The 60,586-nt window shown below is 41.9% G+C and overlaps 3 protein-coding genes across 7 annotated transcripts; 2 read left to right on the top strand and 1 right to left on the bottom strand.

The window, feature by feature from the left end:
• Positions 1 to 11,930: 11,930 nt before the first annotated feature.
• Positions 11,931 to 25,554, top strand: LOC121551147 (cytochrome P450 2K1-like). Its single transcript, XM_045210920.1, has 9 exons — positions 11,931 to 12,227; positions 21,654 to 21,816; positions 21,951 to 22,100; positions 22,193 to 22,353; positions 22,789 to 22,968; positions 23,165 to 23,306; positions 23,976 to 24,160; positions 24,327 to 24,468; positions 24,581 to 25,554. Exons 1-9 carry the CDS (start codon positions 12,021 to 12,023, stop codon positions 24,766 to 24,768), a joined length of 1,518 nt encoding a protein of 505 aa, XP_045066855.1. The 5' UTR covers positions 11,931 to 12,020; the 3' UTR covers positions 24,769 to 25,554.
• Positions 25,555 to 37,249: 11,695 nt separating this feature from the next.
• LOC121551242 (RNA-binding protein with serine-rich domain 1) lies at positions 37,250 to 54,993 on the top strand. Of its 2 annotated transcripts, none has more exons than XM_041863804.1 (7): positions 37,250 to 37,285; positions 48,124 to 48,270; positions 48,590 to 48,757; positions 49,070 to 49,175; positions 51,757 to 51,910; positions 52,490 to 52,631; positions 54,437 to 54,993. In XM_041863804.1, exons 1-7 carry the CDS (start codon positions 37,278 to 37,280, stop codon positions 54,534 to 54,536), a joined length of 825 nt encoding a protein of 274 aa, XP_041719738.1. In that variant the 5' UTR covers positions 37,250 to 37,277; the 3' UTR covers positions 54,537 to 54,993. The 2 variants fall into 2 exon arrangements, with proteins under 2 accessions (XP_041719738.1, XP_041719739.1); XM_041863805.1 differs by lacking the exon at positions 37,250 to 37,285 and adding an exon at positions 47,448 to 47,527.
• On the bottom strand, positions 39,222 to 47,337 carry LOC121551241 (protein bassoon). 4 transcript variants are annotated; one of them, XM_041863801.2, is made up of 4 exons: positions 47,230 to 47,337; positions 45,877 to 46,643; positions 44,685 to 44,834; positions 39,222 to 40,870 (listed from the first exon to the last, which is right to left on the bottom strand). In XM_041863801.2, the coding sequence occupies exons 2-4, from the start codon at positions 46,540 to 46,542 to the stop codon at positions 39,854 to 39,856; spliced, it is 1,833 nt and encodes a 610-aa protein (XP_041719735.2). In that variant the 5' UTR covers positions 46,543 to 46,643; positions 47,230 to 47,337; the 3' UTR covers positions 39,222 to 39,853. The 4 variants fall into 4 exon arrangements, with proteins under 4 accessions (XP_041719735.2, XP_041719736.2, XP_045066854.1 ...); XM_041863802.2 differs by having other exon boundaries at positions 45,877 to 46,614; XM_045210919.1 differs by lacking the exon at positions 47,230 to 47,337 and having other exon boundaries at positions 44,685 to 44,804; positions 45,877 to 46,739.
• Positions 54,994 to 60,586: the final 5,593 nt, after the last annotated feature.

The raw sequence follows: 60,586 nt of genomic DNA, 5'->3' as shown, positions 1-60,586 counted from the left end.
TGAGGGAGGTTGAAGGAGAATGGCAGGAATCGTGCAAGCTAACAGGCGGGCAGCAAACTGACAAATAACACAGTGTTGTGTAGAACGGCATCTCGGAACGCACACCTCGTTGATCCTTGTCACGGATGGGCTATTGCAGCAGATGTCCAGACCGGGTTCCACTCCTATCAGCTAAAAACAAGAAGAAGTGGCTCCATTGGGCACGCAATAACCAACACTGGACAATTGAGGAGTGGAAAAACATTGCCTGGTCTGACGAATCCCAGTTCCTGTTGCATCATGCTGATGGCAGAGTCAGGATTTGGCGTAAGCAGCATGAGTCCATGGACCCATCCTGCCTGGTGTCAACAGTACAGGCTGGTGGCAGTGGTGTAATGGTGTGGGGAATGTTTTCCTGGCACACGTTAGGTACCTTGATACCAATTGAGCAATGATTGAACGCCACAGTGTATCTGAACATTGTTGCTGACCAAACCCAATAGAACATCTTTGGGATGAGATGGAACGGGCTGTTCGCAGCATGAATGTACTGCCGTCCAATCTGCAGCAACTTTGTGATGCCATCACGTCAGCATGGACCAACATCCCTGTGGAACGTTTCCGACACCTTGTAGAAACGCTGCTCTGGAGGCAAAGGGGGGTCCGACCTGGTACTAGATGGGTGTACCTATGTAAAAAGTGCTCAGAAAGTGTATTTTTGGAGCTGAATGCCAAAACTTTCAAGCGATAAAGGTGCTCAAAGTTTACTTATTTTGTATACTCCACCATACCATGAGACATCCATGTCTTCATCACTGGAAAAGATAAACAGTTGAGATTTATATCATTTTAAGCTTACAAACAGGGTTGTCAAACTATTTGATAATTTCCTGAAAAACAATATTAAAATAAATACAAAATGTATTTTATTTAACCTTAAACATAAATGATCAAAAAACGCTTAAACTCATATTTGCATATGTTGTAGCTTAGACCCAATTTTACATTATCTGAGGTTTTTGTGTTGTGCCCGTAATTGGTTGAGACACAATGTACTCCTGAATACAGGGTGGGTGTCTTGTTTTGGCTGATAAATGTACTAAAATGGGAATCAAATCGAAATTTCAACTTTCAAATGGTACCACAAAGATGTTTGGATCAGAGAATGTTGACTTGAATAGGAATATCTGTTGTTAAAATGTTTACTGTCAATCTTTAATAGGAAACCTATTGAAATCATAGAAATATAGATAATAGAATAGACGTCCATTTAAGTCGACATTTGACGGTGGCTGGACCGGCCGCTATCTTTGTGGTAGTAATTATAAGTTTACATTTCTATTCAACTTCAATGGTGTACCAGCTAAAATTGCAGTGGTCTGAAGGGATAGGTCCATTCTAGGAATTATATTTCTATGATTGAAATGACACCCACCCTGTATTCAAGAGCATGTTGGCGGGCACCACATAAAAACCTAGGGTCTAAGGTAAAACGTATTCGAATATGATTTTTTTTTTAGTTTACGTGTTAATGTTTTTAATTTTAAAAGAAATTATACAATTGATATCAAACTCAACCGTTTATCTTTTCCAGTGATGAAGACATGGATGTCTCATTGTGTGGTGAGGTATCTCCTGAATGTTTTGGCATTCACTTCCAAAAAGTCATTTTCTGACCAATTCTTCCATGGGCAAACATGTCTGGAAAGTTTTGTGTAAATCAAAAGGGATGCTGTCAAAAAGTGATTGGATTCACCCATCAAACATTAAAAACAATACATATAGCTAGTTAAAACAGCTGTTTCCATCCAAACCATTGGTTGAATCTTCTTTCCAGCTTTCTTTCTTTTAACAGAGGCCTTATTTGAATGTTCATCGGCTGATGAGCACCGAGACGTTCTATTGCTACATTTTGTTAAGTTGCGTCAATTCAAATCTGTTATTAGGAACAAAAGAGGTCAATACACGTCTTCTAAAATAGACTAGTATTTTAATTAATGCAAAACACTTCAATGGTAAATATGATGTTCGTATGTACGGGTCCACTGAAATACCACGCAGGGCACTCAGAGAACTGATCCATTGTTACAGGCTCTTCTTTAAATACCCTGACAGTGATAGTTCCCGCTCCTTGCTGGGCCTATCAGAGTAGAGACTGAGCGTGGTTTAGACTTACTCAGCCAATTGTTGGCGCACAGGCTGGTCCCAGACCCTTGGCGCTTTACCGTTGCACACTGTTGCCAGGCATAAGTTGTTATCATCACAACCTGTAGAGTCATCACCCATAGACACTGTTCCCCTGTACTCCTTGTACCTACGTCCTTGGACGGTTCACAGATCACAAAGAGGCAGTGTTCGTGTCTGTGAGAAATACAAGTCTTATCTCATCCTACCCCCTAACGTTCCTCATATGAATCACAGCTTGTTATGTGAAACAATTTATATCAGTAAAGTACAAACCCATTATGTTTAATCATTAATGCATTCCTTCTAGGCTAGCCATCACATCTAGTTATGAGAAAATAGAGCCCCACAATTTCCATCGTTATGAAGTTTGAAAATAATTTGCTAGGAGATAGTCGACATAATTTATGACTTTTCAGCTAGATAGAAGATGATAAACAACTATGAAGTTGACACATTAGTCCAATCAAACCTATCGGAGATAAGACGTCGATTTATCCGTGGCAAATTACATTGAGTCTTCTTGGGCTAGGACTACTAACGTATCTCTATGGCAGCACCCAAGAGGAGAAAGGTCTATCGGCGGCTCGCACACTGGGCGCGTGTCGCATAGGGGATTTTCGTGTAGTGACAACTTACTACACAGAACACCAGAAAGTAGAGCCAACTGAGAGTTTTAAGGAATGCCCAAAGGTTGCACCGTGTAGCTCAGTTGGTAGAGCATGGCGCTTGCAATGCCAGGGTTGTGGGTTCGTTTCCCACGGGGGGCCAGTATGAAAAATGTATGCACTCACTAACTGTAAGTCGCTCTGGATAAGAGCGTCTGCTAAAATGACTAAAATGTAAAAAATGTTGCGTGTTCGAATCGCATCTGGGACAACCGTAGCATTTTAGCTAATTAGCAACTTTAGCTAACCACAAGTGTTTTGCAACTATTTAGTATGTTAGCTAACCCTTTCCCTAACCACTATCCTAACCTTAACCATGGTAGGATAACTATGTCAATTATCCTAACCACTACGCTAGTTCTCCTAACCGCTATGTTAATTATCCTAACCGCTATGTTAATTATCTTAACCGCTATGTTAATGATCCAAATGCTACGTTAGCCGCTAACAATAGCCACAAATGCTTACGATGCAACAAGCAGCCTGGCCTCGGATCAATACACAGTTGTCAATGAGTGGGCAGGTCGTTTAATGACATAATACCAATGTACGTTTCGTGTGGGGCGTTGCTTGTAGTGCAGTCCGCAGATAGACATTAAAGGGGGCTAAAGCTGCCTGACCATACCAGCATGCCCTGCGGTTGTGTGCTGTCCCTATGAATTCACATACCCATCCGAACCCTTGAGCCGAACCTTTGAGCACACAGCAGTCAAGCACAACCAATTGCGCACAACCAGAGAAGATCAAGGAGTTGTGTCCCTTGGCTAGCCCCTCCGCTACAAGCACTGAGTGAGGCTGAAACAGCTGCATTAGGGAGATGCATTAGTTAAAAAAGATGTATATACACTACCGGTCAAACGTTTTAGAACAACTACTCATTCAAAGGTTTTTCTTTATTTGTACTATAATAATAATAAGCAAAGAGAAACGACAGTCCATCATTACTTTAAGACATGAAGGTCAGTCAATACGGAACATTTTAAGACCTTTGAAAGTTTATTCAACTGCAGTCGCAAAAACCATCAATTATGAAACTGGCTCTCATGAGGACCGCCACAGGAATGGAAGACCCAGAGTTACCTCTGCTGCAGAGGATAAGTTCATTAGAGTTACCAGACTCAGAAATTGCAGCCCAAATAAATGCTTCACAGAGTTCAAGTAACAGACACATCTCAACATCAACTGTTCAGAGACTGTGGGAATCAGGTCTTCATGGTCGAATTGCAGCAAAGAAACCACTACTAAAGGACACCAATAAGAAGAAGAGACTTGCTGGGGCCAAGAAACCCGAGCAATGGACATTAGACCGGTGGAAATTTGTCCTTTGGTGAGTCCAAATTGGAGATTTGTGGTTCCAACCGCTGTGTCTTTGTGAGATGCAGTGTGGGTGAAAGGATGATCTCTGCATGTGTATTTCCCACCGTAAAGCATGGAGGAGGAGGTGTGATGGACTGGGGGTGCTCGGTTGGTGACACTGTCTGTGATTTACTTCGAATTCAAGGCACACTTAACCAGCATGGCTACCACAGCATTCTGCAGTGATACGCCATCCCATCTGGTTTGGGCTAAGTGGGAATATCATTTGTTTTTCAACAGGACAATGACCCAACACACCTCCAGGCTGTGTAATGGCTATTTGACCAAGAAGTAGAGTGATGGTGCTGCATCAGATGACCTGGCCTCCACAATCCCCCGACCTCAACCACATTGAGATGGTTTGGAATGAGTGGGACGGCAGAGTGAAGGAAAAGTAGCCTACAAGTGCTCAGCATATGTGGGAACTCCTTCAAGACTGTTGGAAAATAATTCCAGGTGAAGCTGGTTGAGAGAATGCCAAGAGTGTGCAAAGCTGTCATCAAGGCAAAGGGTGGCTATTTGAAGAATCTCAAATATAAAATATATTTTGATTTGTTTAACACTTTTTTGGTTACTACTTGATTGTATATGTGTTATTTCATAGTTTTGATGTCTTCACTATTATTCTACAATGTGGAAAATAGTAAAAAATAAAGAAAAACCCTTGAATGAGTAGGTGTTCTAAAACTTTTGACCGGTAGTGTATATACAGTGAGGGAAAAAAGTATTTGATCCCCTGCTGATTTTGTAAGTTTGCCCACTGACAAAGAAATGATCAGTCTATAATTTTAATGGTAGGTTTATTTGAACAGTGAGAGACAGAATAACAACAACAAAATCCAGAAAAACGTTATAAATTGATTTGCATTTTAATGAGGGAAATAAGTATTTGACCCCCCTCTCAATCAGAAAGATTTCTGGCTCCCAGGTGTCTTTTATACAGGTAACGAGCTGAGATTAGGAGCACACTCTTAAAAGACACCTGTCCACAGAAGCAATCAATCAATCAGATTCCAAACTCTCCACCATGGCCAAGACCAAAGAGCTCTCCAAGGATGTCAGGGACAAGATTGTAGACCTACACAAGGCTGCAATGGGCTACAAGACCATCACCAAGCAGCTTGGTGAGAAGGTGACAACAGTTGGTGCGATTATTCACAAATGGAAGAAACACAAAATAACTGTCAATCTCCCTCGGCCTGGGGCTCCATGCAAGATCTCACCTCTTGGAGTTGCAATGATCATGAGAACGGTGAGGAATCAGCCCAGAACTACACGGGAGGATCTTGTCAATGATCTCAAGGCAGCTGGGACCATATTCACCAAGAAAACAATTGGTAACACGCTACCCCGTAAAGTTCTGAAATCCTGCAGTGCCCACAAGGTCCCCCTGCTCAAGAAAGCACATATACACGCCCGTCTGAAGTTTGCCAATTAATATCTGAATGATTCAGAGGAGAACTGGGTGAAAGTGTTGTGGTCAGATGAGACCAAAATGGAGCTCTTTGGCATCAACTCAACTCGCCGTGTTTGGAGGAGGAGGAATGCTGCCTATGACCCCAAGAACACCATCCCCACCGTCAAACATGGACGTGGAAACATCATGCTTTGGGGGTGTTTTTCTGCTAAGGGGACAGGACAACTTCACCGCATCAAAGGGACGATGGATGGGGCCATGTACCGTCAAATCTTGGGTGAGAACCTCCTTCCCTCAGCCAGGGCGTTAAAAATGGGTCGTGGATGGGTATTCCAGCATGACAATGACCCAAAACACACGGCCAAGGCAACAAAGGAGTGGCTCAAGAAGAAGCACATTAAGGTCCTGGAGTGGCCTAGCCAGTCTCCAGACCTTAATCCCATAGAAAATCTGTGGAGGGAGCTGAAAGTTCGAGTTGCCAAACATCAGCCTCGAAACCTTAATGACTTGGAGAAGATCTGCAAAGAGGAGTGGAACAAAATCCCTCCTGAGATGTGTGCAAACCTGGTGGCCAACTACAAGAAACGTCTGACCTCTGTGATTGCCAACAAGGGTTTTCCACCAAGTACTAAGTCGTGTTTTGCAGAGGGGTCAAATACTTATTTCCCTCATTAAAATGCAAATCAATTTATAACATTTTTTACATGTGTTTTTCCGCTAAATGATGTAAATGTTAACTGCCTTGCTCAGGGGCAGAACGACATATTTTTACCTTGTCAGCTCGGTGATTCGAAGATACTGTATAGTTGAACTTACTGGTGAAGAAGTAATGCATTTGTCTTTTATGAAATACCTTTTTATTTTCCTCTGAGTTCACAAATTTCCCCTGTGTTTAATGCTTTCAGTTTCCCCCAAAGCTATGATTTCATAAGCAATTTATCCTTAAATAGTATACTGTTTTATATTATAAAATATATATTTATACAATTAAAATAATTTGTCTTAAAAAAAGGGGATGATAATATAAAATTAATAATAATACTATAATAATAATAATAATACTATAATAATAATAACATTAATAATAATACTATAATAATAATAATAATAATAATAATAATACTATAATAATAATAATAATAATAATACTATAATAATAATACTATAATAATAATACTATAATAATAATAAAATTAATAATACTATAATAATAATAATAATAATAATAATAATAATAATAATAATAATACACAATGTATTTTCCCTGCAAGACTTGGTTGATCAACATTGACAATATCAGATAAAACAATTTTGTATCACAACACAGATGTGTAATAGGTCTCCAGTTTTGTATTAGATCTTTATATTGACTGTTTGCTTCCAGCTGTAATGATAAAGAAAATATAACTTATTTTTCGGTGTTAAAGAGGCCACATTTTACATGTGAATAATTAAAACATGATTTTAATTAAGCAAGTTTAAAAGATTGACGTTTCGGCCTTCAATGGCCTTCTTCAGAATCAGAATCATAATTAAAACATGCACATAATGGACCTTTAATAAGTTTGTAGACTTTATACACCCCAATAGGAATATCCACAAGACCTGGATTTAACAGACTGTGCTGAAATTGCATATTGTTATTTCATACAAAGTCTATTGTAGATAAGAAATGAAAAGTTCCTGCTACATGTGCAGGCGAGATGAAGAATGCTGCACTTTATATATTTACATATGTTTTGTTATATAGCAGACACTCTTATCCAGAGCGACATACATTTTCATACTTTTTCGTACTGGTCCCCCATGGGAATCGAACCCACAACCCTGGCATACTCTTAACAACTGCGCCACACCGGACCCTGTACATAAATCATTATTTAAGTGGTCTTAGTTTTTCACAGATACTGTACAATGAAAGTACAGCTCCTTTTAGAAATGTAGACTAATCTTTTTTTTTTCTTTTTTTTTTTTTTGGGGGGGGGGGGAATGGATCAGCTTAATATTGCAGATAGATTGTATCTTCTATCAATGTAATTGTCTGCATCACTTCCAATCCCCCATGTTTTTTTCATTTTTTATATATATACTCCCCTTTATTACTTTTCAACCCCACCATCCTTTCCCTACTTGGAGTAAATTAGTGAACAACAATGCCCAGGCATCTACTTCCGGTCTATACTTACTATCTACACCTTATGGACAGAGTTCATTTTACAATAATTCTATTATATATATATATATATATATTTTTTTGCTCCTGAACTTCTTCTACTCTCAACCTCTCCGATCATTTTCATGGTGTCCATCCGGTTTGCCATATCTTTCTAACTGTGCTCCTTCCCAAAAGCTCCCAACATACAACCTATATACTTATTATGGACACAGTATGCTTACATTATTAGCTATCTTTGTTATTATTTGTTGTTATTTGTTATTAGTCCCATCCTTCAACTCTATTCAATACCTCCCATCTATCTCTTAACACCATCCATATAGGATTTCTATTTGCCATATATATTTCGACCGTACTGTGATGTTTTACAAAAATTCTGAACCTTTCTATTCTCATTGCTTCTACAGATTGTGAATTAAAAATAAACATTTTTGCTAAAAGTATTATTATATTATTGATTGATTGATTATGACTTTTCAGATCACCCAGTAATGCTATCTTCAAGGTTAGTTCCAGGTAAATATTGCAATCCTTTAGCCATTCCTGGACCTGTGTCCAAAAACAAGCTACAAATGGACAGAACCAAAACAAATGATCTAATGATTCTGTTTCTTCACAGCAAAACCTGCAGAGCTGGGAAGATTGTATCCCCCATATAAATAACATTCTATTGGTAGCAAGAATTTTATATAATAATTTAAATTGAAAGATTCTAATTTTTTAATCCGGTGTCGTTTTGCGTGTCAGTTCATAAACACTATGCCATGGGATCGGTACGTCAAAGATCTCTTCCCAACTATTTTGCAATCTATATGGGACGGCTGTCAATCCTTTGGTCCTTAAGTGAAACTGATATACTTTTTTATTTATCACAGTTTTCCTTAACCAATTATGCTCTTTAATGCAAGGCCGACAGACAAGTTCCTTACTTTCTCCCCCTTCCACTTTCCTGGTAAGGCTGCAATTATTTGGTTGTAATTTTGGGTAGAGCAGACATTTCCATATGTTTTTATTAGCTGCATGTGCGACATAACTCCACCAGTCCTACCGATGATATCATTTACGAAGATTATACCTTTTTTAAACATTCTGTCAAAAAATAAAGGTTTTTTGTCAATTAGTATATTTGAATTTAACCACAATATTTGTTGCATTATTTGTTCTGTCGTTTCTGGAGGATTAAATTGAAATTGCAACCAACTTTCTATGGCTTGTTTTAGAAATAGTGACATTTGGGAGATTATTTCCTTTTCAAATAACTGAAAGTGAGAGGTTGTAATCTGAATAAAGGGAAAAAGGCCTTTCTTGAACATTGGGTGAGACAATCTTACTAATTTGCTTGAGAACCAGTTCGGATTTAAGTATAACTTTTGTATGACTGAAGCTTTTAGTGATAGGTCTAATGCTTTAATATTTAATAATTTCTGTCCTCCAAATTCATATTCATTATATAAATATGCTCTTTTAATTTTGTCTGGCTTGTCGTTCCAAATAAAATTGAATATTTTTTTCTCATATAATTTAAAAAACTGTTCGCTAGGCGTAGGCAAGACCATAAGCAAATAGGTAAACTGGGATAATACTAAAGAGTTAATCAGGGTGATTTTTCCACAAATTGACAGGTATTTTCCTTTCCATGGTAGTAAGATCTTATCTATTTTTGCTAACTTTCTATTAAAATTTATTGAAGTGAGATCATTTATTTCCTTTGGGATATGTATTCCGAGTATATCCACATCACCATCAGACCATTTTATTGGTAAACTACATGGTAATGTAAAAATTGTATTTTTAGTGATCCAATACGTAATATAGTACATTTGTCATAATTTGGTTGTAATCCAGAGAGGTTAGAAAATGTATCTAGATCCTCTATGAGGCTGTGGAGGGATTCTAGTTGTGGATTTAAAAGAAAACATGAATCATCAGCGTACAATGACACCTTTGTTTTTAAGCCCTGTATTTCTAATCCTCTGATATTATTATTGGATCTGATTTTAATAGCTAACATCTCGATGGCCACAATAAATAGATATGCTGATAGTGGACATCCTTGTTTCACTCCTCTTGACAGTTTAAAACTTTCTGAGAAATAGCCATTATTTACTATTTTACACCTAGGGTTACTATACATGATTTTAACCCATTTCATAAGAGATTCTCCAAAATTGAAATGCTCCAGGCATTTATATATAAACCCCAGTCGAACTTTATCAAATGCCTTTTCGAAGTCTGCTATGAATAGCAGGCCTGGTTTCCCATATTTTCCATAGTGTTCTATTGTTTCCAATACTTGCCTTATATTATCTCCAATGTATCTTCCATGTAAAAAACCTGTCTGATTAGAATGAATAATATCCGACAATACCTTTTTAATTATATGCGCTATACATTTTGCTAGGATTTTTGCATCACAACACTGAAGTGTAAGGGGCCTCCAATCTTGTAAATGGACTGGATCTTTATATTTTCCACTTGTATCCTGTTTCAGTAATAATGAGATCAGACCTTCTTCTTGAGTGTCAGATAATCTACCATTTACATAGGAGTGGTTAAAACATGCTAATAACGGTCCGCTTAGTATATCAAAAAAGGTTTGGTATACCTCGACTGGTATGCCATCCAACCCTGGAGTTTTCCCGGACTTAAAGACTTTAATTGCATCCAGAAGTTCCTCCTCTGTAATTTCACCTTCACATGAGTCTTTCTGTGTGGCTGTTAATTTGACATTATCAATAGAAAAAAAATCTCTACAATTAGCTTCAGTTAATCAAATCAAATCAAATTTTATTGGTCACATGCGCCGAATACAACAGGTGCAGACATTACAGTGAAATGCTTACTTACAGCCCTTAACCAACAGTGCATTTATTTTAAACAAAAAAGTAAGAATAAAACAACAACAAAAAAAGTGTTGAGAAAAAAAGAGCAGAAGTAAAATAAAGTGACAGTAGGGAGGCTATATATACAGTAAAATAAAGTGACAGTAGGGAGGCTATATATACAGGGGGGTACCGTTGCAGAGTCAATGTGCGGGGGCACCGGCTAGTTGAGGTAGTTAGAGGAGATGGAGGCGACTGAAAAGAAAACATATGCTTAAAGTACTTTGTTTCTTCCTTCAAAATATCATTTGGTGAATTATGGGTGACTCCGTCAAATGTAACCAGTTTCATTAAGTTCTTTTTGGTAGCATTCCTATGTTGAAGATTAAAAAAGAATTTTGTGCATTTTCCCCATATTCCATCCAGTTTGCTTTATTTTTATAATATATTACACTTCTTTTTGTTTTTCCTCTAATTTATTCTGAGCCTCTATGTTACAGTTTGTATTGCCATCTATCTGTTCTGTTAGATTTTCTATTTCCTTTCTTAGTATAAACTCTTTTGACCTAAATTGATTTTGTTTTCGAGATGAGTACTGAATTGCATGGCCTCTAAAGGCACATTTAAAGGTGTCCCATACAATAAGGGGATTCGCTGTACCTATGTTATGTTGGAAAAAGTCAGTTATAAATTCCTTTGTTCTAATTATGAATAAATTATCATCCAATAGGCTTTGATTAAATTTCCAATATCCTCGCCCACGTGGAAATTCAGTAAGAGTAATGTATATGCCTATTATATGATGGTCCGACCGCATTCTGTCCCCTATCAACACAACAGAGGGATTATCAGGGCTGTTTTCACTAGGAACCAAACAGAAGCAAATGGACAACTGGGAGGGGCTAACTTGAATTTGCATTTGTGGAAGCATTGCAAAAGGCTCCAAATGAGTTATATGTGAAAGAGGAATGGAAATGTGTGTCTCTCTATTAAAAAATAAATAATTGCAATAAAGGCTTAACTTTTCTACACCTGACCTGCCTTTATATTTTAGGAAGGTTTTGCTAATGCTTATGCACTGTTCACACTACCAGAATCAACTTTGTTGCTAGTTTAAATGTTCATCACCATTTCAAAGAACACCTCTCCTCTGACATATATTACCAAAGAAGCGCTCCTCTGTTTTGTTGTAGATCAGTATTGGATTTGGTAATGATCTGTAGGAGCTGTAGGCTACTGTTTAAACCTGCTAGAATGAGCCAGATTGTTTTTCTGGATACGTAACCCCTCCTCTTCGGCTGAACCTTAGCCCTATAGAGGTCTGGGTATTCTTATGTAAGCCAGTTGTTGTGTTGAGGCACACACTTTTCCCGATTTCACATCACGGTCTTATCTTAGAGCACTGCTTGTGGAGATCCATGGCTCTTATGGGAGATCTTCTCCTCCAGGCTCCCAGCACGGTGACACTGCTGGGGGCTCTGCTGTTTATGATGGTCCTCTACCTCTTGTTCTCTGGTTCCAGCTCTGAGGAACAGGGGAAGGAGCCTCCAGGACCCAGGCCGCTGCCCCTGCTTGGCAACATGCTGCTGCTGGATCTCAAGAAGCCCTATCACACTCTCTGTGAGGTTTGTGTTGTGTTTTCAAAGCACACCATCTGGAGTAGTCAAGACGACGAAACGAGTATCGTTACGGATATGTGCAATTTTCCTGATACGATTATGGTCAGAGTATTTTTTGTAATTATCCGTGATCGGAAATAATATATATTTTCGGGTGGCAGCGCGCATCTTTAAATCAAGTGCAAGGTGCTACATCTTTTAAATAACGTAACTGACAAGTGCAAGATGCTACACGTTCTAAATAACTAAACAGGCTAGTTTGCCTGTCTCGAAAGAGAAGGGCGGGCTGTACGTTGATCCTGCTGCTCTGATTGGATAGCGTTAAACCGTATTTCTCCATCTACTCGCTTCATAATTTCACCCAATCACTTCTCCTGCTGGCGTGTTTAGTCAGATTATTTAGATCGCTGCTGCCTCCTATTTGCCTGCTACTATGATTAATCAAATGGCGCGCACGTTTTCTATCTATCAAGCAATCAATGTACATAATATCTAACAAGAGGGCCGAGGGTAGGGAAAAAATGAACTGCTGATGCATATTCTGACTGAGTGACAGCTAACTTTTTTGCCAGCCCGCTGCAAATTGAGGACACACACCCCTCAGCACGCTGCTCCTAATCTGCAGTTTGTTTGGTCTAAATTTACAGGAAGATATATATTTTGACAACATCTATTTAGGCATATTAAAACACTTCTGTTTTTTTCTGATCACGAGTATCATCTGATCCGACTATCAACTGCAAATTTATGGATACGAATATGGCTAGGTCAGCACACCTATTGAAGGTACTTTAAAATGACATTTGCAGCATTTGCCATGAATGAAATCTCCCAAACGTCAGGGAAAGGCACATTGTCGGCTGTTCAGGCGTGTTTCTTGGCTAGAATCCCGAGCAAAAGCTCTGAAATGATGACTTTTCTGTCTATATTTCAAAAAACGTTTTTAGTGCTACTTTATTCACAACATGCATACAATGCTTACAATGTTTTTAATTTCTTTGGTAGGAGATAAATTAACTAAGGAATATCTTACCAGTTTTAGATCAAAATCAGTAGACTTATTGGCAGTGGTGTAAAGTACTTAAGTAAAAATACTTTAAAGTACTTAAGTAGTTTTTGGGGGTATCTGTACTTTACTTTACTATTTATATTTTTGACTACTTTTACTTCACTACATTCCTAAAGAAAATTATGTACTTTTTACTCCATACATTTTCACTGACACCCAAAAGTACTCGTTACATTTTGAATGCTTAGCAGGACAGAAAATGGTCAAATTTGCACACTTATCAGGATAACATCCAAATCAAATTGTATTTGTCACATACACGTGTTTAGCAGATGCTATAGCGGGTGTAGCGAAATGCTTATGCTTCTAGCTCCGACAGTGCAATAATATCTAACAATTTCACAACATATACCCAATACACACAAAACCAGTAAGGAATGGATTTTAAGAAAATATACATACACTGCTCAAAAAAATAAAGGGAACACTAAAATAACACATCCTAGATCTGAATGAATGAAATAATCTTATTAAATACTTTTTTCTTTACATAGTTGAATGTGCTGACAACAAAATCACACAAAAATTATCAATGGAAATCAAATTTATCAACCCATGGAGGTCTGGATTTGGAGTCACCCTCAAAATTAAAGTGGAAAACCACACTACAGGCTGATCCAACTTTGATGTAATGTCCTTAAAACAAGTCAAAATGAGGCTCAGTAGTGTGTGTGGCCTCCACGTGCCTGTATGACCTCCCTACAACGCCTGGGCATGCTCCTGATGAGGTGGCGGATGGTCTCCTGAGGGATCTCCTCCCAGACCTGGACTAAAGCATCCGCCAACTCCTGGACAGTCTGTGGTGCAACGTGGCGTTGGTGGATGGAGCGAGACATGATGTCCCAGATGTGCTCAATTGGATTCAGGTCTGGGGAACGGGCGGGCCAGTCCATAGCATCAATGCCTTCCTCTTGCAGGAACTGCTGACACACTCCAGCCACATGAGGTCTAGCATTGTCTTGCATTAGGAGGAACCCAGGGCCAACCGCACCAGCATATGGTCTCACAAGGGGTCTGAGGATCTCATCTCAGTACCTAATGGCAGTCAGGCTACCTCTGGCGAGCACATGGAGGGCTGTGCGGCCCCCCAAAGAAATGCCACCCCACACCATGACTGACCCACCGCCAAACCGGTCATGCTGGAGGATGTTGCAGGCAGCAGAACGTTCTCCACGGCGTCTCCAGACTCTGTCACGTCTGTCACATGTGCTCAGTGTGAACCTGCTTTCATCTGTGAAGAGCACAGGGCGCCAGTGGCGAATTTGCCAATCTTGGTGTTCTCTGGCAAATGCCAAACGTCCTGCACGGTGTTGGGCTGTAAGCACAACCCCCACCTGTGGACGTCGGGCCCTCATACCACCCTCATGGAGTCTGTTTTTTAAATTTTGTTTCACCTTTATTTAACCAGGTAAGCCAGTTGAGAACAAGTTCTCATTTACAACTGCGACCTGGCCAAGATAAAGCAAAGCAGTGCGATAAAAACAACAACAACATAGAGTTACATATGGGATAAACAAAACGTACAGTCAATAACACAATAGAAAATCTATATACAGTGTGTGCAAATGTAGTAAGTTATGGAGGTAAGGCAATAAATAGGCCATAGTGCAAAATAATTACAATTTAGTATTAACACTGGAATGATAGATGTGCAAATAGAGATACTGGGGTGCAAATGAGCAAAATAAATAACAATATGGGGATGAGGTTGTTGGGTGGGCTAATTACAGATGGGCTGTGTACAGGTGCAGTGATCAGTAAGCTTCTCTGACAACTGATGCTTAAAGTTAGTGAGGGAGATAAGTCTCCAGCTTCAGAGATTTTTGCAGTTCGTTCCAGTCATTGGCAGCAGAGAACTGGAAGGAATGGAGGCCAAAGGAGGTGTTGGCTTTGGGGATGACCAGTGAGATATACCTGCTGGAGCGCATACTACGGGTGGGTGTTGCTATGGTGACCAATGAGCTAAGATAAGGTGGGGATTTGCCTAGCAGTGATTTATAGATGACCTGGAGCCAGTGGGTTTGGCAACGAATATGTAGTGAGGGCCAGCCAACGAGAGCGTACAGGTCACAATGGTGGGTAGTATATGGGGCTTTGGTGACAAAACGGATGGCACTGTGACAGACTACATCCAATTAGCTGAGTAGAGTGTTGGAGGCTATTTTGTAAATGACATCGCCGAAGTCAAGGATCGGTAGGATAGTCAGTTTTACGAGGGCATGTTTGGCAGCATGAGTGAAGGAGGCTTTGTTGCGAAATAGGAAGCAGATTCTAGATTTAACTTTGGATTGGAGATGCTTGATGTGAGTCTGGAAGGAGAGTTTATGGTCTAACCAGACACCTAGGTATTTGCAGTTGTCCACATATTCCAAGTCAGTCCCGCCGAGAGTAGTGATTCTAGTCGGGCGGGTGGATGCAAGCAGCGTTCGATTGAAGAGCATGCATTTAGTTTTACTAGCGTTTAAGAATAGTTGGAGGCTACGGAAGGAGTGCTGTATGGCATTGAAGCTCGTTTGGAGGTTTGTTAACAAAGTGTCCAATCAAGGGCCAGATGTATACAAAATGGTGTCGTCTGCGTAGAGGTGGATCTGAGAGTCACCAGCAGCAAGAGCGACATCATTGATATACACAGAGAATAGAGTCGGCCCGAGAATTGATCCCTGTGGCACTCCCATAGAGACTGCCAGAGGTCCAGACAACAGGCCCTCCGATTTGACACATTGAACTCTATCTGAGAAGTAGTTGGTGAACCAGGCGAGGCAGTCATTTGAGAAACGAAGGCTATTTAGTCTGCCAATAAGAACCAGGTCGATGAAGACGGCTGCACAGTACTGTCTTCTATCGATCACGGTTATAATATCGTTTAGGATCTTGAGCGTGGCTGAGGTGCACCCATGACCAGCTCGGAAACCAGATTGCATAGCGGAGAAGGTACGGTGTGATTCGAAATGGTTGGTGATCTGTTTGTTAACTTGGCTTTCAAATACTTTCAAAAGGCAGGGCAGGATGGATATAGGTCAGTAACAGTTTGGATCTAGAGTGTCACCCCCTTTGAAGAGGGGGATGACCGCGGCAGCTTTCCAATCTCTGGGGATCTCAGACGATACGAAAGAGAGGTTGAACAGGCTAGTAATAGGGGTTGCGACAATTTCGGCTGTTAATTTTAGAAAGAAAGGGTCCAGATTGTCTAGCCCAGCTGACTTGTAGGGGTCCAGATTTTGCAGCTCTTTCAGAACTACAGCTCTCTGAATTTGGGTGAAGGAGAAGCGGGGGGGGGGGCATGGGCAAGTTGCAGCGGAGGGTGCAGAGCTGGTGGCCGGGGTAGAGGTAGCCAGGTGGAAAGCATGACCAGCCGTAGCAAAATGCTTGTTGAAATTTTCGATTATCGTAGATTTATCGGTAGTGACAGTGTTTCCTAGCCTCAGTGCAGTGGGCAGCTGGGAGGAGGTGCTCTTATTCTCCATGGACTTTACAGTGTCCCAAAACTTTTTGGAGTTAGTGCTACAGGATGCAAATTCCTGTTTGAAAAAGCTAGCCTTTGCTTTCCTAACTGATTGTGTATATTGGTTCCTGACTTCCCTGAAAAGTTGCATATTGCGGGGCCTGTTTGATGCTAATGCAGTACGCCACAGGATGTTTTTGTGCTGGTCAAGGGCAGTCAAGTCTGGGGTGAACCAGGGGCTATATCTGTTCTTAGTTCTGAATTTTTTTGAATGGGGCATGCTTATTTAAGATGGAGAGGAAAGCAATTTTAAAGAACAACCAGGCATCCTCTACTGACGGAATGAGGTCAATATCCATCCAGGATACCCGGGCCAGGTCAATTAGAAAGGCCTGCTCGCTGAAATGTTTTAGGGAGCATTTGACAGTGATGAGGGGTGGTCGTTTGACCGCGGACCCATTACGGACGCAGGCAATGAGGCAGTGATCGCTGAGATCCTGGTTGAAGACAGCGGAGATGTATTTACATTTACATTTACGTCATTTAGCAGACGCTCTTATCCAGAGCGACTTACAGTTAGTGAATACATATTTTTTTATACTGGCCCCCCGTGGGAATCAAACCCACAACCCTGGCGTTGCAAACGCCATGCTCTATCAACGGAGCTACATCCCTGCCGGCCATTCCCTCCCCTACCCTGGACGACGCTGGGCCAATTGTGCGCCGCCCATGAGTCTCCCGGTCGCGGCCGGCTGCGACAGAACCTGGATTCGAACCAGGATCTAGTGGCACAGTTAGCACTGCGATGCAGTGCCTTAGACCACTGCGCCACTCAGGAGTACAATTTAGAGGGTAAATTAGTCAGGATGATATCTATGAGGGTGCCCAGGTTAATGGATTTAGGGTTGTACCTGGTAGGTTCCTTGATAATTTGTGTGAGATTGAGGGCATCTAGTTTAGATTGTAGGACGGCCGGGGTGTTAAGCATATCCCAGTTTAGGTCACCAAGCAATACGAACTCTGAGGATAGATGGGGGGCAATCAATTCACAATGGTTATACGTGTGCCTGTGTTAGCTAATGTTGTAAACAAAAATCCAGTTTAAAAGTTACACAAAATGTATAAACCTATTACAACTGGAGCAGGCCAACCCTGTTCCAGCCCAGCACTAACACACTTGATTCAACCTATCAAACCTAATGAGCTGACAATCAGGTGTGCTATTGGTTGGCTGGAATAGAAATCTCTGCTAGGTTGGCCACCTCTGATATGGATATATTTTCCTGATATTATGCTTTAATTTGTAATTATAGCCTACTTGTTACTAAGATGTCTAACCTTCACATACAAATTGGCTTATTTGTACAATTTGAAATTATATTAAATAAAGCGTTGATTATTTAAATTGAAGTGTTTACACTTGTTTTAGTTGTTAACTTAAAGTAACTGTCCAGTGTTTCCAGATTTCTAAGAAATATGACCTATAATTAATTACAATATGAGTGTCAGATTTCCTTCCAATTTTGTACAAATTAAGTATGTTAAAAAGCAGGTATTCTGTGTTGAATGGTGTGGGTGAACAACAACAGAATGGTGTGGGGCTTATACCGGTAGCTAAAAATAGTAATGCAAGTAGATCGCTGATTGACCAGCTCATCCTCCTCAGGATGACATTATCCTCTGAGGAAATGGCAAGCATTTTTAAACGGTCGGGGCCCGGTTTTCCGATAGCGATGGGACTTAGGCTTATGAGTGTTATAATGATGCATCTTTCCTACTACGGCCGAAGATGTAACATGTGTTTCCCAAAACACCACGCATAGAGAATGGTCACTAAGTCCGTCGTTGGAGCATGTGTCGATCCTGATAGGTCCCGAAAGAAAGGGAGTGCTGCTCTTGGATCAGCTTTCTCCATTCAAATCTTTCCTTAACATTATAATTATTTTACAATACTGACGTCGGATCAGCTCCTAAAGAGAGTGTATCACTTACGGCTGCAAATATAGAGGCGGCTTATTATAATGCTTACCTAATGAAAATACACAAAAATCACTGATTTGGCACGTTAGGCTACACATCATGAAATATATTTAGACAAATTACAGACAGTAGCCTACAGGTAGCAAAATAAAACTCAATTGATTGAACATTAAATGTATTTCAATATGATTGAAATAGGCCTATAGGCTACTGTTTATATTTGAATGCAGTCATTTTACATTTTGTACATTTTAGTCATTTTAGCAGACGCTCTTATCCAGAGCGACTTACAGTTAGTGAATACATCTTTTTTTTATACTGCCCCCCCGTGGGAATCGAACCCACAACCCTGGCGTTGCAAACGCCATGCTCTATCAACTGAGCTACATCCCTGCCGGCCATTCCCTCCCCTACCCTGGACGACGCTGGGCCAATTGTGCGCCGCCCATGAGTCTCCCGGTCGCGGCCGGCTGCGACAGAGCCTGGATTCGAAACAGGATCTCTAGTGGCACAGTTAGCACTGTCATCTCGGTTTTCATTAGAAGCATGTTTTTATACGTGGGTGGGGGGGTTGTATTGTTATATATCGCAATATAATTTTTGGACGATATTGCTATTTAAAAAAAAATAATCGATAGGTAGCGTTAGCTAGCACTAGTTGGCTGTATTTGCTCCAAAACTCCAGTATTTCTAATCTTATAGATTGTTGTCCATCTTTTTAAATAGTGAGCCAACATGTTTTCAGCACTTTTATTTCACTGACTGATCAGAAGACGTTTTCTCATGCTCCCTCATCTCTCTGCAGCAGACAAATAGTGAGCAACATGTTTGGAACATCAAGTCGCAATAAAATCGCAGTATCGAATTGCAATACATATAGAATCGTGAGAATCACAATACATATCGTATCGTGATATCGTAACTTGAGGTCACTGGCAATTCCCAGCCCTAATTATTTGGGCATGATTTAACAGAATATGAACTTTTGTTTTTACACTGGACAGTTACTTTAAAACTATACTGAACAAAAATATAAATGCAACATGTGAAAGTATTGGTCCCATGTTTAATGAGCTGAAATAAAAGATCCCAGAAATTGTCCATACACACAAAAAAACGTATTTCTTTCAGATTTATATCCATGTTAGTGAGCATTTCTCCTTTCTCCAGTGTGTGGTGTCATGTGGGCGAGCGGTTTGCGAGAATGACTGCAAAGGCTTGAATATAATAACTCCATAGGTAGCCTAGGCTACAAAACTAAAACAATCTGTTCAAATCAAAAGGCCTGGTTAACATGACATCAATAACACAGCCACATCCCGATTCTCCGGTGCTGACACATTCAGAAATCAAAAGATGGTTTAGTACAGGGGTATTCAACTCTTACCCTATGAGGTCCAGAGCCTGCTGGTTTTTTGTTCTACCTGGTAATTAATTGCACCCACCTGGTATCCCAGGTCTAAATCAGTCCCAGTGGAACTGTCTTCGAGGTCCAGAGTTGAGATTGAGGGGTTTAGTATTTAGTTTAAAATCTCTGATGAAGGCCAAGAGAACAAGAAACACTTTTCAGTGAGAAAACAGAAATCCACTTTGGGAAATAAAAAAACTTGTTTTCAAAGATGTAGCCTACGATACAATACTGGTGATAATTTTAAGGAGAACAAAAACTACTTAGCCTACATTTGAACACCACTGCAGAAGCTTTGGGCATCTTCCCCATTAAGTAGCCTAGTTTTGTTGTTGGCTACTTGAAGAGAACTAGGGCCTATCACTCGCAGCCCACCTCTTCCATTGCATTGTGGAAAACTGTGCATCGAATTCTACTAGATAACGAGCCGAAATGAGTATAACATCCTGGCATTTAAACCATACTCGATTTTCTAAATGTCGCATACTCTAGAGCCCCACAGTGGAGGTTTCATAATACCCATAAAACCTAGCGGTCAAACAAGGAAATGGTTCAAATTTTTCCATTGGGGATTTTAGAAACACTTAAAATAAGGGCTGTGTTTCGTGTAGGCTTACCCTGGCGTGACGTTTTGATAACCATATAAATCTCTCTAGGACAAGGTGACTTATATATTTGGCTCTATTTACTCTCAGATTCAAAAACGCCAATTAGCATCAAAGTAGACATCATGCAAGACTGCAAATCTCTTCAAGCTCCTGCATGTCATCTCAAGCTAAAGCCTTTGCTAACAGGTATTATGTCAATTTAAAACTTGCACAAGACAGTTCACATAATTGTCAATTTAAAGAAATGTTGCCAATTTATTCATTACTACATTTATCTAACATTAGATAGTTAATCCAGAGATTCTTACCTTTGCCTCGATTCGTCAGTCTCGTCCAGATCATCATGGAATTTGTAGCTCTTTATGATAGTCACATTAGCAGCTAATCAGCATTTCATTTTTGGGGGGTAAATTCAAGCAAATATATAGGTAAAAGTCACCTTGTCCTAGAGAGATTTACACAGTTGTCATGCTAGGGTAAGCCTACACAAAACACAGCCCTTAATTTAAATGTTTCTAAAATCCCATATGGGAAAAATGAATGGTGGGATAACGATTGGAATCATTTCCCTGTTTGACTGCTAGGTTTTATGGGTATTATGACTCATAATTTGTTACTTATATTAAACATTCTAGTTTCGCATACTGAGAATGCGTCATGCGTGATTGCGTTGTTTCCCACTATTCGTTGATTTTGGTAGCGCATCCCCATATCTAATTGATCAGCTGTTGTCAAAGCCGAAATGAGTATGACATCCGGGGATTTTAAAGTATTCTAGATTTTCGAGAAAAAAAAATTCTCGCATACTCAAACAGCCTACTATTTAGGATGCATGTATGGGTATTCGGATACGGCCAGTAACACCCTGACTGATTTACATTGTGGTTCTCAAGTAGTCCTTTGTCTGCTCAATCTATTGCTCCAGCTCTCCAAGAAATATGGGTCCGTTTTCACGGTTCACTTTGGACCCAAGAAAGTGGTTGTTCTGGCAGGATACAAGACGGTCAAGCAGGCGTTGGTCAACCAGGCAGAGGAATTTGGGAATAGGGACATCCCCCGCATGTCCAGAGACATCAACGAAGGACATGGTAAACAATTATGAATGACTGGTCCTTGGATAGTTGACTAAGTATAACATTTCACCTACGCGTTTAGCCCAACAAAAATTAATTATCACACATTCTGTCCTTTGAAATTATTCAAACAAGCTTTTTTTTCACAGGGATTCTGTTTGCCAATGGAGACTCATGGAGAGAGATGAGGCGCTTTGCCCTGACGAACCTCAGGGACTTTGGAATGGGCAAGAAAGGGGCAGAGGAGAAAATCATCGAGGAGATTCCTTACCTGATTGAACTATTTGAAAAACACAAGGGTAAGAGCAACTAGTAGTACAGTAGTAGTAATATAAAATGAATATTCAAAAATGTATATTTTACTCATCCTCTTTTGTCTTTCTTTGTTCAGGTAAGGCATTTGACACAACCCAGCCCGTGAATTACGCTGCCTCCAACATAATCTCTGCCATTGTGTATGGCAGCAGGTTTGAATACTCTGATTCTCAGTTTCGAGGCATGGTGGACAGAGCCAATGAGAGCATACGTCTTTCAGGTTCTGCGTCTATTCAGGTACTGTCTTCACATTCACTCTAAATCAGGCCTGTTCAATTCCGGTCCTGGAGGGCCGAAACACTTCTGTTTTTGGTTTCTACCTGGTACGTAATTGCACTCACCTGGTGTCCCAGTATTTTGTATTTTCTATGGTGTGTCTATGTCTGTAAGTTGTTACAGTATGTCTGATATGTCTCAAACATTGTTCCCCCCTGCTGCTGTCTTGGTTGGACCAGGTCCCTAATGAAAAATAGATTTGATCTCAATGAGACAAATAAAGGTTAAATAAATCAAATCAAATAGAAGGAGAGGATGAAAACTAGAAGTGTTTCGGACCTCCAGGACCAACATTGAAAAGCCCTGCTCTAAACAAAGTTGTGAAAATATACTGTAAGTAAACTGTACTCACAAAGTTGTTTTATTCACACTTTACTTTTTTGTATGGTGAGATAGCTGTACAACATGTTTTCATGGCTGGGCCCGTGGCTAAAGAGTCGGAAGGTTATGCTGAAAAATGTCGACAACAACCATAGGGATGTAAAGGAGTTGGTGAGGGGCCTGAAGGAGAGTCTCAACCCTCAGATGTACAGAGGCTTTGTGGACTCATTCCTCGTTCGAAAGCAGAAAGTGGAGGTATGACAACTAACTCAAATCCCTCATCTTAGGGCTCACTTGAAAAATTGATGAAAATCTCAATGTGGCTTCTCTGGTTAAATAAAGGATAAAAAAATATGTCCAGTGGAACTTCTCATGTCCACACCTAACTTTGATATCCATTAGAATAGATGCCTATAAGTACTCATGTAACCCATGGCTCTGTGTCTTTCAGGAATCAGGAAATATGGACTCTCACTATCATGAAAACAACCTGATATCTTCTGTGACCAACCTGTTTGCTGCTGGTACCGACACCACTGGGACAACCCTGCGCTGGGGTCTGATGCTAATGGCCAAGTACCCCCACATACAGGGTAAGGGCCAATAGAAACACACAACCTTTATAAAGGGACCTTTATACTTAAAAGTCCAATGCAGCCGTTTTTATCTCAATATCAAAACATTTCTGGGTAACGATTAAGTACCCTACTGTGATTCTTTAAAAGTAAAATGGTAAAAAAGAAACCAATGGCTTCTTTGCAAAGAGCAATTTCTCAAGCAAGAATTTTGCTAGGACTGTCTGGGAGTGGTCTGAGTGGGGAGGGTATAACGGAAAATGCTAACTGTTATTGGCAGAGAGGTTTGGAACTGTCTTTATTATTGGTTAACTCAATTACCGCCTGGTGATGTCACCAGTCAGGCCAAAACTCCATCCCACCAAAACAGGCTGAAATTTCAAACAACTCTTACACTAAAAGTATTATCATAATTTTCACGATTTCACAGTATTATTTCAACCTCATAGTGTGGAAATGTATATAAAACACAGGAAAATGTTTGACTGCACTGGGCCTTTAATAAAAAACCGTCCAAGACCTTTTACATTGTGACACAAAACACAGACACTTAAAGTGTTGGCAGGAGTAAAATTGTCAAGAAGCCAACCTGAAGCACAGGTTATTGAACAGATAACAGGTTAAAGATCATTCAGATTAACCTTTCACCTCTGGGTTAGAGTAACACTTTTCCTGTCTTTTTTCAAGACCGGGTCCAGGAGGAGATCAGCAGGGTTATAGGAAGTCGTCAGCCCTTGGTAGAGGACAGGAAGAACCTGCCCTACACTGATGCAGTGATCCATGAGATCCAGAGACTGGCCAATATTGTACCCATGTCCATCCCTCACGCCACCAGCCGAGACGTCACCTTCCAGGGATATTTCATCAAGAAGGTCAGATACCTGACTTTCCAAAATAGTTATTTTTTGTATTTTTAATTAGTTGTCCTGAAATGATTGCAATCCACTCCTTTTGAGTGTGCACTTTATTTATTAAACAAAGTTTCATCACTCATCACTTTTATATATATAACGGTGTCCTACGCTTCACTCTCACTAGGGGACGTCTGTGATTCCTTTATTGACGTCCGTCCTACATGACGATAGCGAATGGGAGAGCCCCCACTCCTTTAACCCCTCCCACTTTCTGGATGAGCAGGGACGATTCGTCAAGAGGGACGCCTTCATGGCCTTTTCTGCAGGTATATCAACTTTGTCATTTAGCAAATTATTTCATTGCAAGAAGTAGAGAAATTGTGGTAGCCTTTTGGACAGACTTCATGCTATTTTCTATATCTTTGGTCTCTCTCGCAGGTCGTAGGGTGTGTCTGGGGGAGGGTCTGGCCAGGATGGAGCTCTTCCTCTTCTTCACCTCCCTCCTGCAGCACTTTAGTTTCACTCCTCCTCCTGGAGTAACAGAGGATGATCTGGACCTCACACCATTACTGGGGTTCACCCTCAATCCTTCACCTCACCAGCTGTGCGCCGTGAGTCGGATCTGAGATGAGAGTCTGGGACCAATTACACACTGCTTAGAACAACTTTCCACTTTAGACAAACATAGGACTATGTTGATTTATTTTGTATTGCTTATTGTATTGTGAATAATCTATGTGAATTATCTGTAAGTCACTTTGGATAAAAGCGTCTGCTAAATGACATTATTATTGTATACTGTAGAAATACCTTGCTATGCAGCGCTAGGTACAGTAAATGTGTTTGGACATTTTGCATCACAACACCGGCGAGCAAGAGGACTCAAATGTTTAAGTCAATTATAGAGAACAAACCATTTCCTACTAATGAAAAAATATATAATCCTAATAAATAAAATGTGAGTATATTAAAATGTGTCTATTTGTGACAGTGGATTCGCCAGTACTTATCAGTAACAGGTGTCTAATTAGGGTAAGGACCAATAGAAACACACAGCCTTTATGTAGGGACCTTTAGACTGCATAAAAACCCTCCAAGACCTTTTACAGTGACACAATACAGAGACTGGTGTTATCAGCTATAAACGCTGTCAAAGGGCCAGCCTGAAGCACAGGTTATTGAACCAAGCTAAAGATCATTCAGATGATCTCTCTGTTTCTGTGTTTGGTTTGGATGTGTGTTTGCTGGTAACTATTAATGAATTGAAAGAAAATATATCTAGTATTGAACTGAACTGGTGAAACTGAATTCCTGGAAAAGCATACTGAGCCAAGCCTTAATCCTTACAACAACAAAATATAAATACAAAAAGATTACAATGGAATTTAAAATAAATAAAGTTGTTAAAATTAGCCTGAGCATCAGAGGCCGATGTTGTCCAAAGGTGGGGTGGTGATCACTAATGTTTGGAAACTGTTGTCTGCCTCTGTGTAACTTGCCTGTCCAACCGAAATCTAAGTGTGAAGTTTGAATCAGCGCTCTCTGTACTCATTGGTATACACCTATAGGGAAGTGTAGGAGGAACCCTGTGACATCAGACACAAACATATCCTAGCTATTGCATAATCGCCCCATCAGTTTGTTCCTCATTCTTTTTCTACTTGTCAGAAATTCTATTCAGTGTTTAAATTAGAGTTGAATAAAGAGCGGAACATCTCTCAGGATGACAAGTATTGAAAAAGAGCGCCACCATGTGGTGGTCTCCAAAAGAGGTGTCGGTTCCGATTTTAGATGCAACTGCCCCAGTGTCCCGGTTAGAGAACGTAAATGACCACTAGGAGACAGGGATAGAATCCACACTTTCTTACCACGCTGAACAGACAGGCACACACACAGCGACAGGAAGAGGACTGATGGAATAGTGAATTGTGGTTGTATGGTATTCACGCACTAACACCACGATGATGTTGGGGAAAGTCCAGAGTGAAGGAAAGTGTCCATGGGTGGGAGGTCCATAGGTGAGGCCCTCTGTTGATGCAGCCAGGAGGTTTAGAAACCTGAAGCTGCAGAGCGAGACTGAGGAGCTCAGGGATAGCGTTGGGGGTTCTCCTACCCCAGGTGGACACCTAATTGGTTGACCCCAGTCAGCTGACTTGTTCAGGAGAGTTAGATAAGGCAACCATAGAAAACTGGCCTAGCAACAGAAGTGTGAACGGATGATTTACAACCAATTGGGGGTTAGGGAGCGTACTACAGCAGCTAGAGAATCCCAAAGTTTGTATCTTGTCCCAGGACCAGAGAGAGGGTTTGAGAGAGTTTTCTTTACAGATATAGTGAACATGATAAACCACAGTCACTGGTATCAGACCATACTATAATTTACTCAATGATCTGCAGGACATGTGCTGTCTAGGCTTGGCAGTATTATTCTATGTTTTTAAAACTGCCTAGCCTCCCCTGTGGCTGTCCATTCCTCTATAAAAGGTGTGCCTTCATGGACAGGCAGATCAATGAGCAGGAAGTTCTTAGAGAGTTATTGTTTTGTGTGAACACAATTAGTCTCTTTTTAGCCCAGTGTAAGGTATAAGAGCTGAGTTTGAAGAGGTCTCTTATAGGTCTTCTCCAGACATCGAGCACGGTGACACTGCTGGGGGCTGTGAAGTTTCTGCTGGTCCTCTACCTCCTCTCCTCTGTTTCCAGTTCTGAGGAACAGTGGAAGGAGCCTCCAGGACCATCCCGCTGCCCCTGCTTGGTAACATGCTCCTGCTGGATTTTAAGAGGCCCTACCAGACTGACAGATCTGTGGGGTGAGATCAATAAATCAAAAGCTTGCTTGATTGAACTATTCAATTTCAAGTACCTCCTCTCTAGGTATTGACAGACTTACAGTATTTAGACTATCAGTCATTCATTTCTGGGAGGTAACACAATAAACCAAATACTAAACTTGTATGTCAAACATTGACCTCGGATGGTCATCCAGTCATATTTGATGAGGCATTTGGCTCTGAAATGAAAGGATCGTATCTGTCTTAATAAAGCTGGCCCTTTTAATGTTCAACAGCTTTCCAAGAAATATGTCTCCATCTTCATGATTCACTTTGGACCCAGAAAAGTGGTTGTTGCGGCAGGATACAAGATGGTCAAGCAGGCAGAGGAGTTTGGGGACAGGGACATCACTCCTGTGCTCAGTGAACTAAACAAAGGACATGTAATGTCAGATAACTTAACTGGTGCACAGGCCAACTACGTTGCACTTGACAATGGACCATTAAACAGGTACAGTGGGGAAAAAAAGTATTTAGTCAGCCACCAATTGTGCAAGTTCTCCCACTTAAAAATATGAGAGAGGCCTGCAATTTTCATCATAGGTACACGTCAACTATGACAGACAAATTGAAAAAATAAAATCCAGAAAATCACATTGTAGGATTTTTATGAATTTATTTGCAAATTATGGTGGAATATAAGTATTTGGTCAACTACAAACAAGCAAGATTTCTGGCTCTCACAGACAGGTAACTTCTTCTTTAAGAGGCTCCTCTGTCCTCCACTCGTTACCTGTATTAATGGCACCTGTTTGAACTTGCTATCAGTATAAAATACACCTGTCCACAACCTCAAACAGTCACACTCCAAACTCCACTATGGCCAAGACCAAAGAGCTGTCAAAGGACACCAGAAACAAAATTGTAGACCTGCACCAGGCTGGGAAGACTGCATCTGCAATAGGTAAGCAGCTTGGTTTGAAGAAATCAACTGTGGGAGCAATTATTAGGAAATGGAAGACATACAAGACCACTGATAATCTCCCTCGATCTGGGGCTCCACGCAAGATCTCACCCCGTGGGGTCAAAATGATCACAAGAATGGTGAGCAAAAATCCCAGAACCACACGGGGGGACCTAGTGAATGACCTGCAGAGAGCTGGGACCAAAGTAACAAAGCCTACCATCAGTAACACACTACGCCGCCAGGGACTCAAATCCTGCAGTGCCAGACGTGTCCCCCTGCTTAAGCCAGTACATGTCCAGGCCCGTCTGAAGTTTGCTAGAGTGCATTTGGATGATCCAGAAGAGAATTGGGAGAATGTCATATGGTCAGATGAAACCAAAATCAAACTTTTTGGTAAAAACTCAACTCGTCGTGTTTGGAGGACAAAGAATGCTGAGTTGCATCCAAAGAACACCATACCTACTGTGAAGCATGGGGGTGGAAACATCATGCTTTGGGGCTGTTTTTCTGCAAAGGGACCAGGACGACTGATCCGTGTAAAGGAAAGAATGAATGGGGCCATGTATCGTGAGATTTTGAGTGAAAACCTCCTTCCATCAGCAAGGGCATTGAAGATGAAACGTGGCTGGGTCTTTCAGCATGACAATGATCCCAAACACACCGCCCGGGCAACGAAGGAGTGGCTTCGTAAGAAGCATTTCAAGGTCCTGGAGTGGCCTAGCCAGTCTCCAGATCTCAACCCCATAGAAAATCTTTGGAGGGAGTTGAAAGTCTGTGTTGCCCAGCGACAGCCCCAAAACAGCACTGCTCTAGAGGAGATCTGCATGGAGGAATGGGCCAAAATACCAGCAACAGTGTGTGAAAGCCTTGTGAAGACTTACAGAAAACGTGTGACCTGTGTCATTGCCAACAAAGGGTATATAACAAAGTATTGAGAAACTTTTGTTATTGACCAAATACTTATTTTTCCACCATAATTTGCAAATAAATTCATTAAAAATCCTACAATGTGATTTTCTGGAGAAAAAAAATCTCATTTTGTCTGTCATAGTTGATGTGTACCTATGATGAAAATTACAGGCCTCTCTTATCTTTTTAAGTGGGAGAACTTGCACAATTGGTGGCTGACTAAATACTTTTTTCCCCCCACTGTATGGTTGGTGCTATACTGTAAACACCACCCTAAATATCTGACAAATCTGTTATTCTCTCCTGACTAGGGTTGCAAAGCTACCGGTAAATTACCAAAGGTACTGGAATCTTCAGTAATTTTGGTAATAAACAAGTCATCTATGGCAACTTTGGTAATTTATACTTAAATTACTTTGAAAAAAATTTTAATCCAGAGATTTCTAGTGGATAGACCATAAGGTTGAAGAGAAAAGCTGTAAGGGTTGGTGTGAGGTGTGACCCAGGTGCGGTGCAGGATAGACAGTAGGCAAGGATGGTGAAACAAGGATCTTTACTGGTGGTCCAAAAGCCAGGATACAAAACAATGGACTATACACGAAAACAAATGAGGAGCACATAGGTCTCCAAAAAACAGGCTGACAGCAAACAATACGAAATACTAACTCTGACTGGAAAACACAATGACACAGGGAGAACACTTCTCGAGTACCTGTAACTCCGTCATGTGATCCGACACATATACATACTGCTTGACATAAAGGAATGAGCAGAGAAAACTGAGCAAGGGAACACAGGGAAGTGAGGGCGTAAATACACAGGTGAATCAGATAGCCACAGGTGACACCAATAGGCAGATAATTAGTCCCAACTGTGAGTGAGGTGCCGCCTATGGTTGTCGGAGGATGACACTTAGTGGGTCGCCCCGGAACTGCGACCCACTCCTGTAACAAAAAGCCTCAATGAAAAAAGCATCTAACAATGGCATTATTTTCAATTAAACTCTGCAACTCTTCCAACTATTTAGTTTTTTACAACTGCCACCAGTTTGCTCCAAAACATTTATAACAAAGACATTGACATAATAAAATAAATTAAAGTGTGTAAAAATAAATATAAAGGATATTTCCTACTGAAACCCTCATATTAAACACCAATGTTATTCACTAAGTCGATGGTTTATATTTAGGATAATGTTTTACAGCTTTTTCATTCATTTTCTTCATAATCTTATTTGATTATTTTATATATTTTACATGTGATAAGGCCACAAAGAGGGCCAGAGATCATTACAAACACCTGTGATGAGCTGAAGTACCCCAAAAGGCCACTAGATATCATCTGATATATATATATATATATATATATATATATATATATGTTTTAAACATAGAAAGCTACCAAACTTCTGGTAGTTTACTGGTAAACTTCGAAAGTCTCCAGTAATATACCTTCCCTTTGCAACCCTACTCCTGACTATATTAAACTATGAAGAAAAGAAAAACAGATTTTGTATGAAACCTGCTACTTCCATTAATCTGTGCTTCTGAAAAGAGACCTTGATTCCTGTACGAATGTCACTCAATTACTCCACAAGAACAATATTGTTTCACTGTACTTTTCTATAGGGATTCTGTTTGCCAATGGAGACTCATGGAAAGAGATGAGACGCTTTGCCCTGACAAACCTTAGAGACTTTGGCATGGGTAAGAAAGCAAGTGAAGAGAAGGTCATAGAGGACGTTCGCTACCTGTTTGAAGTACACAATGGTAAGAGTTTGAAGTTCTGATATCAGAAACATAATCAAAACAAGTCTAAGGGCTTTATTCAATCCGTATCGTGGAGGTTCAGCGTTACAGCGTGAATGAAATTTAAAGGCAATGTTCCTGCGTTGGCACTAGCAGAGACTGCATTCACGGTGGATTCTGCATATGTCGGCTCAATCGGAAATTACGTTTACATTTGTATTGCGCAATCTCAGTTTTTCTTATTTCGATTCTGTTGTTGGTCTTTGTCACAGGTAAGGCATTTGACACAACCAAGCAAATGAATTACGCAGTCTCCAACATTATCTGCAACATTGTGTTTGGCAGCAGGTTTGAAAACTCTGATCCCCAGTTCTAAGGCATGATGATCGAGCCAATGAGACCATCCAACTTGGAGGCTCTGTTTCAGTACAGGTATTGTACCGTGCTTATGATGATGATTACTTTGAGAACAATGACAGACTGGTCACACTAGGCTAGATTATTCTAAACTAAGGATTCTGGGACTAAACATCTCCCTCTGCAACTGGATCCTGGACTTCCTGACGGGCCGCCCCCAGGTGGTAAGGGTAGGTAACAACACATCTGTCACGCTGATCCTCAACACCTCAGTCCCCTCCTGTACTCCCTGTTCACCCATGACTGCATGGCCAGGCACGACTCCAACACCATCAATAAGTTTGCCGATGACACAACAGTGGTAGGCCTGATCACCGACAACGATGAGACAGCCTATTGGGAGTAGGTCAGAGACCTAGCCGTGTGGTGCCAGGATAACAACCTCTCCATCAACGTGATCAAGACAAAGGAGATGATTGTGGACTACAGGAAAAGAGGACTGAGCACGCCCCAATTCTCATCGACGGGGCTGTAGTGCAGCAGGTTGAGAGCTTCAAGTTCCTTGATGTCCACATCACCAACGAACTATCATGGTCCAAACACACCAAGACAGTTGTGAAGAGGGCACGACAAAGCCTATTCCCCCTCAGGATACTGAAAAGATTCGGCATGGGTCCTCAGATCCTCAAACAGTTATACAGTTGCACCATCGAGAGTATCCTGACTGGTTACATCACTGCCTGGTATGGCAACTGCTCGGCATCCGACCGCAAGGCACTACAGAGGGTAGTGCGTACGGCCCAGTACATCAGTACAGCCAAGCTTCCTGCCATCCAGGACCTCTATACCAGTAGTGTCAGAGGAAGGCCCTAAAAATTGTCAAAGAATCCAGCCACTCTAGTCATAGACTGTTCTCTCTGCTACCGCACGGCAAGCGGTACCGGAGCACCAAGTCTATAGGTCCAAAAGGCTTCTTAACAGCTTCTACCCCCAAGCCATAAGACTCCTGAACAGCTAATCAAATGGCTACCCGAACTATTTGCATTGTCCCCCTCCAGCCCCCACCCTTACGCTGCTGCTACTCTCTGTTTATTATCTATGCATAGTCAATTTAACTCTACCTACATGTACATATTACCTCAATTACCTCGACTAACCGGTGGCCCCACACATTGACTCTGTACCGGTACCCCCTGTATATAGCCTCGCTACTGTTATTTTTACTGTTATTTTACTGCTTTTATTTTTTACTTACCTATTGTTTACTTCACACTTATTTTTCTTAAAACTGCATTGTTGGTTAAGGGCTTGTAAGCAAGCATTTCACTGTAAGGTCTACACCTGTTGTATTCGGTGCATGTGACATTTTGATTTGATTATTTCAATCATAATATCCAGACAAAATAAAAGTTAATTATTGCTTTAATTTTTGTTTATGGGGAAATTGTTGTATAACATGTTTCCATGGCTGGACCCATTGTTGAAGATCAGGACGCTAGTCATGAAAAATGGACAACAAGAAGGAGATGAGGGAGCTGGTGAGGGGCCTGAAGGAGACTTTCAACCTTTAGATGTGTAGAGGATTCGTGGACTCGTTCCTCATCCGAAAGCAAACCCTGGAGGTATGGAGACTTTTTACAGGTAACGTCTTAGAATTAATAACTAGGGGAGTCCGGTGGTAGCCCCCACACACATAAAAAAAGAAATATATACGTTTTATTAAAAACAGTTGAAATAACTGTTCTTGTTTGCTGAAACATTACCTGTGTTTGTTTGTGTATGTAAGGAATCAGGCATCATGGACTCTCATTACCACAATGAGAATCTGATAGTCTGTGGCCAACCTGTTTTCTGCTGGTACTGACACCACCGGGACAACCTTGCACTGGGGTCTGCTGCTAATGGCCAAGTACCCCCACATACAGGGTAAGGATTGATAGAAACCCATACACTAACCTGACACATACACCTTAGTAACTTTGTACAGACATTGCATGATTGTAGTGATGCAAGATAATCATTGTGTTACTTGCTGTAAACATTGGCACATTTACCACTTGAACCACAGGTCTTTGAATTGCAGCCAAGGTAACAGATCCAGGGTAAAGATCATTCAGATTTTATATTAACTTTGTACCTCCCTCTTTCTTTAATTTACAGACCGGGTGCAGGAAAACATCAACAGGCTCATAGGAAGTCATCAGCCCTTGGTAGAGGACAGGAAGAACCTGCCCTACGCTGATGCAGTGATCCATGAGATCCAGAGACTGGCCAACATTGCACCCATGGCCATCCTTCACACCACCAGCCGAGACATCACCTTCCAGGGATATTTCATCAAGAAGGGGACGCTTGTGTTTCCTCTACTTACGTCTGTCCTACAAGACAGATGCAAATGGGAGAGCCCACACACCTTTAACCCCACACACTTTCTGGATAATAATAATAATAATAATAATAATAATATGCCATTTAGCAGACGCTTTTATCCAAAGCGACTTACAGTCATGTGTGCATACATTTTTACGTATGGGTGGTCCCGGGGATCGAACCCACTACCCTGGCGTTACAAGCGCCATGCTCTACCAATTGAGCTACAGAGGACCACGGATGAGGAAGGTTGATTCGTTGATGGGATGCCTTCATGCCCTTCTCTGCAGGTGAGTTCAACTGTTTTGTTTCTTTATTGACACTATTCAGCAATGAAATAAATCAGATATCCTTCTATGGTGCTCATTGCTTTGGCCCAGAGAGAGTTGAGGGGATGGAAGCTATATTGATGACAGTATTGATATTTGTCAACTATAGGAACCAATAGGTGTAGATGTATTGTCCTCATGTTGTCTTCCTCATGTAAGAATGCTGTTCATTGACTATAGCTCAGCATTCAACACCATAGTACCCTCCAAGCTCATCATCAAGCTTGAGGCCCTGGATCTGAACCCAGCCCTGTGCAACTGGGTCCTGGACTTCCTGACGGGCCGTCCCCAGGTGGTGAAGGTAGGAAACAACATCTTCACTTCGCTGATCCTCAACACTGGGGCCCCACAAGGGTGCGTGCTCAGCCCCCTCCTGTACTCCCTGTTCACCCATGACTGCGTGGCCAAGCATGTCTCCAACTCAATCATCAAGTTTGCAGACGACACAACAGTAGTAGGCTTGATTACCAACAATGACGAGACCGCCTACAGGGAGGAGGTGAGGGCTCTGGGAGTGTGGTGCCAGGAAAATAACCTTCAGGAAACAACAGAGGGTGCACCCACCTATCCACATCGACGGTACCGCAGTGGAGAAGGTGGAAAGCTTCAAGTTCCTTGGCGTACACATCAGCGACAAACTGAAATGGTCCACCCACGCAGAGTGTGGTGAAGAAGGCGCAACAGACCCTCTTCAACCTCAGAAGGCTGAAGAAATTTGGCTTGGCACCTAAAACCCTCACAAACTTTTACAGATGCACAATTGAGAGCATCCTGTCGGCCTGTATCACCACCTGGTACGGCAACTGCACCGCCCGCAACTGCAGGGCTCTCCAGAGGGTGGTGCGGTCTGCCGAACACATTATCGGGGGCAAACTACCCGCCCTCCAAGACACCTACAGCACCCGATGTCACAGGAAGGCCAAAAAGATAATCAAGGACATCAACCACCCGAGCCACTGCCTGTTCACCCCGCTATCATCCAGAAGGCGAGGTCAGTACAGGTGCATCAAAGCTGGGACCGAGAGAATGAAAAACAGCTTCTATCTCAAGGCCATCAGACTGTTAAATAGCCATCACTAGCACATTAGAGGCTGCTGCTGCCTATTGAAATCCCTGGCCACTTTAAGAAATGGAACACTAGTCACTTTAATAATGTTTACATATCTTGCACTACTCATCTCATATGTATATACTGCATTCTATTCTATAAAATTCTAATGTATCTTAGTCCATGCCGCTCTGTCATTGCTTGTCCATATATGTATATTTTCTTAAATTCCATTCCTTACTAGTTTTGTGTGTATTAGGTATAAGTTGTGAAATTGTTAGATATTACTTGTTAGATATTACTGCACTGTCGGAGCTAGAAGCACAAGCATTTCGCTACACCCGCTATAACATCTGCTAAACACGTGTATGTGACAAATACAATTTGATTTGGTTTGATGTTATCTTCTTCCAGGTCGTAGGGTGTGTCAGGGGGAGGGTCTGGCCAGGATGGAGCTCTTCCTCTTCTTCACCTCCCTCCTGCAGCACTTTAGTTTCACTCCTCCTCCTGGAGTAACAGAGGATGATCTGGACCTGACACCGGCCGTGGGGTTCAGAGTCTGGGCCTAATGTATATTATACATGACTTAAAACAAATGCTCCACTTTTAGACAAACATGCTGAAATAGGTTACCTCACCGGCTGTGCTGTGAGCCAGGTCTGAGATGAGAGATCCGTCCCTTAATGGTTTTGGTTGAATTTGACTGCTATATATTCCGACAATGTAATTGATTGATACAAAGCACTGCTATTATGTATGTACAGAATGTTTATTTTTTTGCTTGCTGTCCTGCCTTGTCTGGGACTGGACAGCTGTTGCTAAGCAAAGTCAATCAGTTATCTAGCTAATGTTATCAGTAGTTGACACTACTGAGTATGCAACCTTGTGGGCATGTTTTTATATGACTAGCAAGCATACTTAGTTATTTGTTCTAGCTAGGGAATATGGCTAACACTAACCACTAACTAGCTAGCTAGCTCCAGCAGGAGTGGAAGTTCGGCTGCCTACTTTCCCTCCATGAGCGGTACCAGTTATTGAAGGAGACTGCATTTACACAGGCAGCCCAATTCTGATCTTTTTCCACTATTTGGTCATTTGACCAACCAGATCAGCTCTTTTGCCTACAATTAGGCAAAATACCAGAATTGGGCTGCCTGTGTAAACGCAGCCAAAAAGTATTGCGTGAAGTAAAGTTATTTACAAACTGTTCGCTAGCTAGCTGGTGGCTAGTTTAAGCTACTCATTGTCCATTGACGTTAGCTAGTGGTTAGCATTAGCCACATTAGCTACTAATTACTATTTACATATAATACATTTGGGTAAATGTGGGCACGAAAATCCAACTTATTGCACCTTTAAGCTTTCTTGTCCTATTCAAACGGGCCAACCAAAGGTACATAACACTAACAGTGTCAGTTATTGATAACGGCTAGATGATGATTGACTTTGCTAAGCTTGGATACACCCCAAAGATAAGCTAAGATGTAGGCTGCTGATTAGCCTTTGACTATTTGGTTAGTAGAGTGTCAGAAGGCTCCATATGTATTGCTAATCAATAATACAGTTCATGAGTGTGCTTGACATCGGCAGCAGTTCGGCAAATTTTGGTCCATTTTGTCAAATTGGAGTCGGAGTTTGGAGCGAGTCAACTCCAACGAGTTGGAATTGGAGTCGACTCCAAAAATCCTGGAGTCATTGTCATTCACCAAAATAAATTAAGTTGAACCAACGTGGAATAGATATTGAATTGCTGTCTGTGCTCAGTGGAACCAATCACTGTGCAGCAATGTAGAACGGTCAACTAGAAGATTTCACCAAAACTGTTAATAAAGGTTTAAAGTGGAACTATAAGCATTTCAGCAACATGAAATATGTTCATATACACCCCCAGGAAGAATATGACACCTTTTTTTATATCTTCTGACAATCGAGCACTTAGATATGGTCATTTTCACGTTATCATAAATTCATATAGTAAGGCATTTGTGAAAATTCTATAGCAATATAGAGTGGGAAAGCGGCCGTGCGTTTGGACAATGAACATACACTGCATTAAATAATTAAGCAATAAGGCCCGAGGGGGTGTGGTATATGGCCAATATACCACGGCTAAGGTTTGTTCTTAACCATGACACAACGCGGAGTGCCTGGATACAGCCCTTAGCCGTGGTATGTTGGCTATATACCACAAACCCCAAGGAGCCTTATTGCTATTATAAACGGGTTACCAACGTAATTAGAGCAATACAAATAACTGTTTTGTCATAACCGTGGTATATTGTCTGATATACCACGGCTGTCAGCCAATCGACATTCAGGGCTCGAACCACCCAGTTTATAAAACCTAATTAAAACATCTGTCCTGTCCAGGACTGGAGTCTACACAGACAGGTGCACCATAGCCAATCAAAGCTACAGTAGGCCTATATGCAAATAAGCCAGTTGCCACAAGGGCCAGCCAACATTCACTTTGAACTGGACTGTGTATTTACAGGCAGTAGCACTAGCAACAGCGCGACTTTAGATCATTAGAACCCATTCGCCAAAAGCCACGTGAATGGATTTATGCAAATATGTAAATACCACCACGGGAGTCCTCTTACATTTGGGAACTTCACAATCCTATTGATCAAACAACCATGAAAAGGTAGGCTCTTTCTCCCTCAGTTACCTATGCACATCAACAACTAATGCTAGCCACAGCAAGATGAGCTCAAATCTAACAAGGGAACGTTTGATAAATATTATATTATAGTTTGATTATAGCAGCAAAGGGGGCACCAACTCCATATTAATGCCCATGATTTTGGAATGAGATGTTCGACGAGCAGGTGTCCACATACTTTTGGTCATGTAGTATGAAAAATGTATGCACTCACTAAAACTGTAAGTCGCTCTGTATAAGAGCGTCTGCTAAATGACTAAAATGTAAAATGTAATAAACCCTCTCAAACCATTTCAGCTAGTTGGCCGTCAAAATTTGACTGATAAAATATGGGGAATAGTAGCCTGCTCGTCCTTCTGCAGCTTGCTTGCCTGCCAATGCATGCATGTCCCAACCCACGTTTTGACAACTGAATGGGAACTTGCCTGCCTGCCGACCCATTTGATCGATGCCAAATACATTTGTTCAAGTTCAGCATAGCTAGTAGATTCATTTCCAATGGAAGGCGTACCAAATGACACCGGCAGCATCTCTAGCTGTGGCCAACGAAAAACGATATGAGGGGTAAATGTCGGTCACTCACCCACTCCTCCAATGACATGACATCCTCCCAGCAGCTAGCTAGCGTTGGCTCTGTGTTTTTAGCTTGCTAAATAAGTAGCTAGTTACATAATTAGATACGCTAGCCCAGGGTTGTCAAATTCCATCAGTGCATATAGAGGGGGAAAAAACGAATTCGCGGACCAGACATATCCTATTTGTTTTTTTACGTGCAACTGCGACCCAAACGGCCCATTGTTTTATTAGGATAAATATGGCCCTTTATAATGTCCACTTATGTACATAATGTTGTCGCATTTTAACATATTAAAACCAGAGATAAATAATGTTTGTCCAGCCTTTGCTGCTATGCTTGCAGAGGTGTGCATAACATGCTGCAACCATAATCAAAAAGTATTTAACTCCAAATAACAACAACTTTATGGGTTGTTGTAACATTTAAACTTAAAACATGTTTTACATTTTTTTGCACTACATGGATCACCTATGCAGTTGAATGCAGCATTGCTCAATGGTGCACTCAAAATACTGTATATTGTAGTTGAGTAGCCAACCTAGGTTACTGCTCAAATGTTGCTGTAATAAGCCTACATGTTTCTATTTTGCATTGTGTTTTGTTGCAGGTTTTGTTTTTTGGTTATTCATTGTCAAGCTTTAAAAACCGAAGCCAGACTGCAACATTTTAGTAGTTTGGTAGGACAATGGCATGTGTCTATACACTTTCCCTTGGCTGCGCATCAGGCTGTAATTGAATAAAGTAAATGACTCAACTCTTGACTCATTTAGACTCGCTTGTGTGTGTCCTATTAGGCCCGCGGGCCTTGTTTGACACATGTACGCTAGCCTATTAGCCACGTTATGACTGACTTGTGATCATTGCCCTTGCTAGTTTGATTGTATTGACATTCCCAGCCTTAGTTGTAGTCGTCCGTTTTTGTTCAAAATATTGAGTCATTGAAACTGAAACGGTGCATCCGGAATGGGTGGCGGCAGCAAACTATATACCAGGCCAGCTGTGATTTACAACCTGATAACAATATTTTTTGGACTACCAAGAAATGTATTGGTGAATTATATTAATTATGCATTGAACTGCATCCATATATTCTGTCAACAATATCTTACTGTAGGTCATGGATTTTTGAGTCAAATATAACCTATTTTTAAAACGTTTTATTAAGTTGGTTTTGAAGCATACACTGGGAATTTGATCTTTTTGACTGATATTATGATTGTCTGTTTGTTTCATATCTACAAAGTAGTTAAAACGCTGCCAGTTCCACTTTAACACTGACATAAATATTTCAACCAAAATAACTTCCTAACTTATAAACAAGATGAAGACTCATGTTGGATATTATGTAGCAATTTATTCAAGTAGCTTTAGTTCTGTACACAGACAGGACATTCTGCACTTTAAGGCTGATCTAGCAGAAGGAAGCAGAGATGTTGCATTGGTGAAGAGTTTTATGTACTGTAAAGACTGATGGCAACATAATCAAATTGCATTATTGTTCAAATGAAAATAATTGCTTCTGTGTTGCTCTTTGGGATTTGATAATAGAAAGTGTTTCATGTAAAAATGGTAGATAGGCTCGAGGACTAATATCCCTTTCAGAATGGACAATGAAGTGGCATTATTTTCTATGGAGATTGGGATATCACAGTTAAAAAATTATGACCCATGCTAAAAATATCCCTTTAAAAAACCCAAGACATAACATGTACGGAAACATTTGGCTAAAGGAGAGGTAGTGGATAATCAAATGTACAAATGTGAACCGAGCAGAAGCAACTTTGGATTAAACTATGGAACTGAACCCTACGGGGTTGGTTTCCCAGACACCGATTAAAGCATAGTTCTGGACTAAAAAGAACCTTTTCCAGAATTTCCATTATACATTGAATATGCTTTTAAGTCTAGGACTAGGCTTAATCTGTGTCCAGGAAACTGTCCCTATAAGCTCTGGATATGAGCGAACTAAAGCCTTAGAGTGCCTCCACTTTAATGATGTTGAGCTGGGTTTCCTGTGGGGAGACTGTGATGTCTGAGTCCAGGTCAACAGAGGCCTGGGTGGGGGCCATGCAGTCCTGGAGAGCCCCCTCTGTGCTGGTGCTGGGATAGTCTGTAATGTCTGTTCCTCTATAGGACTGCGTGTGCGACTGCGTGTATGTGGTGGCGTAAGACTGTGTGCATGAGGGCATGTGTGTTTGAGTGTGTGACTGCTGTGTGTAGGATGACGTGTAAGGCTGTGTGTGTGTCGGGGTGTGAGTGAGCGGGAGGCTATCGGTGGTACTGCTGCTGCACGTCTGGAAGCCGTTGGGGCTGAGTCCGGACAGTTTGAAGGCCTCTATGGTCTCCAGACTGGAGCTGTCCATCCCGTTGTAGCTGGGCTGGGCCTGGCTGCACTGGGCATACCCTCCTTGGCTGAAGGGGAACGTGTCCTGGCTGTAGGAGGCAGAGGCAGAGCCTGAGGCAGGTAAGACCGGGGGTGGGGGAGTTTTGGGATGCTGTCGTTGCTGCTGGAGGCTGGTACAGGGTGCCTCCAGTCTGGAGGCCAGGGTCTGCAGGGTGCTGAGAATCTGCCTCTGGACATGGGTCTGCTGGACCTGCTCCCTCTCCAGCCGGTACTGCTGCTCCACCAGCATGCGCACCGCCAGGCCCAGACTGTGGATCTCAGAGCCCAGGGTTTGGACCTGCTCCTGGAGACCCCCACCTCCACCACCCCCTCCCCCGCATCTCCCTCCAGCCTCCTGGTGAGCTGCCTGCTGAGGGCTGGGGTTCCTGTCTCTCCTGAGAAGGCCCTGGTTCATGCCCTGGCTCCCAGGGCTTTGGAGGCGGATGACAGGGCTACTACCCTGGGAGGTGGGTGGTGGTGGGGGGTTGGGGAGCCGGATGCCCACACGGGGAGGAGCAGGGTGCGGGGAGCGGACGGAAACGCCACCGACCCTCTGCTGGAACATCTGTCTGGGATCACTGGCTCCTGGCTGGCCGTCCAAATTCCTCTGCAGAGTATAAGTCAATTGTAACATGGATCAGTTGTAACAGGCTAAATATATCAAATTAAAACCTACTTAGAAAGCTGTTCAATGTGCCAATGATTGGTTAGTCTTTACATGACTATGAAGTTGAATAAATAAATAAAAATGGAATCCATCAATCTTTGGTTTTATTGACAAAACATTGTTTTGAGGCCATTTTTTAAAATATATTTTTGCCGCCTCTATTTTGATTGACCTTAGGAACATTCTCCATGTATCGACACATCAATTATTTTTATCAGTAAGAGAAGGCCTTTTGATTAGTCTAGTTGATGACAATAATTATTGTTGTATTTTCTCATAAGACTCCTATGATTGGGGTTAGTTGTTGTAACTCATTGGTACAACTTACCCCTTTACCTAAAATGATGTAGCATTTAGACACATTCACATATTTATATCAAATTTCACTTCTTTACATCAACTTTACATCATCCACGACGGCCCTCAAAGAACTTCACTGGAGTTTTTGCAAACTGGAAACCACATATCCTGAGGCTGCATTTATTGTAGCCGGGGATTTTTACAAAGCAAATTTGAGGACTAGGCTGCCGAAGTTCTATCAAATCAAATAAAATAAAATTTTATTGGTCACATGCGCCGAATACAACAGGTGCAGACATTACAGTGAAATGCTTACTTACAGCCCTTAACCAACAGTGCATTTATTTTAAACAAAAAAAGTAAGAATAAAACAACAACAAAAAAAGTGTTGAGAAAAAAAGAGCAGAAGTAAAATAAAGTGACAGTAGGGAGGCTATATATACAGGGGGGTACATATCAACATATCGACTGTTGTACTCGCGCTGCTAAAATCCTCGACCATTGCTATTCGAACTTCCGGGATGGTTATAAGGCCCTCCCCCGCCCTCCTTTTGGCAAATCTGACCACAACTCCATTTTGCTCCTCCCTTCCTATAGGCAGAAACTCAAACAGGAAGTACCCGTGCTAAGGACTATTCAATGCTGGTCTGACCAATCGGAATCCACACTTCAAGATTGTTTTGATCATGCGGACTGGGATATTTTCCGGGTACCTTGTGAAAATAATTTTGACGAATACACTGAAACGGTGACTGAGTTTATCAGGAAGTGTATAGGTGATGTTGTGCCAACTGTGACTATTAAAACCTACCCTAACCAGAAACCGTGGATAGATGGCAGCATTCGCACAAAACTGAAAGCGCGAACCACCGCATTTAACCATGGCAAGGTGACTGGGAATATGGCAGAATACAAACAGTGTAGCTACTCACTCCGCAAGGCAATTAAACTGGCAAAACATCAGTATAGAGACAAAGTGGAGTCGCAATTCAACGGCTCAGACACGAGACGTATGTGGCAGGGTCTACAGACAATCACGGACTGCAAAAGGAAAACCAGCCACGTCGCTGACACCGACGTCTCGCTTCCAGACAAGCTAAACACCTTCTTCGCCCGCTTTGAGGATAACACAGTGCCACCGACGAGGCCCATGAGCAAGGACTTTGGTCTCTCCTTCACAGTGCCCGACGTGAGTAAGACATTTAAGCATGTTAACCCCCACAAGGCTGCCGGCTCAGACGGCATCCCTAGCCGCGTCCTCAGAGCATGCGCAGACCATCTGGTTGGTGTGTTTACAGACATATTCAATCTCTCCCTTTCCCAGTCTGCTGTTCCCACATGCTTCAAGATGGCCACCATTGTTCCTGTACCCAAGAAAGCAAAGGTAACTGAACTAAATGACTATCGCCCTGTAGCACTCACCTCTGTCATCATGAAGTGCTTTGAGAGACTAGTCAAGGATCATATCACCTCTGCCTTACCTGTCACCCTAGACCCAAAAGATCCACAGACGATGCAATCGCCATCACACTGCACACTGCCCTATCCCAGGAGGAATACCTATGTAAGAATTAATTTACTATAGCTCAGCATTCAACACCAAAGTACCCTCCAAGCTCATCATTAAGCTCGAGCCCCTGGGTCTGAACCCCGCCCTGTGCAACTGGGTCCTGGACTTCCTGACGGGCCGCCCCCAGGTGTTGAAGGTAGGAAACAACATCTCCACTTCGCTGATCCTCAACACTGGGGCCCCACAAGGGTGCGTGCTCAGCCCCCTGTTCACCCATGACTGCGTGGCCAAGCACACCTCCAACTCAATCATCAAGTTTGCAGACGACATAACAGTAGTAGGCTTGATTACCAACAATGACGAGACCGCCTACAGGGAGGAGGTGAGGGCTCTGGGAGTGTGGTGCCAGGAAAATAACCTCTCACTCAACGTCAACAAAACAAAGGAGATGATCGTGGACCCCCCTATCCACATCAACGGGACCGCAGTGGAGAAGGTGGAAAGCTTCAAGTTCCTTGGTGTACACATCACTGACAAACTGAAATGGTCCACCCACACAGATAATGTGGTGAAGAAGGCGCAACAGAGCCTCTTCAACCTCAGGAGGCTGAAGAAATTTGGCTTGGCACCTAAAACCCTCACAAACTTTTACAGATGCACAATTGAGAGCATCCTGTCGGGCTGTATCACCGCCTGGTACGGCAACTGCACCGCCCGCAAACGCAGGGCTCTCCAGAGGGTGGTGCGGTCTGCCGAACGCATTATCGGGGGCAAACTACCTGCCCTCCAAGACACCTACAGCACCCAATGTCACAGGAAGGCCAAAAAGATCATCAACCATCCGAGCCACTGCCTGTTCACCTCGCTTTCATCCAGAAGGAGAGGTCAGTACAGGTGCATCAAAGCTGGGACAGAGAGAATGAAAAACAGCTTCTATCTCAAGGCCATCAGACTGTTAAATAGCCATCACTAGCACATTAGAGGCTGCTGCTGCCTATTGAAATCACTGGCCACTTTAAGAAATGGAACACTAGTCACTTTAATAATGTTTACATATCTTGCACTACTCATCTCATATGTATATACTGCATTCTATTCTATAATATTCTACTGTATCTTAGTCCATGCCGCTCTGTCATTGCTTGTCCATATATGTATATATTCTTAAATTCCATTCCTTACTAGATTTGTGGGTATATGTTGTGAAATTGTTAGATATTATTTGATTTGATTTGCAACTAAGATAATACCTTTGAAAAAAAATTAAAAGGCCCCCAAAAATATTTTTCAACGCTAATTCAGTTTCTGGGCCATATGACATACCTAAAAGATAACTTATTTTTTCGCCAATTTATTTTATTTTCATCCAAATATCAGTTTTAAATCATACCATTGTTGAATTACCCCTAATGTTTTACCATTAAAGACAGGGTTACAACTGTCCCTGCTATTGGGGTTATTGTAACATTAGGACTTTTTCAGACTTTGGGTCTAAGCCAGAATTGTAACTGTAGCCTACTTTTAGTTAGCAGATTATTATTATTATTATAAATGTAAGTTGTTCATGTGAAATTTTGAAATCTCTAAAACAAACAGTGTTAAATAAATACGTTTTTAAAACAACTCAAATGTGTTACTGTTGTCCCCGATCTTCCCTACTCATATCCTGTAACAAAACAGTTTAACTGTGGTACCTTTTCCAAGAAATGAACAGAATTCAAACAAAAAGGAACAAACACTCAGAGCATGCCACATGTTGGAGGAACTGCATTGCCTGAGGAAAACCGATCGAAACATAGCATGCTCCGAGTGTTTGTTCAACCTTTTGTTTGATTGCAATATGTACCACAGTTAAACTTTGGTAACGTTGTTCATTTCAATAGACAACTTAAAGAGAAATAATTGTGTATATTACGGTTTGAGTTTCCTTCGCCTTGTACTCACCGCTTGAGTAAGCCTCTGAGCGACTGGGTCATAGGACTGTGGTTGATCTGCTGGCACAGGTCTCTGGACATCAGAACCAGGAGCATTAGACTGTTCTCTTCTCAACAAAGCTGCTACCTGCTGGTAGGACTGATAAGAATAATCTCTTATCTGGGGGAAAAATGCATCCATTCAAAGCCTAGAAATTACATGATCATCACAGTAATAACACCTCTCATATGATCATTTATTTCATACCAGGATTGTGTTCAGAAAGTGGAAAACATTTTGAAACAGTGTACCGCGTGGGGGTACTATCTGAACATGTCCAACAAGAAATGCAATTTTTTTTACTGAAACATTTAAAAAGGATTGTAAATTATAGCCTGGTTACCAGTCTGTTTCTGGTACAATTCTACTCCTTGCCACTCCTTGTCATGCAAAACAAGAAAAAACTAACTAACACGGAGTACAAGGAGTGGAATGTTAGCAAAACAGGTTCTGGATTTTTATGTAAATTACACTGTTCTGAAAGATTGTACACAAGCATCTAGACTCCACCATACTACAGCCCTTTTATTTATCGTCTTCCCTTACGAGAAATCTTCCCCAGGCTTCAAACAGAATGAGAGAAGCCTGAGAGGTATACTACAAAGCAGGACTAATGACTTAGCCAGCTAACTTTCCTAAATATTTTGAAATAACATAATTTGTTTAGAAAGATAAGCTTGAAATGGGCATGGTCTAATTGACTCAACAACCAAAAACACATATCTACATTTAGATTTCTTAATGAATCAGAAAATCAGTAGTTATTTCTGGTTGTTTATCAAAGTTAGCTGGCTAACTCATTGATCATGCTTTGTAGTATAAGGGCTTCCGAGGCTATCCCCAGGCTAATTGTGCAGAGCGCATAAATGCCTAGGCTCGTTGATGAACTCAATGTGCTGTACTTTTGTCTGAGAGAATGTCGGGGGGCTGGAACAGACGCCTAATTATATTAATTTGTACACTGCAAAATGACAGTAAGCCCAAACCGATACTATATTTGACAATACCATAATAACTTCATACCTCAATTACATTGACACACTATCACATGTCTCTGTTTATTTGTTGGCATATTTGGGAGCAAATTTTATTAAATTAAAATCATTTTTTGCTGAATTACTTTTTGGTCTTAGTGAATCACACGACTATGAGACGTGCCTACCTTTGCTCTATGAGACAAAGCCTTATCCAGAAGCCTTTTGCGTGCTGCCAGTATGGGGTTAGTAGCTGGCGAGGGCGTGGCTCTCTTACGCATGTAGGCCCCTGTCACAGTCACAGCCGCTGCCGTCGCGGGTGGAAGACCCCTCTGTTGAGAGTTCTGAGCCAACGATGTGACACTGACAATCTGGATGTCCTTATCCTCATCATCCTCCTTCTTGTCCCCTTCCTCCTGTTTCTCTGTCCTGTTGCTTTGTCCTCTACTGGCGCCTTCGCCTCCTGTCCCAGACGGCCCCTGACCCCTGACCTCAGGAGGAGTGGAGCCAGGACCCTGCTTGGCGAACTCAGACGCCGCAACATAGCCTGCGTGGCGTGATGCCTCCCGCAGTAGATTCCTTATCTGCTGGTCGTTCCAGCCCTCCCGCCTTCCACCATCTCCTCTCTCTGCCCCAGCCCCAACCCCAGGTGTGGTCTGCGGGTCTGGGGCTGCAGCACTTCCACCACCCCTCTGGACCTTCTTCCTCTGGAACTCCTTGAGGTACAGGTAGATGGCCTGGGCAGACACCCGGATGTTCTCCAGCTCCAGCACCGCCTTGATCTTGCGGAAGCTCAGGCCCGCCTGCCGCAGCTCCACCACCTTGCGCTTGGCAGCATCATCCAGACGGCCCATGGTTGGTCACTCACTCCAGGCTGCTCCACTCCACAAGAGCCCTTGTCCAATCGGGACTTAGGCTACTTCTATCTGTTGAGAGACAGAGAATTCACTACTGACTGTAGTAAATAGGGCATTTGGAATTAGACTTTCAAACACATAAATATATTACGCTATTGCTGTTAAACTGATCAGAAATCACACAGATGGCACCATTTCTATCACAGAATGTTCTTCACCTGAAACCTCACAGAGATAGCGAACATTAAAAGCAATTTAACTTGTGAAGGACTCCAGGCAAAATTGACTGATTATTTTTGTCAATAGACATAAATTATTAGTTAGATTTAATAAGCTAAATAAACAGAATACGTAAGCCAATAGAACACGGCTGGCAGTGTATCTAGCCTCTGCCACAGACTTCCACCTGAGCTAAGCTTGGAAGCCGTAGCGTGGTCTATTTTTATTACTCGACCGGTACCAGCAGTCTAGCATCAACGTTCGGATGTTTGGGCACTGTGTACTGTCCACTGTCTAGCTAGTAAATATTTTAGCTAGATAGCATCAAACCTGTCCCACAATGTGGACACATAGCCTAACGGCCCTAACCTAATGTTGAAGAAAGGAAAGGATTTTATCTACATAGCTAACTAACTACCGTGAGCTGGTTCTAGCTAAGAATCTTTGATCGTGGTGCCAACTCACCTTCTTTACAATACTGCACGTTTCCAGTTCACTTGAAAATGTCTCATTTAGTGTGCAAGCTAAATCGCTAGAGGAAAACAAACATTTTTAACGAGTAACTATAAGCTAACCTTACTGGTATAACCAAAGGTCGAGAACCAGTGGTCGAGGGTTGATAGCAAGCTAAAGATTTTCATATGAATGTTGACAAAAGAGAAAAAGTGGAAAACGTCATTTAGGCGACTACGTCATTATTACGCGTCAGATTTAGCACGGATAAACGAGTGGTTGAGCCGGCTGCATCCGACTCGAACGAAATGTACGTATTCTGGGTTTATATAAGTATTTCTATGCCATTTTATGATCTTCTGAATGTTGACCATTTTGCCATTACAGTAGATGCATTTCAATGCTTGAGCTACATAAACAGAGCAGGTCACAACGTTCCTAACTAGCTATCGTTTCTGGCCTTGCTTGTTCTATGAAAGGAGGAAGGTAATGGCGGTCGCATAAATGCAACATATAAACAGTTAGCTAATGTTTGAAGATCAAGAACCGAATAATAATGCTGTTCGCTAGCTATTTTACTAACACTGTGTCTACACTTTCTTGCACACTGCACGAGCTAGTTTATGTCCATACTAGGTAGTTATCTTAGCTGCTTGGTTATCTAGATGGCCCTACATTCAGATTATTTAACTAACGCTAGCTAAATCACAATTGTATTTAACCAACGTTGGAGAACTAGCTAGGTAGTTTATTTGTGATGAGTGAATAACAGAATGTTTGTTATACTGCAACTGCCCATGGCGCATGTTTTCATGTAACGTATTAGCAAGTTAGCAGCATTTATCATGTATTTATTGGCTTTTTCATTGCATCTAACTAACTTAATTTACGTATTTTTTATCTTAGGGCACCGTCACCCACAAAGCGTAAGGAGGAGGAAAAGTCAAAGGACAGGGGAAAAGAGAAGACTGCCACTAAGGAAGGGGGGGACAAGGAGAGAGGCAGGGAGAAGGGCCACAAACGACGCAGTGCTTCCACTGGGAGCAGCAGCAGGTGAGATGCCCCCCTTGCTCTTTCAGACTCTGTATGGTCTTTATTAACCACCTCACAACAGTGCTTTAGGACACACTAGCTAGGGCTTTTCACACTGCTGAGACAAACCGCACTAAACTGAGCTGGCCTTGTTACACTGCCACCATAGTTGCTGGAACGCCCTATGTTCCCAAGGGGGCCAAGAGGTTAATTGGACAAGAATTTTGGATGGTACCTCCCTGTTTTGCCCAGTTTCTTTCCATTTCTTTCCTAATGAACACAACTCTTGTCACTGGCCTATTTGTGAATGTATATCTTACTATCCATGGGCTCGTTCCAGCTCCAGCAGCAGCTCCGGCTCCAGCTCTGGTTCCTCCAGCGGCTCCAGTTCCTCTGGCACCAGCCGCTCTGGGTCCTCCCGGTCCAGCTCCTCCAGCTCATCAAGTTCCTCCGGGTCGCCCGGCCCCGGCCGCCGCCGCCACGACAACCGCCGCCGCTCCCGCTCCGCGTGAGTGCTAGCTGATACATTGTGATTGTGCTCCTAAACAGTGTCTGCTCATCGGGACCTTACCAGGGTTCACATAGTATTTGAAATCGTCCAATTTTTTTATTTATCTAGGACAATGGAACCAGTGGCACACATTCAAAGTATTTGTTAATGTCAAATACTATTTGAACCCAGGTCTGGTTGAGAATGCCGTTTATCATGATCAAAATGGTTCAGTTGTGGGGGAAACTACACGTTTGTCGCCCTTTAAAACAGTGTTTTGTCACATGGTAAACTCTCATGGTTTTGTAAGGACTGTCCTTTGTGCTTCAGGTCCAAAACACAGAAGAAGGGAGACGACAAGGAGCGAAGGAGAAGGAGCCCGAGCCCCAAGCCCACCAAAGTTCACTTAGGAAGACTGACCAGAAATGTGACCAAGGTGAGGGGACTACACGACACGGTTCATCCTAGCTGTGTTTCTGGGCTTACTACAGTTGGTGTGCAAGTCTAATTAACCCCAAATTCAACAACTAGAATTTTTCTATGTTAATTGAATTATATTTTACACTTTACTTGAAGGTGGTATAATACACAAGGATATTCATAACCCCTTTATGAGTATTGCAGTCATTAATAACAACCTTCATAACACCTTTATGAGTATTGCAGTCATTAATAACAACCTTCATAACACCTTTATGAGTATTGCAGTCATTAATAACAACCTTCATAACACCTTTATGAGTGTTGCAGTCAGTCATTAATAACAACTTTCATAACACATTTATCATTCATAAGGAGGTTAAAAATAAATTATCAAATAGATCTTTATTTATTGTTCAATGGAAATGTGTGTTTTTACTGCCACAGTACCCAACCCTCTGACACACTATTGACATAACAGGCTGGGAGCAGCACAGTGTTAGCGGTTAGTAACAGTTGTGTATCCTCTCTCATGATCTCTCAATTTTGTAGGATGCTACTGGGTAAACAGTGCTTGGAATTACCAATATTATCATATTGAATGATTAACTTTTCTTTGAAGATATCCGGGAGAAGGCAGTTCTGAAGTAAACATATTACCTGGCCTAAAGCAAATTCTGAAGCACCAATCGTTTGTTGGCCTACAGCATGTTCTCTGACAAAATAAGACAATTACGTGTTTTTAGGGTCTTAGGTACTGTGGCTGTACAAATACATATTCATGTTGTACAATGGATAAATAAAGATCTCTATATCTATCTCTCTATGTATCTATCTATCACCAGTCAAAAGTTTGGACACACCTACTAATTTAAGGGTTTTTCTTTATTTTTACTATTTTCTACATTGTAGAATAATAGAAGACATTAAAACTATAAATAACACATATGGAATCATGTAATAACCAAAATAGATTTTAGATTCTTCAAAGTAGCCACCCTTTGCGTTGATGAGAGCTTTGCACACTTTTGGCATTCTCCCAACCAGCTTCATGAGGAATGCTTTTCCAACTGTCTTGAAGCAGTTCCCACACTTATTGGCTGCTTTTCCTTCACTCTGCGGTCCAACTTATCCCAAACCATCTCAATTGGGTTGAGGTCGAGTGATTGTGGAGGCCAGGTCATCTGATGCAGGACCATCGCTCTCCTTCTTGGTTAAATAGCCCTTAAACAGCCTGGAGGTGTGTTTTGGGTCATTGTCCTGTTGAAAAACAAATGATAAGCGCAAACCAGATGGGATGGCATATTGCTGCAGAATGCTGTGGTAGCCATGCTGGTTAAGTGTGCCTTGAATTCTAAATATATCACTGTCAGTGTCACCAGCAAAGCATAATCACACCACCTCCTCCATGCTTCACGGTGGGAACCACACATGCGGAGATTATCCGGTCACCTACTCTGCGTCTCACAAAGACACGGCGGTTGGAACCAAAAATCTCAAATATGGACTCATCAGACCAAAGGACACATTTCCACCAGTCTAATGTCCATTACTCGTGTTTCTTGGCCCAAGCAATCCCTTCTTATTGGTGTCCTTTAGTAGTGGTTTCTTTGCAGCAATTCGACCATGAAGGCCTGATTCACAGTCTCCTCTGAACAGTTGATGTTGAGATGTGTCTGTTACTTGAACTCTGTGAACCATTTATTTGGGCTGCAATTTCTGAGGCTGGTAACTCTGGGTCTTCCATTCCTGTGGCGGTCCTCATGAGAGCCAGTTTCATCATAGCGCTTGATGGTTTTTGCAACTGCACTTGAAGAAACTTTCAAAGTTCTTGAAATGTTCTGGATTGACTAACCTTCATGTCATAAAGTAATGATGGACTGTCATTTCTCTTTGCTTATTTGAGCTGTTCTTGACACAATATGGACTTGGTCTATTACCAAATAGGGCTATCTTCTGTATACCCCCCTACCTTGTCACAACACAACTTATTGGCTCAAATGCATTAAAAAGGAAATAAATTCCACAAATGTACTTTTAACAAGGCACACCTGTTATTGAAATGCATTCCAGGTGACTACCTCATGAAGCTGTTTGAGAGAATACCAAGAGTGTGCAAAGCTGTCATCAAGGCAAAGGGTGGCTACTTTGAAGAATCTCAAATATAAAATATATTTTGATTTGTTAAACTATTTTTTTGGTTACTACATGATTCCATATGTGTTATTTAATAGTTTTGATGTCTTCACTATTATTCTACAATGTAAAAAATAAAGACAAACCTTGGAATGAGTAGGTGTGTCCAAACTTTTGACTGGTACTGTGTATATATATTATTATTTTTTGGGGTTATTGAAAATATATTTCACAGCGGTTTAGATGGTACAATGATTCTCTGCACTATAGCCTACATTGCTTGTTCGTCACAGACTGAAATTAGTCGAACATTTTAGAATTTTTGCATCCATGTATAGCAGAGTGATTTCTACATATTGCGCTTTAAAGTAAATATGTACTTCTCTTTTAATGAATTGTAAGTGGAGACCAGGCCATCAGAGATCAACATGTTGAAGTCATTTTTGTCTTCTGTTGAACAGGACCACATCCAGGAGATCTTTGCCACCTATGGCAAGATCAAGATGATTGACATGCCAGTGGAGAGGCTCCACCCACACCTGTCCCGGGGCTACGCCTACGTGGAATACGAGACTCCAGAGGAGGCCCAGAAGGCCCTGAAACACATGGATGGCGGTATGAGGGCATGTTCATTAGGCCACACCGTAGTAGGACGTTTTGCAACGGGGAATGAAAACGAGCGATTCTTATTGGACCAGTTCAGATAGTTTCCGTCGTTTTGTGCCTACTGAACACGACCTTGTAGACTGTAACAATAACAGACCTGGTACATACTTTTTGTTGCGTGTGAGCTACAAGTAATACACTCTCATTGAAACCTGGCTGTTACACTGGTTGCACGTGACTGAAGATTAGCTGTGAGAGGCTTTTTCATTTTCTCCCAGTCGATGTGTGACTCACGAAGGGTAAACGCTTAAAGTGGCTTGTGCTTGTGCTTCCAGTGGAGCAGCTAAAAACCTACAATGATGGGGTTATTTCGTTACGCCAACGCTACGTCGCCAATGTATCATCTCTGGAAGACAATTCAGAGCCTTTATGTTGGACTATTGGCTTGGAGTTAAACCCCTTGTCCTGCTTTGTGTCAGTCTGAAATCTCTGAATGTCCTGGAGTTTAGATACGTGGACATTTTAACAGAGATGCTTCTAGTATGACGTTGAGGTTTGTGCGTGTTTCTGTCTTTCCTCTGTTCCCAGGTCAGATTGATGGTCAGGAGATCACCACCTCCGCCATTCTGGCTCCAAGGATACGCCCTCCCCCTCGCAGACAGTCACCCCCACGCAGAATGCCCCCACCTCCCCCCATGTGGCGCCGCACCCCACCTCGCATGAGGAGAAGGTTAGTGTTGGTCCTGGTCTGATAGCCCTGGTCTGATAGTCTTAGCCCCTGTCTGATAGCCCTGGTCTGATAGTCTTAGCCCTGGTCTGATAGCCCTGGTCTGATAGTCTTAGTCCCATGTTATGGTGAGCTGGAAGTCCTGGATTTATTGTACCGTATTTTCCGCACTATAAGGCACACCGGAGTATAAGCCGCAGCAGCTAAATTGAATGATATTGAATGATGTGTACATATATAAGCCGCACTGGACTATAAGCCGCAGGTGTTTTAATGTTTAATTACCATATGTAAGGGTTCGTGCACAGAGGGGATTGTCGGGAAAGAGATGGCTGCTTGAGGAAGCTCCCATTTATTAACATTTCAACAAACAAGTTGCATATTTGCATAACGTATTCAAGTGTTACCATTTAGTGCAATAGTAGCTACAGAACATATACTGTGCTGTGTAAACTGTACTGTATCACATAGCGTTTCAGACACACAAACTTTTCAACTTTCAAACTTAAACGGTGCGCTCCCAGCGCACATACCGGCAGTGATCTACAGCAGTGGTTTTCAACCAGTGGTCCTTGAGGGAGTGCTAGGGGTTCCCCAGCAAAATTAGTTAATAGCGTCACAATCATTTAACCACTTAACTTTGGTTATTTTTGAAAAACCTTGAAAAAGTGTGCGCATCTTTGAATATTTATCTACATTATAGCCTACAGTAGTACCATAACAAAAAACAAAGCTTACAGCGCTTGACGAGGCAATATCTGCTTAAAATATACGGTAATCAGCCTACCAGAAAAGTCATTAATCCTCGTCTTCATCTTTTAGGCTAAGGTGCAGTACACGGCTGTAACCAGAAAAGTCAAGTCATTAATCCTCATCTCCGTCTTCTTCCTGCGTACTAAAACCACCAAAGTCCTCATCTTCAGTGTCGGAAACGAACAGGCTCAGGGTGGCTTCGTCAGCCACTCTCCGCTCTCCTTCGTTGTCACTCTCAAAACCAACGAACTCCTCTTCGTCACTGTCGGAATCGAACAGCCTCTGAAGGGCCTCAGCTGTGGCGGCGTCCTCCTCTTCATCACGCAGCAGTCCAGCCTTTCGGAACCCGTTAATGATCGTGGATGTTTTGACAGCCAGATTGACTGCCTTTAACTTAAAAGCTGCATCACATGCATTTCTACGTTTGTTTTCCATAATGAGGGTTTGTGCATGAAAACTTCCTTTGCACAAACTGTCTCGCTCTCGTAATGTCTGTCTGTCTTGCTCTCGTTCTGTCTCTCGTACCACTCTCGGTTCCACTTTTACTTTTGCGCGCTACCTGTCTCACTCTTTTCCGGCCTCCAGCTTTTCCTGCTGGAGCCCGCCGCTTAAAGGTGGGGGGCGCGGACCGGTCATAGAGCCCATAGAGTTAAAGTTGGTGGACTGTAACCTGTAAAATCCATAGATTTAGGAGGTCTTCTAGTGGCCGTTAGCTGTAAAAATCCATAGATTAGCCGCACCGTTATATAAGCCGCAGGGTCGAAAAATTGGAAAAAAGGCGCGGCTTATAGTCCGAAAATTACGGTACAATACTGGGGCTCAGTAACAAACTGTTCAGTTTATGAATAATTGGTTCAATCAGCAATTTCAACAGTAATTTAAATCCTCCAATCTGACCTACTGTCCTGAGAACATTATTGTAGTATTTCATTCTCTACTCCTAGTGCCACTCTAGCTTTTTGTGGTTTAATATGTTGACCTGTTGATGGTTTCTTCACATGACACAATATAAAGGTACTTTACTGACAAACAAGTGATGCTTTGTTTACCTCCAGGTCTCGGTCACCAAGGAGACGGTCCCCCGTGCGCCGACGCTCCAGGTCTCCAGGGCGCAGACGTCATCGTTCCCGCTCCAGCTCCAACTCCTCCCGGTAGAGGAACAACGCTACCCCACAACCCCCCAGGGTCTTCTGTCTTGTGGCTGAATCAACACCCGAGGGTGAATGTATTTTCCATGATTTTTTGCGTCCTGTCCCCTCGCCTCTTCCTGAAAACGCATTGGAGGACAAAATCGGAATGTTCCTTCTCCTCCAATGTGCTTTGAGGAAGCGAGATGAGAGGAATCAAGGAAATACAATTGAGCTTGTCCCTCAGAAGAATTTGTCTGAAGTGAACCGTCAAATCTTATTACGTTTTTCCAGTTTTCATTTTAAGGTTCCCACACAGTGGTTCAGATTACTTGTTGAGCGTCATATCCTATTTTGTCCATTCAGAGTTCAGGCTTTGTTTTAGTACTAATGATTTGCTTAAGATGTGTAGCCTGTCTTTTTATCACCGTGTACTGATTTTGTACATGCTTTGAAAATAAAAAGGAAGAAACTTCAACCTCAAACTGTTTGTCGATATCAGTGGATTCTTTGTCTATATGCCAGCATAAGTTTATTGACTAGCTAGACACACATTTCTATATTTCGCCATATGTAGGAGTGTCAGTTAGTTAATAGGTGAACGGAGGAGCTCCTCTCCTTGATTGACTCCTCCGGAGGAGGAAGCTCAGGTGTATCCTTTCGCGGAAGAGTTTTGAAATCCGTGCACCCCCTTTTGAAACAGCTGTAGTTTTTTCGGAGGAGAAACGCATGCACACATTTAAAAACCATACGCTACTTGTCCTTTTATGGATAACATTTCTAGCACAACTAGCTGCATTTCTTTTGACCACTTTACACATATTTTGTGATTCCACCTCTGTAAACGTCATTTCTCTGATGACGCTCTAGTGGAGAAGCAGTCTCATTTCATACAAGCGCACTTGTTTCTACATTTCCTCACCTCCGCTCCTCAATTGCCTTTTTCAAAAGGAGGTGAGTAGAGGACGTGAGGAAGGGAGAATATCTCATTGAGATTCTCCCATGATTAGTGTAGTAAGGTTAAAACTTCTCCAGCAGGGGGCACTATCTTATACAACTGGTTTATTTTAGCACACCTGGGCGTTCAGTTGAGCGCAGAACGGTTTGCACCATTCTTCAACAGTCTCTTACTGATATGTTTGCTCTTCTTCAGTGGGTGTGATGGGATGTGACCTGATCGATATGGGTGTGACCATTTGAATCTCAAAATGTATGCAGCACACCATACTAATTCGGCCTCTGGGCTATATAATCACAACATTCTTTAACCGGTCATTTAGAACCTTCCGTTTCTGTTGAAATAAGTTAGTTATTGTGATTGGTGGGGGAAAGCCATTTATTCAACAGATGTGTCTGATTAGTGTAGTTCACTTTGATTTATATGACAAAGGTTGGTATTGTAGTTATTCACCCTGAGGGTATTTATTACAAAGCGGGATAGAGGACTTAGCAGCTAACTTTGGTCAATTCTGAATTTAACTTGGCTCACCTTTTAGCCAGGTACATTTCTATGGCAACGAATCCTTCAGCTCTAACCTGCTCCAGGGGCAGGCTAACTCCACTTTAGCTAGTGTTGTAGTATACCCCTCGGGTCTCCACCTGGAAATCGAAGTTCTAGACCATAGATGGGGGTACAATGGTTAATCGTGACTTACCTACCAGACTTCAGAATTATTCAAGGTGATTGTCCCGCACTAAAATTAGGTCACGGGTTATATCAGAATGTTGAGGGGGTTTGAACATTGGCGTTCCCATAATTGGTTGCTTCACCAGGATCATTATCAACTTTGATCCCAGGAGGTTGGTGGCACCTTAATTGGGGAGGACGGCCTTGTGGTAATGGCTGGAGCGGAATGAGTGGAATGGTATCAAATGCATCAAACACATGTGTGTGGTCCTCTGTAGCTCAGCTGGTAGAGCACGGCGCATGTAACGCCAAGGTAGTGGGTTCGATCCCCGGGACCACCCATACACAAAAATGTATGCACGCATGACTGTAAGTCGCTTTGGATAAAAGCGTCTGCTAAATGGCATATTATTTTTTATTTTTTATTTTACATGGTTTCCATATGTTTGATGCCATTCCATTAGCACCATTCCAGCCATTATTATGAGCTGTCCTCTCTTCAGCAGCCTCCTGTGACTTGAATGATCATCAATAGTTCACTGTCTGTCTGTTTGTGAAGCCCAGCTTAAGATGATGGCGAAGGAGCTCATGCACTTCTCTTTTATTTGTGTGATGACAACACCTCACAGTCCACACAGTGGGCTACACTGGAGTGTCAGATGACCTCGAGGTCTCTCCCTCCTCTCATGCTCTGCAACAACATAAAACAGTCTGAAAGATATACAGTGAGCGAAAAAAGTTTTTGATCCCCTGCTGATTTTGTACGTTTGCCCACTGACAAAGACATGATCAGTGTATCATTTTAATGGTAGGTTTATTTGAACAGTGTGAGACAGAATAACAACAGAAAAATCCAGAAAAACGCATGTCAAAAATGTTATAAATTGATTTGCATTTTAATGAGGGAAATAAGTATTTGACCCCTCTGCAAAACATGACTTAGTACTTGGTGGCAAAACCCTTGTTGGCAATCACAGAGGTCAGATGTTTCTTGTAGTTGGCCACCAGGTTTGCACACATCTCAGGAGGGATTTTGTCCCAGTCCTCTTTGCAGATCTTCTCCAAGTCATTAAGGTTTCGAGGCTGATTTTTGGCAACTCGAACCTTCAGCTCCCTCCACAGATTTTCTATGGGATTAAGGTCTGGAGACTGGCTAGGCCACTCCAGGACCTTAATGTGCTTCTTCTTGAGCCACTCCGTTGTTGCCTTGACCGTGTGTTTTGGGTCATTGTCATGCTGGAATACCCATCCACGACCCATTTTCAATGCCCTGGCTGAGGGAAGGAGGTTCTCACCCAAGATTTGACGGTACATGGCCCCGTCCATCGTCCCTTTGATGCGGTGAAGTTGTCCTGTCCCCTTAGCAGAAAAACACCCCCAAAGCATAATGTTTCCACCTCCATGTTTGACGGTGGAGATGGTGTTCTTGGGGTCATAGGCAGCATTCCTCCTCCTCCAAACACAGCGAGTTGAGTTGATGCCAAAGAGCTCGATTTTGGTCTCATCTGACCACAACACTTTCACCCAGTTCTCCTCTGAATCATTCAGATGTTCATTGGCAAACTTCAGACGGCCTGTATATGTGCTCCTAATCTCAGCTCGTTACCTGTATAAAAGACACCTGGGAGCCAGAAAACTTTCTGATTGAGAGGGGGTCAAATACTTATTTCCCTCATTAAAATGCAAATCAATTTAGAACATTTTTGACATGTGTTTTTCTTGATTTTTTTGTTGTTATTCTGTCTCTCACTGTTCAAATAAACCTACCATTAAAATGATACACTGATCATTTCTTTGTCAGTGGGCAAACGTACAAAATCAGCAGGGGATCAAATACTTTTTTCCCTCACTGTAAAATATTAATTCACCGCAATACCTACTAGATGTCCTCATGGCACTGCAGAACTCACCACTATTGATACTAATGTATGCCAACTGAACTATTCATGATAAACAAATAATTTAACGAATGTTGGGGGACTTAATCTATTTTACAGTATTCATTTTTCCTATGCTCTGGGAGAAAGATAACCGGTTAAGTTGCAAACACATCTATCTGCTACCTACTCTGACATTAACACATCTAAATGTATGGGTGCAAATAGCATTGAAAAATATAACAATGATCAAGTTTTAGTAATCAACATACAGTGGGGAAAAAAGTATTTAGTCAGCCACCAATTGTGCAAGTTCTCCCACTTAAAAAGATGAGAGAGGCCTGTAATTTACATCATAGGTACACGTCAACTATGACAGACAAAATGAGAAAAGACAATCCAGAAAATCACATTGTAGGATTTTTTAATGAATTTATTTGCAAATTATGGTGGAAAATAAGTATTTGGTCAATAACAAAAGTTTCTCAATACTTTGTTATATACCCTTTGTTGGCAATGACACAGGTCAAACGTTTTCTGTAAGTCTTCACAAGGTTTTCACACACTGTTGCTGGTATTTTGGCCCATTCCTCCATGCAGATCTCCTCTAGAGCAGTGATGTTTTGGGGCTGTCGCTGGGCAACACGGACTTTCAGCTCCCTCCAAAGATTTTCTATGGGGTTGAGATCTGGAGACTGGCTAGGCCACTCCAGGACCTTGAAATGCTTCTTACGAAGCCACTCCTTCGTTGCCCGGGCGGTGTGTTTGGGTCATTGTCATGCTGGAATACCCATCCACGACCCATTTTCAATGCCCTGGCTGAGGGAAGGAGGTTCTCACCCAAGATTTGACGGTACATGGCCCCGTCCATTGTCCCTTTGATGCGGTGAAGTTGTCCTGTCCCCTTAGCAGAAAAACACCCCCAAAGCATAATGTTTCCACCTCCATGTTTGACGGTGGAGATGGTGTTCTTGGGGTCATAGGCAGCATTCCTCCTCCTCCAAACACAGCGAGTTGAGTTGATGCCAAAGAGCTCGATTTTGGTCTCATCTGACCACAACACTTTCACCCAGTTCTCCTCTGAATCATTCAGATGTTCATTGGCAAACTTCAGACGGCCTGTATATGTGCTCCTAATCTCAGCTCGTTACCTGTATAAAAGACACCTGGGAGCCAGAAAACTTTCTGATTGAGAGGGGGTCAAATACTTATTTCCCTCATTAAAATGCAAATCAATTTAGAACATTTTTGACATGTGTTTTTCTTGATTTTTTTGTTGTTATTCTGTCTCTCACTGTTCAAATAAACCTACCATTAAAATGATACACTGATCATTTCTTTGTCAGTGGGCAAATGTACAAAATCAGCAGGGGATAAAAATTTTTTTCCCCTCACTGTAAAATATTAATTCACCGCAATACCTACTAGATGTCCTCATGGCACTGCAGAACTCACCACTACTGATACTAATGTATGCCAACTGAACTATTCATGATAAACAAATAATTTAACGAATGTTGGGGGACTTAATCTATTTTACAGTATTCATTTTTCCTATGCTCTGGGAGAAAGATAACCGGTTAAGTTGCAAACACATCTATCTGCTACCTACTCTGACATTAACACATCTAAATGTATGGGTGCAAATAGCATTGAAAAATATAACAATGATCAAGTTTTAGTAATCAACATACAGTGGGGAAAAAAGTATTTAGTCAGCCACCAATTGTGCAAGTTCTCCCACTTAAAAAGATGAGAGAGGCCTGTAATTTACATCATAGGTACACGTCAACTATGACAGACAAAATGAGAAAAGACAATCCAGAAAATCACATTGTAGGATTTTTAATGAATTTATTTGAAAATTATGGTGGAAAATAAGTATTTGGTCAATAACAAAAGTTTCTCAATACTTTGTTATATACCCTTTGTTGGCAATGACACAGGTCAAACGTTTTCTGTAAGTCTTCACAAGGTTTTCACACACTGTTGCTGGTATTTTGGCCCATTCCTCCATGCAGATCTCCTCTAGAGCAGTGATGTTTTGGGGCTGTCGCTGGGCAACACGGACTTTCAACTCCCTCCAAAGATTTTCTATGGGGTTGAGATCTGGAGACTGGCTAGGCCACTCCAGGACCTTGAAATGGTTCTTACGAAGCCACTCCTTCGTTACCTGGGTGGTGTGTTTGGGATCATTGTCATGCTGAAAGACCCAGCCACGTTTCATCTTCAATGCCCTTGCTGATGGAAGGATGTTTTCACTCAAAATCTCACGATACATGGCCCCATTCATTCTTTCCTTTACACGGATCAGTCGTCCTGGTCCCTTTGCAGAAAAACAGCCCCAAAGCATGATGTTTCCACCCCCATGCTTCACAGTAGGTATGGTGTTCTTTGGATGCAACTCAGCATTCGTTGTCCTCCAAACACGACGAGTTGAGTTTTTACCAAAAAGTTCTATTTTGGTTTCATCTGACCATATTACATTCTCCCAATCCTCTTCTGGATCATCCAAATGCACTCTAGCAAACTTCAGACGGGCCTGGACATGTACTGGCTTAAGCAGGGGGACAC

Source organism: Coregonus clupeaformis, chromosome 35 (genome assembly GCF_020615455.1).
Source record: "Coregonus clupeaformis isolate EN_2021a chromosome 35, ASM2061545v1, whole genome shotgun sequence".
In the NCBI taxonomy this organism is placed as follows: Eukaryota; Metazoa; Chordata; class Actinopteri; order Salmoniformes; family Salmonidae; genus Coregonus; species Coregonus clupeaformis.
This window is presented reverse-complemented; position numbering and strand designations above follow the sequence as displayed.

Excerpts from the sequence above, each read along its gene's own strand:
- LOC121551147 (XM_045210920.1), top strand. The coding sequence starts at position 12,021 with ATGGCTCTTATGGGAGATCTTCTCCTCCAGGCTCCCAGCACGGTGACA. Across the intron at positions 21,817-21,950 it reads AGACATCAACGAAGGACATG|GGATTCTGTTTGCCAATGGA; the intron begins GTAAACAATTAT and ends TTTTTTTCACAG. Across the intron at positions 22,101-22,192 it reads ACTATTTGAAAAACACAAGG|GTAAGGCATTTGACACAACC; the intron begins GTAAGAGCAACT and ends TTCTTTGTTCAG.
- LOC121551241 (XM_041863801.2), bottom strand. The coding sequence starts at position 46,542 with ATGGGCCGTCTGGATGATGCTGCCAAGCGCAAGGTGGTGGAGCTGCGG. Across the intron at positions 44,835-45,876 it reads CTTTGTCTCATAGAGCAAAG|ATAAGAGATTATTCTTATCA; the intron begins GTAGGCACGTCT and ends TTTTTCCCCCAG. Across the intron at positions 40,871-44,684 it reads CTCAGAGGCTTACTCAAGCG|AGGAATTTGGACGGCCAGCC; the intron begins GTGAGTACAAGG and ends TATACTCTGCAG.
- LOC121551242 (XM_041863804.1), top strand. Across the intron at positions 48,271-48,589 it reads TCCACTGGGAGCAGCAGCAG|CTCCAGCAGCAGCTCCGGCT; the intron begins GTGAGATGCCCC and ends GGCTCGTTCCAG. Across the intron at positions 49,176-51,756 it reads TGACCAGAAATGTGACCAAG|GACCACATCCAGGAGATCTT; the intron begins GTGAGGGGACTA and ends TCTGTTGAACAG.